General features: G+C 40.2%; 5 protein-coding genes and 2 long non-coding RNA genes across 7 annotated transcripts; 4 read left to right on the top strand and 3 right to left on the bottom strand.

Moving 5' to 3' along the window:
- The first annotated feature begins 2,387 nt into the window (after positions 1–2,387).
- Positions 2,388–4,227, top strand: LOC149597151 (uncharacterized). Its single transcript, XM_089861226.1, has 5 exons — positions 2,388–2,449; positions 2,636–3,552; positions 3,622–3,825; positions 3,880–4,128; positions 4,220–4,227. The coding sequence occupies exons 2-5, from the start codon at positions 2,724–2,726 to the stop codon at positions 4,225–4,227; spliced, it is 1,290 nt and encodes a 429-aa protein (XP_089717352.1). The 5' UTR covers positions 2,388–2,449; positions 2,636–2,723.
- A 329-nt stretch (positions 4,228–4,556) lies between these two features.
- On the bottom strand, positions 4,557–8,056 carry LOC149597150 (uncharacterized). Its single transcript, XM_089861225.1, has 4 exons — positions 7,172–8,056; positions 6,812–7,089; positions 6,568–6,737; positions 4,557–6,507 (listed from the first exon to the last, which is right to left on the bottom strand). The coding sequence occupies exons 1-4, from the start codon at positions 7,716–7,718 to the stop codon at positions 4,557–4,559; spliced, it is 2,946 nt and encodes a 981-aa protein (XP_089717351.1). The 5' UTR covers positions 7,719–8,056.
- Positions 8,057–29,541: 21,485 nt separating this feature from the next.
- LOC149597149 (uncharacterized) lies at positions 29,542–31,721 on the bottom strand. The gene is made up of 4 exons (XR_016379308.1): positions 31,554–31,721; positions 31,345–31,466; positions 31,129–31,285; positions 29,542–29,867 (listed from the first exon to the last, which is right to left on the bottom strand). It is a non-coding gene; the product is annotated as an uncharacterized LOC149597149 (long non-coding RNA).
- A 525-nt stretch (positions 31,722–32,246) lies between these two features.
- LOC149597148 (uncharacterized) lies at positions 32,247–33,200 on the top strand. Its single transcript, XM_089861224.1, has 2 exons — positions 32,247–32,748; positions 32,878–33,200. The coding sequence occupies exons 1-2, from the start codon at positions 32,247–32,249 to the stop codon at positions 33,198–33,200; spliced, it is 825 nt and encodes a 274-aa protein (XP_089717350.1).
- A 12,957-nt stretch (positions 33,201–46,157) lies between these two features.
- Positions 46,158–48,209, bottom strand: LOC149597147 (uncharacterized). Its single transcript, XM_089861221.1, has one exon. The coding sequence runs from the start codon at positions 48,041–48,043 to the stop codon at positions 46,262–46,264; it is 1,782 nt and encodes a 593-aa protein (XP_089717347.1). The 5' UTR covers positions 48,044–48,209; the 3' UTR covers positions 46,158–46,261.
- A 3,315-nt stretch (positions 48,210–51,524) lies between these two features.
- LOC149597146 (uncharacterized) lies at positions 51,525–52,779 on the top strand. The gene is made up of 5 exons (XM_089861231.1): positions 51,525–51,675; positions 51,744–51,999; positions 52,080–52,159; positions 52,350–52,569; positions 52,647–52,779. Exons 1-5 carry the CDS (start codon positions 51,568–51,570, stop codon positions 52,751–52,753), a joined length of 771 nt encoding a protein of 256 aa, XP_089717357.1. The 5' UTR covers positions 51,525–51,567; the 3' UTR covers positions 52,754–52,779.
- A 9,610-nt stretch (positions 52,780–62,389) lies between these two features.
- LOC149597145 (uncharacterized) lies at positions 62,390–62,718 on the top strand. The gene is made up of 3 exons (XR_016379312.1): positions 62,390–62,444; positions 62,531–62,571; positions 62,679–62,718. It is a non-coding gene; the product is annotated as an uncharacterized LOC149597145 (long non-coding RNA).
- The last annotated feature ends 8,140 nt before the right edge of the window (positions 62,719–70,858 follow it).

The following is a 70,858-nucleotide window of genomic DNA, read 5'->3' as shown; positions in this document are numbered from 1 at the left end:
ACAGCGTATTTAATCTCATCGACTACCCATGTGCCTTTCAGTTTTCTTTCGGACGGTTCATAGGTACATTCTCCTTGGTTTTTAGTTTTACAACACCTATAACATAGCGTGAAAACTAATTTAGAATTCGCTTTTATGGGAAGAACGGCGTGAAATAGGTCCCTATGAGGTAGTATTTCGCATTTCAGTAGCCCTTCAAACTCAAAAATATCCGGAATGTTATTTAATAATATTTTTGGGTGTCCCATAACGTTTTTTTTTCAAATTTATTTACGTACAGAAATCTAAATAATGTATCCTTTCCGGTCCTTTCGTTTCGTGGTAAGTTTTCAGAGTATTGACCCTACCACCGAAGAGATTATCTTTTGGATTTAACGGGTTTTTAATTTTGGTATACAGTTTTTCGTTGGTCAGAAACTTTTTAATTTCTGCATTATTTATTTTCTTCGTTCCATTCGCATTCCCAAATCATAGTTTATTTTATATTAAGGGTTTCTAATCTCTTAATTAGTTTCACCCTACGTAACCAACTATAATTTTAAGTCTGCCCCGGGTCCCCGTATAAAGGCTTATCTCGATTTAAAGGGAATTTCACCTTGCACCCGTGGAAATAGCAGCCCCAAAATTGGAAAACTTCGTTCTCGTACATACCGTTTACTTTAATATTTTTAATTCTAGGTTCTTTCCCCGTATAAGCCGATTGAATCGTAATTTCGCGTTTGTGACTAAGCCACGCCAGCCATTCCAAAGCGACCGTAGATTGATTATTTTTAAGGCGATATAAATTCGAGGGTATTATACCAATAGTATTTTTCTTTGAAAACGTTTTGCGATATACCACACTACATACACTTGCCATGGTAACCGCTCCACAACGAAATGGATCAACATTCGTTGTCTCTAGTAAGAATTAACGTAATATTAAGCATTCCTTTTTCAAGATCTCCACATCATTCGAGAAGTATTAATTCAGGTCTCTCAAAAACTTAAAACCCATTTCGTATTCGCTTTCCTCCTCATACCATTTAAGAAATGATTCTAAATTTTTAGCCGTGAAATGTTCGATACCGTAGGCTTCTTTCGGCGGTAATCCTTTCTCTAATACGTAATTAGTTTGTTCTTTATACTTAATATCAAATGAATTATTGACGACGTTAAAAATAAAGTGGGGGAAGTATCCTTTAGCATCGTCGGGAAACCCGAACGTAACGGGTAATTTCGACAAGGCAACGGGAATAAGTTTATACGAATCTAAAAACGTTAGATTAAAAAGCTTCATTTGTAATATTTCGGTCCCGTTTGCGATTATAGACGGTTTTCAAGACTCGTCACGGGCCATTATTTCTCGAATTAAGAATTGTTGGTCGTACTTACTACCATTATGACTAATTAAAATAACGGTCTTAACGTCGGACAAAGTTCTCAGATAACTTATAAAAAGGGCTATCGGATTAGGTCCCACAAATCGTTTATCGCGATTTCCAAACTGCCCGCACAACTCGAACGAGTTAGATGTTATTTTGTTTACGAATTTTTCGCAAACGACTTGACTTACACATAATATTGGTTGATGGAGAAAGCCATTTTCTTCCTAACGTTTAATTTGTATCGTTTCGATGTCAAAAAATATGAAAACGAATTCTGGCGTATTGATTGTTTTAATCACGTTCTCGACTAACTTCGTAGGGTCTTGGATTTGTTGGATGTAGCACAGGTGTCTAGAATCTTGATATTTTTTGCATATCTTACAGTACATTTCACCGCAATCGTGTTTCTCTTTTCTCTTACTAAAGTATACTATCTTAAAACATTCGGAGCAATGATACAGTCTCTCGCAAAGGGGTTTCGGACCTTTCAAGTGGCTTTGATAACACTCGAGACCATGAAATGATCTGGAACATTTATTACAATATGTGGGTTCCCCTACGCATTTTCTTTCTCTCCGGCATTTCTGGCAGAACGTGAAACATTTGTAACTACTTTTTATCCAAAAAGGAAGGAGGCATTTGAAACAGAAGACATCATGCTTAAATAGGGGTTTGATGTTAGTGATTACGTGGTAGTGACGTCTTTCGTTCAGTAAGAAAAGTCTCGGTTTATCGTCGTCGATTTCTCCAAACAACAATACCGTAATATTGTCTCGACCGTCCGGGAGTCTTACTACGTGAAACCAAAAGCGGATAGAATAACAGAAAGTCTGGCTCTCAACCTCTGAGCAGCTCCACGTAAAATTAGAAGCCCCCATAGTTCTATTTTTAGTGCGACCCCCTTTAAGCCCCGAGTTACAAACGGCGATTGACTCTAGGTACATGCGTGATCTGGTTGGAGAAAATAGTTCCTTTAGTCTTGCCAAACTACTTGACTATATGGTCTTCAGAATTTTGAGTGGTGTGTGTTTGCTGCTGCGCGTGGAATGGTGGAATTGTTACGAGCCTGTCGAGCCAGCTAAGTAAGTTTTTAATTTTAAATATGTTTTAAACTGTTTTTATGTAAACATTTGGTCGTAACGACCTCAGTATTAATTCTCTAGTCAAGTTAGTTAACGCAGACGTGTTTATTGACAAATAACATTATGCTAGGGTGCACTTGTTGCTCTTGTTGACCAAGGCTTAGGTGATGTTTCTTACTTTTTAAGTTTTTTAAAGGTTATCATTATCAACGAAACATTCTGTCATAAGTCAAGTAAGAAGCTCATGGTCTAGTCAAGTTAATCATCAATAATAATGGAAAATACGGATAGCAAAGTTATAATGAATGTGATACTGGACAAATATGAAAAGGATCATTTCTTTAAATTGGACGTGTCAGGAAAAAGGAAAGGGGCCTTGGAGTATTTGCATAGGAATGGGAGTTTAGAAGAAATTATAGAAGATATGGAAGCACAATATAATCTTCTCAAGTCAAAGCACGAAGATGATGTGGCGGGTTATTCGCAGTTTTTATTTTCCTGGAACAACTGGGTTTATAATTTGGTGTTGGCCGAAGGTGCTCCACGTCCTGTTATTGTTTGTAACGCTATTTTTGAATCTGAACTGTCAAATGTGATACATTGGATTGCTTGGACGCTTTTGGACTGTAAGGCCGAAGCTCTTCGAGAGGGGGAAATTGTAGCAAATGAATTTGAAAAAGTGTCTGAAAGACGCCAACACGATTATCCATTAAATATTTCCACAGCTGATAGCGTTAAGTACAAATTGCGTCATTTAAAAACAGACCGACTTTATACAATGAATAGACTAGTTGGAGGAGCCATGGGAGAAATCTGGGGCGTTAAAAAGCGTGGAATGCAAGTTTTTCAAAAAATAAAGAAAGGAAAGAAACCTCTCACCCAGAAGCAAAGAGACAAAGCACACGTGAACTACAAAATTAGCCTTTCTCTACGTAATTGCGATCTATTAAAAACAGATATTCCACCGGCCCTTGATGAAATAAACCAGGGAGGTTTGTTTGTTGCTGATGCGACAATAATTCCATATGTCAATAAAATTGTAAAGCTGGTTGTTGATGAATTTAGAAGATGGTCGTACGGAATTAATCCTCACAAATCCATTAGTAAGTATTACATATTTTAATTTCAAACATTTATGTTACTTTAATTTACGTTAAATTAAATTACTGTAGAAGAAACTGTGGCAGTCGTCAAAAACGATCCGACTTTAAAAGGTATATTTCATGGTATTGTGGAGAAAATACCTCGAATTAAACAAGAGGGATTCACAAGTGAAGAACTTGAAGCATATCGTTTCATTTTTGAGAGAAAAATCGTGCATGGTAAACTTGCTGATTTGATTAGAGGGCAAATTAGGAAAAGAAATGAGAGGAAAGGTAATAGAGGTGTAGGGGGCCAAACTTTAAGGTGTGTTTTATATGGACAAAAAGGAAAAAGAGGAAGAAAGACAATTCAAAATAAATCACACGCACAAAAGAGAAAATCAAATACAAACAACGGCACAACCACCAAAGAAAATCGAAGAAAAAAGAAAGGCCCAACCACCATGTTGAAAGGAATTACTCCAATACCTCCCTTGAGTAAGAAGTCAAAGGTATTAGCCACAGCAGTTAAGAAAGACATCCAGGCTGAAAGTGGTCCAAACATTTGCAGCGTTGACAATACAAGCCCCCAACCATGTACGTCACAAGTATCGAGACGGGGAAGAATAATTAAAAGAAGAATTTTTGACGATTTTAATTACTCTTAAAAACTGTGATAACTTTTTAGTTAACTAGAAAACTTTGGTTATTATTTTAATTTCTCTTAGATATTTTTGTTTTGTTATTTTAATTACCATTAGAAAATGTGATAACTAGTTCCTAAAGCTTAAGAACTTGGATTATTTTAAATACACTTAAAAACAGTGATAACTATTTTTACCTCTATGTAATTGAAAGATGTGATACCTTTTTTGTTTTAAATTTTAAAACAATTAGTAATTGTGATAGCTCATGAAGTGCACGCAATTAACGTGTTAGGCCAAAGTTCTTAGATTATTATCTATGTCTCAAATAATGTGTTTGCGATTAAAAACCAATCGTTATTTAAACTGTTACGCTTAATTTTATTGCTTTGTATTACAAGGTTTTATTTTATCTAGGAGGTCTAATCCCACTTTACGATAGGATGATTCAGCATTTTGGGAACTTTTCGTAACATTTTTTACCATTATTGCGCGTCTGCTGCTATGAACATTTAAGCCAGTAAGTTTCGAAGCTGCGATATATTTCATTTGACTGAATAATGTTTCGACCGCAGATCCATTTATTGTCACAGGGTAGATATACCTTGTTGGATGTCTAGTTGTAAAGTCTTTAACATAGTCAATGAAACCATAAATGGAAACCCTAAGGAGCTCCCATGTCTGCCATGCTAAAAAGTGTCGGTTGTTTGTCATTTTCTCATTTGCCAATATTTTTTCTGAAGCCCAAGTTTCGAAGTATTTTAAGCCTTTTAACATTGACTTGATTGGATCAGAATCATCTCCACTTACAGGCCTTTTGGATAGTAGACCCTCTTCAAAAATATGTTGACATGCCTTCAAATAATCGTAACAAGCCATGACAGACGGTGCATCTATTGGTTGCTTTTCATACAATGGGTTGGCATAGTTAAAGAGTTCTCCTAGAAGAGGATTTTGTTGCATGATTCGTGCTGGAGTGACATTTAATTTAGTCCAAGAGTCTCGATCAATGTGAGATTTCAGCAGACCCTTAACTTGGACCATCTCATCCGAATCTCTTCTGTCATCTTCCCTCTTTTTTACATCTTTAATTTGTAACCATCCAAAGCGAATCCCACCAATAGTAAAATCCCTTGTACCTTTATCCTGTGAATATTCTAGTGCATTTATCATGTTCTTGAGCTGATGGCTAGGGCAAACTATCCAGTAGATCCAGGCCCCTTTAACGTAGGGATTGCGAAATCTTGTTTCAAATCTAAAATCCAGAGACCCATCTTGTTTAAGGGAATGGGAAGTTGACTTTGTTTTGCCAAGACTTTGTCTCATTGCAGTCATGTTGCAACTTCCTCCATCACAGACGAGAGCACCAACTTCTAGACCGACACTATGAAACGCAAATACAGTCCTCAGCATCGAATTTGTAATTGCTGCGTGAGATGTGGGTTTAGCAAACATAAAGTAAGGCCCAATGATATCAAACTTGGTACTGGTACATCGCCACAAATACTGGAGTACGTACTCTGCTTCAAGGATTTCTGAAGCTGTTTTATACTTATACAAGTCTTCCAGAAAAGCAAATTCGGTAGGGTTCATTTGGCATCCAACAAACTCGCCATTCCGCGAATTCCACATCATCTTTCCAATTATTTTGACTTCATCAAAAATTAACGCTCCTTCTTTCACAGGATTTTGTAGTTGTGGGTTATCTTTAATAAACTGATCAAATCTGTCTGATTCCGTTTTGAGATGTTCTAGGTCAATTCCAGGTTTACTTGGGATTTCACGTAGCTTTGCTTGTAAAGTGTGTACACTTGGTAACTTTAACACGTCAAAGGCAGAAAGTGCGTCATAAGCTGCAGGTGATCTCGAATAAACACTTAGTGCAATTCTATATGTTAAGGCTGACCATCTGTTGCCGTTAGAGCCATTAACACATTTGTCTTGATCCTTTAGAAAATCATTTTGTAAACAAGGTTTACTGTTCATCTCCCACGCTTTTCTTAATGCCCGACTTAACACTTTATTTTTCTTAGATACGCTATCAAATATTTTCTCTAATTCTTCTCGATCTTTTAGGTTAATCTCTTGAACAACTTCTCGCATTTTCTTATCTTGGTCTTCACTTAGTTGCAGGCTTGTTTCTTTGATCTTTTCTTCTAGTTGTTTTATCTTTCTGTTTAGAAATGATCGATTGCTTTTATTTTGACGAAGTCTGTTGCGCCTTGATTTTGGTGTTAAAACACCGATTCTACATGAGGAATTATGTAACTGTCTCTTTTGCTTCCTCGATGGAGTTAATGACGCCTTTTTCTTTTGGGCATGAGTCAGATACCTTTTAAATTTGGATACATTAATTACTTCTTGAATTTGTAGGTTAATTTTGAAAAATTACCAGTTCAGAGCTCGACATTTGCGACATTGATAAAGCTTGTTCTGAATTTTATCTTTACTGGCATTAACTGGAGGTACAAACCATACGAAACATTCCTTGGATTGATAACGTTCGAAAGGGGCAGTAAATTTGACAAGATTCTTTGTAGTTTCCAGCCCTTCACATTCATTCTGATATAAAAGATTTAAGCATTATAATTTATATACATTATTTTAATATTAATAATAAATTGGTATTTACTAACTTTAGATATTCCTGAGCAGAACACCTTGTTTTCATTTAAAAGGTTCAATTTAACAGAAATAATATCCGTTTTCAATGTTGCAGTGGCAAAATCAAAATATTCAAATTCTTCAGCAGATTCAAAAAGAGTCAAAATTGTCCCTTTTCCCGTTGAATCAAATAACATCTTGATTGGTGTATCATAATAAGAAGAAACACCAATTAATCCATTATTTTTAGAAATTTCTAGTTGTTCCAAAAGACCATTTTGATTTGTCAAATGTTTTATGGAAAGTGATCCTAAAATATAAACAAAATATGGGTATAGCTTTGGTTTAGGCAACCCTTAATTCTGCAAAGGTAAACTAGAAAAAAAGCTTACCTAGATTTGAAGTTTCAAGGTGAGGAAGCAGCTTTATCAACGGTGATGATGGAGTATTAAATGGTCGAGCTACTAAAGTGTCTTTAACGATTAAATTTGCAACTGATGTCTCTGATAGTTCCTCTTCGGGTTTATTATCGCTCTGATTAAAATCTGAAGCTAAGGTATGGGTTTCACTATCGCAAATACATAGTTTACGTTTCTTGGAATTTAAATCCATATCCCCATCTTCGCGTTTCCGTTTTTGGGCATTTAACTTAGCAAAAGAGTTAATTTCATCCCATTTCCACGCTGGAATTATGAATCCAAATATTTCCGTTTGAGTTTCCACAGTAACATTACGTGACCCGTTATCTAAAACCGTTTCCAAATCTGTTTGAACTTCCTTCGTTAAATTTAACGGTTTTAAACTTTCCAACGACGTCGATGTTTGGCCAAGGCTGGTTTGAATACCAACAGTGTGCTGAACCTTTGCATAGGCATTATTTTGAGTGGTTTTGTTTTTTGGCATCAAATCTTGTTGTTGTTGTGATCTTTTACGCGGCATTGTTAAAACCAATTTACCAAGAGCGAAAAATTAATAGGTTAAAATGAACTAGCACTCTAGCACGACACGGAGACCGCCATTTTCCAAGTAGTTTTTTTTTTTTTTTAGAAATAAGCAGAAAGCTTTTTTTTTCAAAGATTCCCGGTAGACGCGCTAGTGTCGCCCGGGTCTATTTTCGATAGATTTAATACGCCCCATTACGTAAACAAACTGCTTCGTGATTGGCTACCTTCTCTAAGGGGGTAAGTGTGTGGTAAGACGCTTCTCGACTTAGGTGGAAACCGTTGTAAAAGGCTGAAACTACTGTGAGAGCCAGACTTTCTGTTATTCTATCCGCTTTTGGTGAAACGTCATGTTAAAAGCTCCTAGAAAAAACTGCTCTTCTTCGTCGTCGTAGAGAATTTCGGATATTTGATCGAAAATAAGATCGATATCCACTTGATCGGCAATTTTGAAAGAATTTTTAGTTCCAACCTTGATGGTAAATTAGAACTGCTTAAGGATATTTCAACGAAATCCGTAGGCCTATATTGGTTTAAAATAGCTTCGGTAACATTACGTATACCGTTAACTATACCGTCTTCTAATTTTACAACTACTTCTCTTCCGTATAAACTGAAGTTTTCGAAATATTGTTCGTTCTGGCTTATAATTTGGCAGTACGGTAAAGGTCCCACTGGGCTAGGAGGATGATTATCTAGCCCTCTACCTACTTGTTCGTCGTTACATTCTACTTCAGACGATTCGTTACAGTTCGATGTGTCGTTACCACTGTCTTCCGCTTCCGAACTGATTTGAGAACTCGCTATGTCTTCGTTGTCGAATTCTGTTTTCGAATTTGGCGAATCTGATAACTCGTGATCTTGCCGTTTCGTCTCTGAAAAATTGACGGAGGAAACGTCTTCCATTAAATTGTCTTCGATAAAACTGACTGATGATTCTCTCGAATCAGTTGACTCCTCCGAAGTAGAATCGGGCAACTGTTATCGTTATTCGAATTTGCCTTAATTCGATTTCTTCAAGATATTTTTGACATCAAAATTAAATTACAGTCAAACAACAAAACAATTGATTTTCCACGGCTTTTGTCTATACAACAAAGCCTTAATAGTTCTAATGCCTTGTTCAGTATAAATACCCGCGGCTCGATCCAATAGTATCACCAGTTTCTTACCATCCCTTAACGAAGAAACATCTCTCCAAGACCCTTTCTCATCATGGAGAACGCTTCTGATGGTAAACATACCTTCTTAGACATAGTCTTATGAAATATACTTGAAATTACTTTTCGATAAACCCCTCTCTCCCTTCTTTATTTTTAAGTTACTATCATTGATACGGGTAGTGGATCAAAAAGGAAAATTGCTTTTTCGACCACTAAGAAAATCAACTGTCGTTATCATTTAAGCGATAAACTATATCTCACGTTTGGATATGAGAATTCGAATCTTGATATAGTTGTTCGCATTTGCAACAAAAACCGTTTTGAAACCTTCTCTTTTACCGATGACGAATTTTCGAGTTTGCTCTTAAAGATAGGACCTTTGGCTGGTTGGACGTCGGGTAACGAAGTCCACCAATTTGACGCTGTACTATCGCTCCTCGGATCAAAAAAGGAGTACCCATTTCACGTCGCGACTTTTTTAAAATTAATTTCGCATGTCGAAGACCGCAAAACGTCGGAAATTCTTCTTAATTCGTTTGAAGCCTACGAGCTGAACAAAATCGGCAAGTCGATTAATGTTCAATTGCGCAAAATTAAAGTTCATAAAGTAGTACTTAAAACAATGATTGAAATAATATGCGAACACCTCGAAAACATTTACCATATGTTTTACGATACTAAAATTATTCCCTTCCATTTATACATGGAAGAAGATCACGAAAAATTCGATCGTGTATATAGTTATTTTATCAATTACGTTTCTTCTTTAAAATTATTAAGGAATTTGAAGTAAAATTGGCTGAACAGGAAATTTTAAATGAATTTCACAGTTACGATGTATTTGCTATTTTGGTCGGTCAGCTTACTATTTTGAAGGATTAAAGGTTTTAAATGTATTTTGGTTTGTAAATATAATATCGATGTATTTTATTTGGAAGAATGATGGGTTTTTGAAATAAACATTTTTTTAAAATTATTTCATTTTTCTTCATTATTTTTTAAGAAATCATGACTGAGAGAAAATATTTGAGAGAGAGAGAGAGTGTGGGGGTAGAGAGAGGAGAAGAAACTGGTTGGGACGTAAGTGGCTGCCTACAGGCGGTAATAGAAGGGGGTGGGTGAGTTAAGAGAGGACGGGGTCTATACTGGCGTCAGAGGGGGTGGGTGAGGGGGGTTTGGAGAGATTTAGTCCCATTTCCCCCAAAATAGTTCTCCCAAACGCTACTTATCCCAATCCCAGTTTACCCAAAATTATTTCTCCCAATTATTTTTAACCCAAATATTTATTTCTCCCAAAATTAAAATAAGTATCTTATACATTTTACTATTCTAAATTAAAACCAAATTTTATTGCCTCCAAAAACTCTTCGGGTGTTTTAGCGCCGGTGTCCAATTGTTCTCTTAGAATATTCCGTTTGTTCTCAAGATCGGGGAACTTTTTTAGAGGTGGTCTAACAGGGTGAAGACGGCTCATGGAGTCTATTTCAATTTCTTGATGGACCTCCTCTCTTTTCATAAACTGTATGAGTTCATAGATGTTGGGATGAGGGACCTTCAACGCTTTGTTCCACTTGTTATGTATGCCTTCACAATCATTGTTCGTTCTTGCATCCGCGTTGTCACCATGGCACCACATTGATCTCTGATATCGAGAAGTGTTTTCTCCCAGCCATATATTAACGAAATAATCGGCCATAACTCTGTACTGTGGAATTGCTGGCGCTTTCCCCTCCATATACAACCAAAGATCATCTATTTGCTGTAGCGAAGCCATAGCCAGTCCTATCATCCTTCGAATAGACATCTCGAACTCGGAATTGCTGTTGAAATGTCGACGAAACCACGAACTTGAACTCTTCGCCAGATTGCTTGCGCAAAGTGGAAAAAACATCCCCTTATTCGTGCAACAGGAAATATACCTTGAATGGAAGCTACAACAGCTTGTTCAACCTTGAATGGAAGCTACAACAGCTTGTTCACCATGAATTCTGCAGGGCTGAAAGATAAACCACGGATTGCGGCGATTGTTTGAATGGCGCGAAACATACGATCATAAGTTTCGCGAGATTTACTGGTAGCATATGCGTTGAGCAGAACAGATTCTCCCAACCATCCGATCAGTTCCGAAAATGAGTATCTAATCTTTGTCGCCTTCGTTGAATAACAGAAAATTATGCTCAGATATAGTCCTTCCGATATAAAGATGACTTGCACTGATAATGACTAGGGAAAGCTTGACGAACTATATCTTCAATCTCGGCTCCATTAATTGACTCTGCCCTAACTTCACTGTGAATCTGTTGAATCATGAAGATGATTAATAATGCTAATACAGGCAAAAACAGTTTATACCTCCAAAACAGATATCAATGGGTTGTCTGCGACTTCTTTCTTCAACTTCTGTAGGACCCGTTTTTTCACAACTTCCAAATGATTAAATCCATGGTTATGCTGGTTTTTCACATAAAGAATAGTCTGATCATCGCTACCTGCCGTAACCTTGCACTCGCGAAAAGGGCAACGCCAGTATTTTCTACCATTAGCGGTGTTCTTCAACATCATCGTTTGCCCACCAATAACCGGAACAAGCCGATCCTTCGAGGTTTTAACCCACTCCATCTTGATAGTGACGAAATCAAACACCAATACAACAATCGCATATTTGTAACCCCATTATATACGAAAACTAAAAAAATTAATTAATCTAATCATTTTTTGTGCCCTTCTAAAAAATTTACAAATGTATATCGATTTTACACTTAAGAATTAAAACAGAAAGATATAACCATTTTATACTTAAAAAACTCTAGATTTAGAAAGTTTTTGGGTTAAGTGGGAATTGGGAGAAACGCGTTTGGTTTAAATGGGAACCAAAATATTTTTGGGTTAAAAGAGAATTGGGAGAAATGGTTTTGGGTTAAATGGGAGCGTACCGACGGGGCCTATACTGGCATGCTATTATTTAATAAGGTAAATTTCACAAAAGATATTTCAAAAAGTATATAGGGTAAGAACTTGAAATTTGGAAACCATAGCTCGGATTGACAGTCCGTGCAGCAAGCGAAATTGGAATCTTTTATCTTTACCCATCACCAAGATACAGTGGACTTAAAAGTGCCGCGAGTTGCTTCGAGAAAAGGATGTCAGTGCTCGACTTGGCAAGGACTGCTCCCAGATTAAAATCCATGAAATTCGTACTGTAGAGGTCAAAAATACGTTACTAATACTTTACAGTAATAGAGCTATCTCAAATAGCTGCATGAGCCGTCACTTGTTTTTCTGGTCTAGAAATCTTGTTTTTTTACAATTTCTACCGCCATCTCACGCTGAAAAACGCAAATAAAAAAGAAATAAGGAATTATTTTCCCGCCATATTTGGTACCGCTCGATTCCTACCGAGTTACGTGTTACGAACGATTTCCATTTTAAAATGGGGAGAGTATGTTGTGTAAAATCTTGCCGAAGAAGCAGTAAGAAAAATCCTGAGCTAAGATTCTTCTGTATACCGGTAATAATTAATAATCAATGCGAAAAACAAAGTATTTGTCCGAAGAAAGGCGGAAAGGATGGATAAAAGCACTAAGCCTTGGCTCTCAAACTCCAGAAGAACTCTGTAGGCTAAGGGTTTGTTCAAGCCATTTTAATACAGGTAAAAGGATTCAATTGAAAACTATCTTGTTATTAGCTTGTAAAATTTGCCTTCTGTGTTTTAATGGTTCACCATCTAAATTATTTGATAATACGCATACTGACTGGTTACCGAGTCAAGCCTTAGAAATGCCTCAAAATATTGTAACATCTACACCTCTTACTCACACAAGCATTTCAATTAAATATGGTGCTACAGGGCTACAAAAGCGACTCTTTCCTACAGCGGAGGAAAGTGAACTTTCTATTTAAAACACAAATTTAGGAAAAAGCTTCAATGAGATTGTTGATAAAAGTTTACCACCACTTTCAAATACCGATGACAGTGGAGATTTAAGTGATGATGAAACTAATTCAATCCTCAAAACTAACCAAGAAGCCGATAAATCTGTTCAATCTCTTCACAAAATTGTAATTGAAGATATGACTCACAACCGAGAAACACAAACGGAATTTTTTAACCACAACCAAGATACTCAAACTGAAGATTTTAAAATTAATGAAGAAACTTAAACTAGAAATGAATTTGCCACTTCCGTGGAAACTCAAACTAGAAATGAATTTGCCACTTCCGTGGAAACTCAAACTACAACTGAATTTACCTCTACCAAAGAAATTCAAACTGACAGAGTGGAATTTTCTTTTGTTGAAACTCAAACATTGTTCCGTACATCCTATTCATTTGAGCTAGAATCTATGGAACTGAAGATTCAACAACTTACTTCTGAGTTAGAAAAACTAAGGATAAACCTTCAAGATGCAGAAAATCAAGCAGAGACATTTAAAGAGGAATTGAAAACTGAGAAGATTAAACTAGCTAATTTTGAAACAAATTTAAAAAAGTTATATCATGATGAAGAGTCATACTCAGGAGACAATGAAAAAGTTAAGTTTTTTACTGGATTTGAAAACTTTGGTTACCTAAAGGGAATTTTTCAGGAAGTGGAAGCTTATTTGTTTAAACGGTCAAAATTGACCCAATATCAACAGTATAATTTAAAATTGATGAAACTTAGATTAGCTTTGAATAATAAGCATCTGGCTTACATTTTCAACGTATCTGAAACTACTATTGGTAGAATTTTTTACAATTGTTTAAATGCTCTTTATAAACGTCTAGCAAGATGCATATATTGGCCCGAGAGAGAAAATTTGCATGCTACAATGCCTCGGTGCTTTCGGGAGAAGTTTGGTAATAAGGTAGCCGTTATAATTGACTGTTTTGAGGTTTTCACAGAGAAACCATCTAGTGTTATTAGTCAGGCAGGCTCTCGAAGTTGGGGACGCAAGCTAGATGGGGTGTTCTCTTTCCCCCCTTGCTTTGGCTTCCCGCTCGCGTTCTTAACTTCACACACGCTAGCTTGGGTCCTCATCAATGCGATGTATCACACCTCCTCGGTGGTGAGAGCTGGTAACCACTGCGATGTGTGGGCTGAGCGGATACGCGTCCTTCCCAAGCCAAGGTGTTGAGGCATCGTGCCGAGGGCTGCATGGTACCGGGGAAGTAAAACTGCGGTATCGCTAACGGTCCCCTCGGGGCACCAGGCGACACCCCGTTGTATCTAGCCTTCCACCCGGGTGGGGGACTACCGGGTGGTGACCGTTTACTTGCCCCCTTACTCGTGGGATTCTTATGGAAACCTCAAACAAAAACAACTCCAAAACTACTAAACCTACGGTGCAGGGGTCTGCTCAGGGCAGAACCCACACTGATACCACTACGCTAGGGCCTGTATCCAGCGATACTCGTGCCGATTTATCGGTGCGTGTGACTGGTCAGGCTTCGAAACGCACCGTGCAACGTCGCCGTAAACGACAGATTGCTCGGGAAAAGGCCAAATCTGGGTCTGGAACGGTCTCCACCCCCGCTGGGGGTGTGGCGACACGTGATACCCATTTGAAGAGGCCTAGAACGGAGGATTCGACTCCCTCGCCCAGTACCTCGCAGGCGGCGGCTAAAAAGGCTAAGTCCTATAGTGCCGTTGCCAGCGCCGAGAAGATGGCCATTATTAAAAAAGGCTATCCGAAGGCGGCCATCACGGAGGAGGACGTGGGCCCTATTCAGAAGGCGATTCTAGGGGCGCTGGATGGGATACCTTCGGGGAGCCGTCTACCGCGCCTTGCGAATTTTAGCCTGACGGCCGGGGCCCTGGTATACTCCTGTGAGGATACGTTCACTGGTCAATGGTTGAAGGAAAACATAGCCGACTCGGTGGTGGGGGATGCGGTGCTCTCAGTAATGAGGGCTAGCGAACTCCCTAAGCCGTTTAAGGTAATGTTCCGCACCAGAGACCAGATCACTAAAGAGCCGGCGGTGCTGTTCCGGCGCCTAAAGGCCCTTAACGATGGCTTTGCTACCGAATACTGGAAGTGCATTCGGACATACGTGGACAGGGCAGTGCGATACTGGGTACTGTCCATTGATGGCTCCTCGCTGGACGCCATTAAGAATGCTGGCTTCGTGGGCTACACTGGAGTGGACAAGGGTTCCTTCAAACTCCTTCAGAACACGGAAGCCACTAAAACCACTGTAGCCGAGTCTGCGGCAGGGGGTGGGAATAGCGAGATGGGGGATCTCGCTGTGGAGCTCTCTGGCGTCGCTCTAGGCACAGAGGGGGAGGGGGGGGGGCTCATTCGGAAGTTTGTTCTTCCATGGATGAGTCCACCCTACTGGAAGAATCGGATGGGACCCTTCGGGGTTCAGCCGATGAGCGTTCTAGTGGTCCTGGTGAGGGGGAGGATCTTGGGACTGGGAGCTTGCCTGTCAGGGGGGGAGGTGCCACTGGCCCTCTCGGGACTGATGAGGTGTAGCTAGGTCCCTTCTGAACCCCTCTCTTAGGGACCATGGGGACGCTACGTGCGATTCAAATCAATCTGCACCATAGTAAGGCGGCCTCTGCGGTACTCTGCAGGAGGTTTGCTATAGAGGGTCTTGATCTGGCCCTCATACAAGAACCGTGGATATGCCATGGCAAAATCCTCGGTCTTGACGCGGCAGGGTCACTATTTTATGACCATACTGCTGCTAGACCTAGGGCGTGTATTCTGGTTCGGAGGGATCTTTGCTGTATCTCTCTACCGCTGTACACGTCCCAGGACACGGCGGCCGTGAAGCTAGTCCTGGCCACTGGGAATGCCAAGTTGACTATCACGGCCGCCTCTGCTTACTTTGCCCACGACGCGGACTCTCTCCCGACAATTGAGGTGATCAATTTGGTCGATCAATGTGAAAGGAGAGGGGACAAACTAATCACTGGCTGCGACGCCAACGCTCATCACATCACGTGGAGCAGTTCTGACTGCAACAGGAGAGGTGATGATTTACTAGAATATTTAGTTGGTTGTAAACTCCATATTCTTAATCAAAACAATGAACCCACTTTTGTTACTTCTAATAGAAGGGAGGTCATTGACCTCACGCTAGCCACGGAAAACCTCGCGTCTTCCGTGTCTAACTGGCATGTGTCTACTGAGCCGTCTCTGTCGGATCATAGGCACATCTGCTTTACTGTCGCGACTACCTCTGTCCCGGCGGGGACGGAGGTACGCAATCCAAAACGGACCAATTGGACCGGCTATAAGGAAGACCTTATCCGACGCTACGGAGATGGTCACACCCCTAAACTCACTTCACCTTACGAACTTGATAGGGCTGCTGGTGACTTAGAGAGCTCTATCATTGAGTCGTTTCACCGGAACTGCCCACTCAAGACCGTTAACCGCTCGAGGCTTGTCCCTTGGTGGAATGCGGATCTCAGCCGGCTTCGGAAATACACGCGCAGGCTCTTCAACAAAGCCAAGCGCACGGGAGACTGGACTGGATACAGGCAGTCCCTTAATACCTACAACAGGGCCATTAGAGCTGCTAAGAAGGACTCTTGGCGGACCTTCTGTGAGCAAGTCTCCAATGTCCCTGCCACGGCTAGGGTCATGAAGATCCTAGCGCACGACAACACACATCGTCTTAACACTATTAAGTTGCAGGAGGGTGTGTACACTAAGTCTGGGGCTGAGACTCTCAAGCATATGCTGGAGGTCCACTTCCCTGACTCCACTCCAATCAATCCAACAAACCCTGACTCTCTATACCCTGTTCTGCACAGGGCGAAGAGAGAGGACTGGCTTGTAGCCAGGCAGGTTGTTACGATTCCCAAGCTTCGTTGGGCTGTCAACTGTTTTGAGCCCTACAAGTCTCCGGGACCCGATGGGGTCTTCCCTCGGCTTTTGCAGGAGGGCTTAGACCACATCGCCTCTCCGTTATGCAAAATCTATAGACTTTGCATTGCTCTCGGTCACATACCTTGTGATTGGAAGCGATCTAGGGTCATCTTTATTCCCAAGCCCGGGAAGGTTTCCTACCTCGAGGCGAAGGCATTTAGGCCCATATGCCTGACCTCCTTCTTCCTCAAAATCCTGGAGAAGCTGGTGGACAGGTACATTAGAGACGAGGTACTTTCGGTAACTCCTCTCTCTTCTTCACAATTTGCTTACCAAAAAGGTAAATCAACTGAGACGGCCCTTCACGGCCTCACGAATTGCCTGGACAGGGCATTCGAGTTTCAGGAAATTTCACTGGCCGTCTTCCTCGATATTGAGGGGGCCTTTGACAAGGTCTCTAGCTCGGTTATTACTGAAGCTGTTAAGAGATTTGGCATCAGCGACACTCTTGGCCGTTGGATCAAGTCCATGCTTACCGACCGCGAGGTGTCGGCGTCCCTCCTTGGGGACTCTCTAGGGGTGACTACCAGCCGGGGCTGCCCTCAGGGTGGAGTGCTCTCCCCCCTGTTGTGGTGCCTGGTGGTGGACGAACTCTTGGAGAGACTCGGGGGTGCTGGGGGCTGTAGCTGCTTCGGGTATGCGGACGATGTAGCAATAGTCTTTACCGGGAAGTTCCCGGATACTGTCACCACACTTATGAGATCTGCTCTCTCTAGCGTGGAGCAATGGTGTCAGGCGGTTAACCTTTCCGTTAATCCTGATAAAACTGTCCTTGTTCCGTTTACGAGGAAGAATACTAAGGATCTGTTCAATGATATCTCCTTCTTTGGCCAGGTCCTGACAAAGTCCTCCGAGGTAAAATACCTGGGGGTGACCTTTGACTGCAGACTCACATGGAAGCCGCATCTTGATCGGTGTATCAAGAAGGCCAAGATGCTTTTCTGGAGGACCAGGAGCTCAGTCGGCCAGACTTGGGGCCTCAACCCCAAGGCTGTACACTGGCTCTATACTGGGATCATCAGACCCATACTATCTTACGGGGCACTTGTCTGGTGGACAAGGGTCCGGCTGAAGACGGTGCAGGCTGCCCTGCGCAAGCTTCAAAGGCTTGCCTGCATTGGTGTTACAGGGGCCATGAGATCGACCCCAACTGCTTCCCTGGAGGTGCTTCTTGCCATGCTACCTCTTCATCTTTTCAATGAGGAGGAGGCTGTCATGGGGGCCTACAGGCTCCACATTAATGGCTGTTGGGTTCCAAGACTTTGGGATTACAGCCATACGAAGCTCTTTCGGGAGTACGCTGCACTTGAGCCGTCGTTAACGATGTGCTCTGACAAAACCGTTACCAGCTTTGATTTCACTAAGCCATTCAGCATCCACTTTCCCAGTCGGGCCGAGTGGACTAACCTGCTGCCTCTTGGCACTGGGGGTGAAACTATTTGGTTCACCGATGGTTCCAAGACTGATTCCGGCGCTGGCGCCGGCTACTACTGCCAAACTACAAGGGTCGGTTTTTCTGCTTGCCTGGGCACCTTTGCTAGTGTGTTCCAAGCGGAAATTGCCGCGATCTGTTATTGCGCAGACTACTGCATTAACAAAGGGTATAACGGACGGACTGTGAGGATCTATTCTGACAGTCAGGCCGCCCTGAATGCGCTGGACCAGTGTCAGATTACCTCTCAACTGGTGCGTAGCTGCCTTGATCTGCTAGCGCAACTGGCGTCCTGCAACAGGGTTCTGTTGTACTGGGTGCCAGGGCATAGCGGTTATTATGGCAATGAGCAAGCCGATAGATTTGCGAAAAGGGGCGCGGAGGCCAAGCTCTTGGGGCCGGAGCCGGCCGTCCCCATCCCCTACGGGCATGTCAAACGGAGCGTGCATGACAGGATGACTGTCATACAAAACCAGCTCTGGCATGACATGGATGGCCAGAGACAGACAAAACAGTTAGTCAATGGTCCCTGCAGGTCTCGTGCTAGAGACCTAATTTCGCTCAGCAGATGGGATATTAGGCTGGCCACCGGTCTTCTGACCGGACACTGTCGGCTAAATAGGCACCTCCATCTGATGGGTCTTGCTGACGACCCCCTCTGCAGGTCGTGCCAGGAGAAGGAAGAAACATCCGCTCACGTACTTTGCGAGTGCGACTTCTTCGCCTCGCTTAGACTAGAACATTTTGACTCACACACTGTGGAGCCCTCGCGGGTCTCCTCTTTTACGGTGGAGCGAATTCTTCGCTACGCTGCGGCTACGGGCCTATTCAAGGCCTGATTTTGAGGTTGCACAATATGCCTTTGGCATCGGTGCTAGGGCGTGAGCCCCGCCTCATCAACAATAATAATAATAATATTAGTCAGGCAGAAACATGGTCAAACTATAAACATAATAATACAGTCAAGTATTTAATTGGAATTACTCCTCAGGGTACTATTAGTTTTATATCGAAAGGATGGGGAGGACGCGTAAGTGACCAAATGCTAACGATAGAATCTGGGATTCTCAAAAAGCTTGTGCCTGGGGATGTTGTCCTCGCTGACAGGGGCTTTGATATTTCCGAAGAGGTTAGTTTCTACTGCGCTACAATTAAAATTCCCGCCTTTACTAAGAAAGTACCTCAGTTAGACCCATTTGATGTTGAAGAAACGAGGAAACTAGCGAATGTGAGGATTCATGTAGAAAGAGTAATTGGCTGTCTTCGTCAAAAGTATGAAATATTGCACACCAAAATACCAATAGAGCTATTAGATTGTGTAGCAGATGGAGAGGTTTCTGCAATAGATAAAATAACTATAACGGCAAGCGCTTTAATAAATCTTTGCCCATCAGTAGTTCCAATGGATTAGGATTTTGAATTATAATATTTTTTTTTACTTCAAATTGAAGTTATAAATTACTAGAATCAGAATGAATCGGAAATATTTTTGTATTTATTAACAAGTTAATTAAAATAATAAAAATTTTAAAAACATTTTCTTGCCGCCCTTTTCTTAGATCTTTCTTGCTTGTTAATTTTTGCACAGTCAGGGCAAAACCATTTTCCAGATTTTATAAATTCTATTTTTAAACACTCTGCATGAAACCACTGGATTGAACAATCATCCCTGTTGCAACCAATCATTAAACCACTTTCCGGTTCTCTACAATAACACCAATATTTTGGTGAAGTCTTCATTTTTTTTTGTTTGGTGACAACACAGCCATAGGAGTTCAACTTGGGTTTTTTTTTTACTGTGGTCTAATTTACAGCTAGAAGTACGACCATGATTATTCGTAGTACCAGCATTACTAGTTGTGGTACCAGCATTACTAGTTGTGGTACCAGCAAGACTAGATGTAGTAAAATAAGGACTAGTTGCAGTTATGGCAGGGCTTGTAGTACTTTGAGGACGGCTTGTAGTACTTTGAGGACGGCTTGTAGTACTTTGAGGACGGCTTGTAGTACTTTGAGGACGGCTTGTAGTACTTTGAGGACGGCTTGTAGTACTTTGAGGACGGCTTGTAGTACTTTGAGGACGGCTTGTAGTACTTTGAGGACGGCTTGTAGTACTTTGAGGACGGCTTGTAGTACTTTGAGGACGGCTTGTAGTACTTTGAGGACGGCTTGTAGTACTTTGTGGACGGCTTGTAGTACTTTGAGGACGGCTTGTAGAACTTTGAGTGTTGCTTGTATTACTTTGTGGACGGCTTGTAGCACTTTGAGTATTACTTGTAGTACTTTGAGGATGGCTTGTAGTATTTAGAGGACGAACTGTAGTAATTAGTGGAAAGCTTGTGGTAGTTTGAGGATGACTAGTTGTATCTACGGTGGGACTGGAAGTAATTGGATGGCCAGTCGTCGTAACAGCATGACTAGTAGGATGGGTTTTCATTGGAACAGCATGACTTAAAATAATTGAATGGGCAGTCGTAACGGCCTGACTGATAGTAATTGTATGGCCAGTCGTGGTAACGGCATGACCAAAAGTTCCAGCTTGACTGGAAATACTGTTGACATTAACTACATTCGAGTTGTTAGACGATGAGTAGTATTTCCCACATAGCTCAGGAAGAATGGACAATTTGAAAAACTTGAGTGCTTGGCTCGATTTTTCTTTCCAAAAGCTTTCATCAGGCAGAATTCTTTCGTTATAAAAACCGACCGGTGTCCAAATGCAAAAATCACAGTACTGTCGGTCAGTCAAAAAAATCTGCGCCTGCACCTGGTAATAGTAGGAATGTTGCCTTTTGAATTGGACCCCCGTTCCAAACATGTTCCTCCATTCACTGTGTGTGAAGTCATTTCCCTTAGGTTGTAGGGCAGGCTAGGAAATAAGACAGGTTTACAGGTCAAAAACCAGTTTATTAATTTCTTGGACCACTTTTTTCATTCAAAACGTGAGGGTCACTGGTCCCAATGACTAGTTTATTAATTTCTACTTTTATTAAAAATTGATATGGGGACATTCTAATTATTTTCATTTCAACATAAATTTCGACTCCATGAGTCCAGTTGTGTATACAACCCTAAGCCGAGAGAGATGTTTTTAGAAGAGAGAACGACCACAAGTCCTGGGACCAGTAGAAAAATAAATAGGGGAAGGGTAACTGGTCCCGGGACCAGTTTCATATTTAAGACATCAGGGGTCACTGGTCCGGAGGACTAGTTCAGAAATATACCTTATTTCCAAGCCTGTAATGTAGGGGCATTAAACTTCGATAAGCCCTTTCCCGCAGCATTCGCAATCAACTAACCCATCAGGCGACGCACCAAGATGGGGATATGAAACATGTAAAAAAAGGCCAGCGTTCTCAAATGTGAACTTTTAGTGCTTTTTTGATGAAAGGTTGCAGTAAATTTTAATCATAGTCGATTCGTACTTGATTCCCCATTTTGTAGCTAACGTCTCGATCTTATGACTAGCTGGGTAACATATTAGGGATATCAATGACAGTGATGGTTTTGTTGGGTTTGAATGACACGCCTTTCCGAAGTTGGAAGCGGTTATTCTTCCAGCACGATACTTCTGCCAAACTTCATTTTTTGCTTCGGTTTTCTTATCAGCTTCAAGTTTTTTTGCCTCTTTCTCAGTAAATGAAATGTCTACTTCTTTGTCACAATAGTCCAAGAGTTCATTGAAAGCTAGATTTTGGTTGTTATACAAGACAAGTCCGTTAACATGGGAGGGTAATTAAATTTCTTTGGTATAAACTGGTTTTGAAAAAGTGGAAGAACCCGGAAAAGCCCAGCGTTAGGATTCAAGCTGAAAAGAGTCTGGGTCAACTTATTAAAATCATCCTTGGACGCGTCTTGCACATCTTTTTGTTTTATATTAGTTTTGGGTAGTGGTGGTGGATTTCCATCTACGATAAGTTCGTCAAATTGATCTTTCCTTAGTTTTGCTGATTTTAAATTAAATTTATGCACTGGCGCATAACTAACTTTTTTATTACGGGTACAGCCCAGTATGCTTTTACGCCCGTAACAGTAGCGCTTTCACGATACCGCACTCCACATGCACTCATATTGGAGCGTTGCTTTTTTATGTTAAAACACTCGTTGAGCCCAGCCATGCAATCCCAATGGCAAGCCAACCATGGTCGATGTTGTGTTGTGGGACGCCTCGACTCCACACAAATTTAGACAACTTTTGCGTAGTCAAATGTAACCAGTAAAGATTACAAAAAAAGTTGCCCAAATCCAGCTCATGAATCGAATTTGGTCTCTTCCCAGGCTATTCCTGAGACGAGACGGAGGGAAAAATCGAATTTGGTCTCTTCTCACACAGCAAAAGCTGTGTGAGTCCACGATTGGCTGGTAAAGTCATCTTAGTAGAGATGGTACTGAACACGGTTAAACAGAAGAGCGTAGCCAGGTAACTGGTAACTCTCTCTTTAAAACACGACTCTTATATACTAGAATATCACGTAGATGTTTCAAGGATGACGACTTAAAACTTTCCTTGTTTTGAGGAAAATATTTTATTGGAAGCGGGTCGGGTTTAATTAACTATGCACGTAGATGTTTCAAGGATGACGACTTAAAACTTTCCTTGTTTTGAGGAAAATATTTTATTGGAAGCGGGTCGGGTTTAATTAACTATGCACGTAGATGTTTCAAGGATAGCGACTTTAAAGGCTTAACAATTTTGTTGTTTTGATGAAAATAAACTGAGTGTTTTTCAAGATTGTCCATGGCTCAATGGGTAAAGGCAGGGTTTACTATGGTGATACCTAAAAGGTGACAGGTTCAAATCCTGGCCAAGCCACCGAGCCATGGATAATCTTTTTTATGTATAAAATAACGTTGGCCTAACTTTTCCAAAACAAACAACTCCAAAACAAAACCCACCTAAACCTGACTTACCGAAATCCTACTACCCAAAGCCCAAACCACCTAAGCCCGAGTTACCAAAGCCAAAGCCAAAACCGCAGCCACCCAAGCCTGAACTACCGAAGCTTCCAGCTCCGGAACCCCCAAAATACCAGCTCCGGATCCTCCTAAAATACCAGCTCCGGATCCCCCTAAAATTCCAGCTCCGGATCCCCCTAAAATTCCAGCTCCGGATCCCCCTAAAATTCCAGCTCCGGATCCCCCTAAAATACCAGCTCCGGACCCCCCTAAAATTCCAGCACCAGAGGCTCCGAAACCCTCTACCTTCGAACCACTGACGCCGACCCCCTCGCCAACGGAGGTTGAGGAAATATATATATTTCCAGACCTTTCAAAACCTGACTTACCGAAACCCGACCTATCCAAGCCTGACCTCTCAAAATCTCCAGACTCTACAACATCCTCTACTTTTGAGCTACCCGTATTACCGACCCCCTCCCCACCACCGGTTGATGAAAAACCCTTGTTTCCGCAACCGGTTGATTCGCCAGAGAAAAAACCCGAGCCAATTATCTCTGAAAAGCCTAAGCCAATTAACCCCGAAGATTATGACAATTACACAGTATTGTTCTTACCGCAAACTTTTAAAGCCAGTAAAACGCCAGAGAAAAACGCCGAAGGGCTTTATCGAGCGGTAGCCAAAACTTTAGAAAAATTAGTATTTAAAAAAATTCAAGTAACATACCACACAGTAGAAAATTGGCGGGATGCTATCGTGTATAATTTCAAAACACCGGAATGGGTGGAAATTAAATTTTCCCCCCAAGTATCTAGATTGCTTAACGCCGACCCAAATAAATATTATTCCGGAAGACACCAACTAGGGCCCTTGAGCATGACGTTAGAAGAATATACCATAGACAAAGACAATGCATACGTAGAATATCGAGTCAATAGAACCATAAAGCGCTATACCCCCTGGGAAGAACCGTGGCTTTATTTCTTTTTTAAAATGTCAGGCGAGTTTAGATCGACAGATGATTATAAGATTTATGAAGAAATTGCCGAAAACCTGCAAATAACTGCGCGCAATTTTGACCCTTTAAGATTGCAACAGTCCGAATTTAGCGTTATTAAACAAGGAGCGGAACGTTATTTTAGAGTCTATTGTCCGGCAAAAATTGAAATGCTCTTCCCAAAGGAATTGCGTGATACATTAAATTTAGAAGCTGAATACGTTGGTGGGACGTTTCTATCCACTAAACCTTTAGAGCGTAATTTTACGCATTTCAAAACAACTAATGACACATTCGTAAATTATCGCGTTCATGACTCACTAATGTATCTATTTACTATTATTATTATTATTGTTGATGAGGCGGGGCTCACGCCCTAGCACCGATGCCAAAGGCATATTGTGCAACCTCAAAATCAGGCCTTGAATAGGCCCGTAGCCGCAGCGTAGCGAAGAATTCGCTCCACCGTAAAAGAGGAGACCCGCGAGGGCTCCACAGTGTGTGAATCAAAATGTTCTAGTCTAAGCGAGGCGAAGAAGTCGCACTCGCAAAGTACGTGAGCGGATGTTTCTTCCTTCTCCTGGCACGACCTGCAGAGGGGGTCGTCAGCAAGATCCATCAGATGGAGGTGCCTATTTAGCCGACAGTGTCCGGTCAGAAGACCGGTGGCCAGCCTAATATCCCATCTGCTGAGCGAAATTAGGTCTCTAGCACGAGACCTGCAGGGACCATTGACTAACTGTCCGGCTCCGGCCCCAAGAGCTTGGCCTCCGCGCCCCTTTTCGCAAATCTATCGGCTTGCTCATTGCCATAATAACCGCTATGCCCTGGCACCCAGTACAACAGAACCCTGTTGCAGGACGCCAGTTGCGCTAGCAGATCAAGGCAGCTACGCACCAGTTGAGAGGTAATCTGACACTGGTCCAGCGCATTCAGGGCGGCCTGACTGTCAGAATAGATCCTCACAGTCCGTCCGTTATACCCTTTGTTAATGCAGTAGTCTGCGCAATAACAGATCGCGGCAATTTCCGCTTGGAACACACTAACAAAGGTGCCCAGGCAAGCAGAAAAACCGACCCTTGTAGTTTGGCAGTAATAGCCGGCGCCAGCGCCGGAATCAGTCTTGGAACCATCGGTGAACCAAATAGTTTCACCCCCAGTGCCAAGAGGCAGCAGGTTAGTCCACTCGGCCCGACTGGGAAAGTGGATGCTGAATGGCTTAGTGAAATCAAAGCTGGTAACGGTTTTGTCAGAGCACATCGTTAACGACGGCTCAAGTGCAGCGTACTCCCGAAAGAGCTTCGTATGGCTGTAATCCCAAAGTCTTGGAACCCAACAGCCATTAATGTGGAGCCTGTAGGCCCCCATGACAGCCTCCTCCTCAATGAAAAGATGAAGAGGTAGCATGTCAAGAAGCACCTCCAGGGAAGCAGTTGGGGTCGATCTCATGGCCCCTGTAACACCAATGCAGGCAAGCCTTTGAAGCTTGCGCAAGGCAGCCTGCACCGTCTTCAGCCGGACCCTTGTCCACCAGACAAGTGCCCCGTAAGATAGTATGGGTCTGATGATCCCAGTATAGAGCCAGTGTACAGCCTTGGGGTTGAGGCCCCAAGTCTGGCCGACTGAGCTCCTGGTCCTCCAGAAAAGCATCTTGGCCTTCTTGATACACCGATCAAGATGCGGCTTCCATGTGAGTCTGCAGTCAAAGGTCACCCCCAGGTATTTTACCTCGGAGGACTTTGTCAGGACCTGGCCAAAGAAGGAGATATCATTGAACAGATCCTTCGTATTCTTCCTCGTAAACGGAACAAGGACAGTTTTATCAGGATTAACGGAAAGGTTAACTGCCTGACACCATTGCTCCACGCTAGAGAGAGCAGATCTCATAAGTGTGGTGACAGTATCCGGGAACTTCCCGGTAAAGACTATTGCTACATCGTCCGCATACCCGAAGCAGCTACAGCCCCCAGCACCCCCGAGTCTCTCCAAGAGTTCGTCCACCACCAGGCACCACAACAGGGGGGAGAGCACTCCACCCTGAGGGCAGCCCCGGCTGGTAGTCACCCCTAGAGAGTCCCCAAGGAGGGACGCCGACACCTCGCGGTCGGTAAGCATGGACTTGATCCAACGGCCAAGAGTGTCGCTGATGCCAAATCTCTTAACAGCTTCAGTAATAACCGAGCTAGAGACCTTGTCAAAGGCCCCCTCAATATCGAGGAAGACGGCCAGTGAAATTTCCTGAAACTCGAATGCCCTGTCCAGGCAATTCGTGAGGCCGTGAAGGGCCGTCTCAGTTGATTTACCTTTTTGGTAAGCAAATTGTGAAGAAGAGAGAGGAGTTACCGAAAGTACCTCGTCTCTAATGTACCTGTCCACCAGCTTCTCCAGGATTTTGAGGAAGAAGGAGGTCAGGCATATGGGCCTAAATGCCTTCGCCTCGAGGTAGGAAACCTTCCCGGGCTTGGGAATAAAGATGACCCTAGATCGCTTCCAATCACAAGGTATGTGACCGAGAGCAATGCAAAGTCTATAGATTTTGCATAACGGAGAGGCGATGTGGTCTAAGCCCTCCTGCAAAAGCCGAGGGAAGACCCCATCGGGTCCCGGAGACTTGTAGGGCTAAAAACAGTTGACAGCCCAACGAAGCTTGGGAATCGTTACAACCTGCCTGGCTACAAGCCAGTCCTCTCTCTTCGCCCTGTGCAGAACAGGGTATAGAGAGTCAGGGTTTGTTGGATTGATTGGAGTGGAGTCAGGGAAGTGGACCTCCAGCATATGCTTGAGAGTCTCAGCCCCAGACTTAGTGTACACACCCTCCTGCAACTTAATAGTGTTAAGACGATGTGTGTTGTCGTGCGCTAGGATCTTCATGACCCTAGCCGTGGCAGGGACATTGGAGACTTGCTCACAGAAGGTCCGCCAAGAGTCCTTCTTAGCAGCTCTAATGGCCCTGTTGTAGGTATTAAGGGACTGCCTGTATCCAGTCCAGTCTCCCGTGCGCTTGGCTTTGTTGAAGAGCCTGCGCGTGTATTTCCGAAGCCGGCTGAGATCCGCATTCCACCAAGGGACAAGCCTCGAGCGGTTAACGGTCTTGAGTGGGCAGTTCCGGTGAAACGACTCAATGATAGAGCTCTCTAAGTCACCAGCAGCCCTATCAAGTTCGTAAGGTGAAGTGAGTTTAGGGGTGTGACCATCTCCGTAGCGTAGGATAAGGTCTTCCTTATAGCCGGTCCAATTGGTCCGTTTTGGATTGCGTACCTCCGTCCCCGCCGGGACAGAGGTAGTCGCGACAGTAAAGCAGATGTGCCTATGATCCGACAGAGACGGCTCAGTAGACACATGCCAGTTAGACACGGAAGACGCGAGGTTTTCCGTGGCTAGCGTGAGGTCAATGACCTCCCTTCTATTAGAAGTAACAAAAGTGGGTTCATTGTTTTGATTAAGAATATGGAGTTTACAACCAACTAAATATTCTAGTAAATCATCACCTCTCCTGTTGCAGTCAGAACTGCCCCACGTGATGTGATGAGCGTTGGCGTCGCAGCCAATGATTAGTTTGTCCCCTCTCCTTTCACATTGATCGACCAAATTGATCACCTCAATTGTCGGGAGAGAGTCCGCGTCGTGGGCAAAGTAAGCAGAGGCGGCCGTGATAGTCAACTTGGCATTCCCAGTGGCCAGGACTAGCTTCACGGCCGCCGTGTCCTGGGACGTGTACAGCGGTAGAGAGATACAGCAAAGATCCCTCCGAACCAGAATACACGCCCTAGGTCTAGCAGCAGTATGGTCATAAAATAGTGACCCTGCCGCGTCAAGACCGAGGATTTTGCCATGGCATATCCACGGTTCTTGTATGAGGGCCAGATCAAGACCCTCTATAGCAAACCTCCTGCAGAGTACCGCAGAGGCCGCCTTACTATGGTGCAGATTGATTTGAATCGCACGTAGCGTCCCCATGGTCCTTAAGAGAGGGGTTCAGAAGGGACCTAGCTACACCTCATCAGTCCCGAGAGGGCCAGTGGCACCTCCCCCCCTGACAGGCAAGCTCCCAGTCCCAAGATCCTCCCCCTCACCAGGACCACTAGAACGCTCATCGGCTGAACCCCGAAGGGTCCCATCCGATTCTCCCAGTAGGGTGGACTCATCCATGGAAGAACAAACTTCCGAATGAGCCCCCCCCTCCCCCTCTGTGCCTAGAGCGACGCCAGAGAGCTCCACAGCGAGATCCCCCATCTCGCTATTCCCACCCCCTGCCGCAGACTCGGCTACAGTGGTTTTAGTGGCTTCCGTGTTCTGAAGGAGTTTGAAGGAACCCTTGTCCACTCCAGTGTAGCCCACGAAGCCAGCATTCTTAATGGCGTCCAGCGAGGAGCCATCAATGGACAGTACCCAGTATCGCACTGCCCTGTCCACGTATGTCCGAATGCACTTCCAGTATTCGGTAGCAAAGCCATCGTTAAGGGCCTTTAGGCGCCGGAACAGCACCGCCGGCTCTTTAGTGATCTGGTCTCTGGTGCGGAACATTACCTTAAACGGCTTCTATTTACTAAGACTAGTTTCCCAAAAATCAAAATACCCGCGGGTGAATATACCTGCGATTTTACGGCAAGCGGGGCCGTAATTCCCTTCTCTTTACATTTAAAAATTATAAACCAGTTATTGGGGGTTCAAGAATATATGCCTCGCCAGTATTTTAAAATGTACATTCTCAAAACGGCTCTGGAAGATAGATTTTATGTTCGTCTCGAAATAGAACCAGGTGTTCGCGTATCGGTAGCTGGACCAATGGCTCAGTTATTTAACATTCCCGAAGAGGGAGAATTTTTTCAACACAGTCATTCGGGAGTAGCTCTGGTAAATCCGCGATTAAGAATAATGACCCTGACAGCGGATAATAATTTTTGGACTAGCGAATACGATGTGGATAAATTTCCAGAAGACCCAAATATGGCTGACCAGCCGTATTTACCCGGGTCTCAAGCCAGACGAGTTGATAATTTCGCGTGCGAGATTCCTCCCGGGGTATATTATCATATTAGCGATGTTTTAAGTGCTATGAGTGAAGCCATGTCGCCGACGCATAGAAAAAGTCTAAAATTTGCGCAGAATGTAGATGGAACCGTCACGGTTTCAAAACTGAACGATACGGTCTCAATTTTGTTTCCCAAAACAACACCCGGACGAGGACTGGGACGATTGTTAGGTTTTAGTAGTGATCAATTGGATCGGTATATCAATAACGAGACGTCGGAGTATCCCGCGGATATCATGAGAGGCGTCGATGCCATGTTTGTTTATACCAATATTATCCGTCAACAAGTAGTGGGTGGTGGTCAAGCCCCTCTGCTACGTTTCATAAAAATGCCGGCTTTTTCGCTGCTAGACGAGGAGAACCAGGAAATATTTAATAATATCGATTTTTATCCAATTTCAACTAGCGATATACAAGAAATTGAAATTGAATTGAAATCCGATTACGGGGAAAATATCCCGTTCAATGTAGGCAAGGTATATATTAAACTGTACTTTAGGCGTCGACGTCAATAGAACAGGAGCAATGGTACCTAATAGATACACTCTGTATTTCCAAAGAGGATCGTCCCTACCGGCTTTACACGCGAACGTTTTCCAATCCGGAGGTCGTTTTAGTGTGGGCGGCATTTTTAATTCTTTATTGCGCAAAATTACACCCTTTATTAGGCCGGCTCTTAGTACGTTAGCGTCCGAAGCTGTTGGTTTGACAGGCCGAGTCATTAGCGATGCTCAAAACTCCGCCATATCGCCTCGAGAATCTATCAAGAGAAATGTCAAACAATCTATCAATTCCCTACTACATAAAGGGGTGGATCGCATTGTAAATACTCAGAGTGGAACGGGCCGAAAAAGAAAGAGGACTGCTAAAACAAGCCCTAAGAAACGTCTTAAACGTCGCACTAAACGCGATTTTCTAGACTAAACATGTCGACCTACGAAAGCGTTCTCTCCGATTTTGAAATCTTTGAAAAGCCGGTAGTCAACAATAATATTATCGGAACTAAAACAACCGCTCATTATCCAATTGCCCTGCTAACTTATGCTAAATATGTAGAATTTATCATTCCCCCTTCTAACAATTACCACGATTTGACTAAAACTCTTTTGAGACTGAAATTCCGTCTTTTACATAGCGATGGCACTGTCGTTCCTGCGGCGGAGAAAAAAGTTTCGGTGACAAATTTAATAATTGCCTCGCTCTTTTGTCAAGTAGAATTATTTCTTAATGGCGTCGCGGTCCAGCAACCTAACAACATGTTCCCATATATGGCCTATTTTAAAGTTCTTTTAAATTATGGGCAAACGGCGGCCAACTCGTGGCTAACTGCTATGCTATATTATTTGGATACTATTATTGAGCCGGCCACGGCTTTAGAAGACGCCCATATCGATAAAGAAGATAATGGTATCGGGCGTCGAAGTCAACGCGTTGCAAAATCAACAACGTGCGACGTGATTGGCGAATTATTTCTGGATATGTTTAAAACGCCCAAATTTTTACTAGATAATATCGAGGTTCGTATTAGATTGCATCGCAGTTCTTCGGATTTTGCTATTATTCACAATGAGCAGGGCAAAAATTATAAGATTGACTTAACGGAATGTACCTTGTTTACGCGTGAGATTGAAGTGAATCCCGAATTACAACTAGCCCACGCGCATATGTTAAATTCGGGAATAAACGCTCGCTACGAAGTAAACTCGGTTGTTATGAAAAATGTCTTAATAACTGCCGGAACGCAAGATTATATTAGGGACAGCTTGATTTCAGGGCAATCACCATCGCGAACTGTCGTCGCTTTTGTTGCTAATAGTAAATTTGTGGGGGACGCCACTTCTAACCCCCTGGACTTCCAACATTTCAATCTCGATTTCATGCAATTTACTTTAAACTCTCAAAATTATCCCGATATACCTTTCACGCCTAATTTTACCGATAATCAATACGTTAGATGTTACAACACCTTATTCGAGGGGCTCGATACATTAGGTCTAGATCGAGGCAATCTTATTTCTTACGATTTATACAAGAAGGGCTTTTTTATCGTCGTCTTTGATCTGAGTAGAGGACATCTCGCGTCCTTAGGTTTAAATTCCATGCCCCAGACTGGTAACTTGAGATTATCGTTGAGATTTAGCACTCCGTTAGCCGAAAACGTCACGTGCATCGTCATGGCTGAATTTCCAAACAATCAATTAATTATATCGAAAAATAGAGAAATTATTTATAATCACCCCAACGTATAAAAGACGAATATCTTTAAAAGACAATATCAGTCGCGCGTCAACATGCATCAAATCCACACCGTCACGTCAAAGCTCGACATATGCGTCATTGAGTCAATTGAACCTAAAATCTTAGTTCAAAGATCGGATACGCGTACAAAAACTACATTAAAACTTAACGCTTGGTACGCTTTGTTTCGGTTTCAAAATGAAATTACCGCCTTTCTCGAGGGAAAAACGCCTCGCTATCATATCTGGTTGCCCGTCAAGGAGCGCATCAAACTGGAATGCTTTGTCAATTCGAAAGAGGAACGGCTAATCGATCTTCGATACTACGAACGAGGCAGCGGCAGTCGTTATTTTCTGAACTTTAGCACTTGCGAAGGATTCAGCTTGGACAAAACAGGGTGGCAGACTTTGCTCAATTTAAAGCCGCTTATTGACGAGACTCTCAAGGCTAAAGGAATAGCTGTCTGTCGCATGCGTGAATTAATTTTAAACGAGCTCACCACTACTTTGTTCGACGTCACTTCCACCTGCGCCAACGTCGAGTGTCGGAAACAAATCTGTCACTCTCAAAGCTGCTCGGAATTTGACACGAATTTCGGAGATCGAGTGGAGCGCAATTTGCACGAAGCGCTACCCCAACTGGACCGGAACAAAATTTTGCGTCAGTTTGAGGATGAAAATGGATGGCTTGATGATCAAGACGATATTTACGCTTATTTTGCCAACAATTTTACCGATTTAAAGAACGCCCTGATTTACGGCTATTGACGGATGTTTAAAAAAAATGTATTGATATATAGTAATTGCTTAACTGATATTGTTATTTTAAAATACCTTTGTGGATAATAAATAAAGTTGTTTATTGGGAAAACATTTTAGTCGTTATTTACACTCGTTAAGATATGGATGCTAAAATTAAAAAAATTTATTACGACGTGGCAAATCCAGCCGCTTATGGGTCACTAGCCAGGTTACAAAAGGCTTTACCGGGTGTGTCAAAAGCCCAACTAGTCACCTTTCTCGAGAAACAACCCGCCTACACAAAGCATAGGTTTCGGCGCTTCCGATTCAAGACCAATCAAGTGTACGCTTCGAGCATGGACGACGTTTTTCAAGCTGATCTGATGGATCTACCAAAATTGAAACGCTTTAATAAAAATGTTCGGTACGTCCTGTGCGTCATTGATGTCCTAAGCCGCTACGGCTGGACAATACCTCTTAAAAACAAAACATCTGGCGAGGTCATTGAAGCTTTTAAAACCATATTTCGAGAGAGGATTCCGTTGAAAATATACGCCGACTTTGGTGGCGAGTTTAGTTCCCGCAACTTTGATTCCTTTTTGAAGCGCAACAATGTGCAAATACATTTTGCCCGGAGTCAACACAAAGCCAGTTTAGCCGAGCGTTTTATAAGAACAATTAAAGAGCAGATTGCCCGGGTTATTACGGCCACGGGAAATAAAAATTACGTTAAATATTTACCTTTAATTACTCGGGCGTATAATAAACGGATTCATTCAACTACCGGAATAGCGCCGGCTAATGTTAATATAGACAACGAATCAATCATTTGGAATAAATTGTACGGTAAATCTAACGGAATTAATCGATACGCACCGAGATTTAAAATTGGTGACCACGTGCGTTTGTCCATAGCCAGTCGAGTTTTTCGAAAAATTAGCTCTGGTGTGACCTTTACTGACGAAATATTTCGCGTTGTTGACGTCATTCCAAGATCTCCACCCGTGTATCGCGTAGCCGATTTGAAGGGAGAAGAAATTCTGGGCGTTTTTTACGCCGCCGAATTGCAAAAAGTCTCGTTACCCGAGACGGGACTCGTCAAGACTAAATTATGAACACTTCGCAAATAAACGCTCTTTTAACTTGCGACAAAAGGACGCGACCCTATTACCTGGGTTGCTTCCCGGTAGATAGGCTACCAGACCGACCGAAACAACGCAAATTTTGCTTCATATTTAACAATGAACCATCTGGCCAGGCTGGACAGCATTGGATAGCGTGTTATTGCAGCAATGACACGGTGGAAATGTTCTGCACATACGGAAATTCACCGCGATACTATAAAGTTAATTTAAAACAATACGGAAAACGAGTTGTTTACAACAAGCATCAAATCCAACACCCTTATTTTCAACTGTGTGGTCTGCATTGTTGTTTATACCTAACATTAAGGGCCGATGGAATCTCAAGGAAGACGATATTAGACGCCATCTATGATCATAATCTTAAACTTAACGATTTTGTCGCTTTATTATATTTATCTTTACATTTAAAAAAACATGTACACAGATATTGTTCGCAATAAAACAATTTTTATTTTGTCTAAATATTACATTTAATTAATATCGCGCCATTTATTGTGCCTCTTTCTCCTCTCGTTAGATGGAACCAGCGGTCCTAAGTTTTGAAGTTCATCTTTTTTCTTCCGAGGCTTTTTTTGTTTTTTTTTCTTCTGCTTGGCAGAGGCTCTTTCAAACAGGTTTTCCAGGTCCGTTAAACTTTCCGCGTTGTCTTCTGGTATATTTTCCTGTTCATCGACGACTTCTTCTTGAAAATTGCCGTCGTCATTGCGATTTGCATATCCAACAGCGCCTTCTTCTTCTTCTACCTCTCTTTTTGGCGTGAAAAATGTTTTTTGCAAACTTTTTGCCAAAATTTCAGCTTGACGCTTAACCAAATCGCCAACATAGGTTGGCCCAAATTGCTGGTAAAGTTCATCAGGTGTAGGGGTTCCGGCTTCGCTTTTTAAAACTCTCTCCCGAGGCTTAATTTTATAGCGTGGCGGCGTGGTAAAAGCGCTACCTGAGGAGCTGAAGGAGGGAGATGACGTGGCAGAACTTAGCCATGAAGATTGTTTTTTTCGAGGCGGCGTTTTAGGGGTGGGCAATAATGGCTGTGTAGACGCGGTGGCAGTCGCCATTGAGGGCATCGTGACTTCGAATTTAGGTAAGGGGATTTTTTTCTCGATACTTAAATATTTATTAAAGGCGTCTAAATATTTATATAGTTTATCACGGGCGCTTAATGGCGATTTTAAAATATCATCAATCTCTCGGTCCAAGGTTGAATGTTCTTGCGCCGCCGTTGAAGTAACGGCACTAGCACCATTTGTTTCATAGTTTAGCCGCTATTGCTTGGACAATTGAGGGCAAGATTGCGGCAAGCAACGTCGTGAGAAATCCACCTGATTGCTGCAAGAGCAACTTCTTTTTGCTTTTCTGCGACAAGGTACTAGATCCTAATTGTCTAATAATTTTCTTGTACTTGGCCAATCTTTTTTTACGGTCTTTACTTAAAAAGATGCCCCCGCCTTTTAAATTCTTACAAATTGTTTGAATGCTTTTTAATTGAGGCGTGCTACTATTGTTCAAGAGTGTACGCCGTTTTTTACAGCTAGTTTGTCGTAAACTTTGTAAATAAGGGACAAATTTGGCAAATATTGATGAGGGACGCGCTACTACGAGGCGAGAACGTTTTCCTGATCGACGTTTAACGCACGGCGCCATTATTCAAATGACAATTAAATTTAATCGACATAGACATACATAGGCCCCTCGTGAGGTAGAACTCGAGATCTGAGCCGTAAGTTGTCCGGAGTTTCTTGTTTTAAATCAATTAACAAATAACTATAGGGTTCTTTAGTGGCTAGCCTGTACGCATCCGTAATACGTTTCGGATTATCGGGGCGAATCTGTTGGGCTATTATTATAAAATACGAAGAGTTTTGGGAAATTATTCGCGACTGGCTACCTTTAGGAAACAGTTGTTGCGTAATAATAATGACCGTATAGCCTAAATGACGCGACGTCACGCACACTAAATCGGCAATATGAGTTTGCTTAAATAGCTGACTAGCCAAATCATCTAGTACCAAGTAGGAATCGCGATGAGTTTCCCAAAATTCCGGATCGGCGGTGGGTAATCCTTGAATAAATTGAATTCCCGGAATTAATTGTTTCAATTTCTCATAGTTTGGTTGCCAGGCCGCGTAGCAATAAATAACCTGTTTATGCGGCGGGTCGAACATAAGTTGATGATTTTGCAATAAGTTACTTAAAAGAAAGCTTTTTCCCGCTTGCGTCGGTCCCACAATTAGAAACTGGGCGGGTGTTTGGAACTTTAAAGAATGCGAGACTGACTCGGCTGGATTCATCTTGATTAATAAACATTTTTATTTTAATTAACAGTTTATATATATAATATATATAAACAAAAATACAATTAACCCAAAGCCCAAAGACCCTTAATAAACACAAATTAGAAAATATTTAAACAATATAAACGAAACCCTTTTACCCAAAAAAAAATCCCCTATTAAGTAATTGTTTTTTTAAAAAGTTTCTCTTCTAATTCCAGACAACGCTGGCGGAAGCGTTGGGCGTTGAGGAGGTTAAAGTTGACGCGCGACTCGGAGGGTGGTAGGATGTAAACACGCACTACAGAAGCAAACACGACGGATGGATGCGCACGCGCACTTTTTCGGTTCCCGACCGCTCTTCGTTGGTGGTTGGGCATGTCTGAACCAGATGGTCGCAAACATCCGTGCCCTCGTTGGTCAGGAAGTCGGGAAACCCTTGCCGCAGTGGTTTGTTGTTGCACGGTTTTTTGGAAACCATCGCGCACGATGGACTGTGCTTGCGATGCTCCCTGGATGGACTGTCCGTGCAACGCCACTGATACAAGGTGATGCCGCAAAAGGCGCAGCGCGTCGTCTGTGTTTCTAAATCTGCAAGATAGAAACCGTCTTTGGCCAGGGCTTCGATGGGAACGCAAGATTCCCACAAGCCCTCGAAAGTATGTCTTCGCCTAGCCTCGTAATTCATGCGCGAGAGATGTTGAAGCGGATGCTGACTCTTTAAAACCGTACGGTCGACTGGTTGTCAAATCCGCGTTCAACACTCTTTTGTCCGAGGTTCGGCGAAACTTCTTGGTGAGCTTAACGGTCTCCAACTGCAGCTTGTATTTATCCCGTTTAAAATTAAAGGGGACATTGACTATCACTTCCTTTTCCGGATTCATCGCCACACTTTCAAAGGTTTCAAAGTCAATTTTTTCCAAATTTTCTCGATTTAAAGTTAGGCCTTTAATTTTTTTGACTTCTTTTCCTTTGCTAGTGCGAAACGAGTAACTTTTCGCGCCGGTACTACAAAAGGAAGTTATATAATCACCGTCGAGTTCATCCGCCCAGCAACCGATATGATTGCCGGTGGGAATGTTAAATTCTCCCGGTAGATGGCGGTAGATTATTGAGTCAGTGTCACAATACAAGGCTGCGCGGTCTAATTTAAGCAGCATCTTGTTCAATTCGAGTCGCCCGTAGCACGAGACAAAACTACCCACGATGGCCGACCCCAGTTTGTAATCCGAAACGTAATCGCTTTTGGCTTTGTACGATAAGAGAGCGATTGACTCCGTAATTGGCCGCAAATCGACTAGTTCCAGAGTGTAATCGCTCGCGTATCGTATCAATTCGTAATAGTTGTTAATAAAGATGCTGCGAATCTTTCCCGTGTTCAACGCCATGCGACCCCATAAAGAATTTAAATTAATTTTTGCGATATTCCGCAAAGAAGGATTTGATTGAATATCCGCAACGGTTAGCGAGAGCTTTTCATTCTTGTTTATATCGGCAATATACGCTTCTTTTTGCAGAGGCGTTTGCGCGTGAGCTGGAAATCCGGAATTCTTCACTTTCAAGGCGATAAAATCAGTCATGTACTGCGAGAAGAAGTATTCCTTTTTGGGATAGTGGTAAACTTCGAATATATCGAGGAGTTTATAACCATGTTCCAAAGCGGCATAGACTTCGACCGTTGGCCAGACTGATTCGAAGGCTCGTTCATTGACAGTGTGATCGCAGATTTCCGCTCGCAGTTCTAAACACGTGCGACAGAGGGCGTAGGCTAATTTACCACCGCTGCGGAAGGGAATTAAGGGGATGTGAAGATCTTGGGGGGCCAACAGGCGACATTTCATAACGCCAAAATACCACCCTGGCGATTTGTCAAAATCTCTGTTGTAAATAATGGGGTGGCCGCTAGGGTAGGGAAAATCGCGACAGACTTTCGGATACAAAGAAATAATATCCTTGTAGAAAATTTTCTCCTCGCCTTGCACGTGGCAGTTGAGAACAAAATTTTCCGTTCGTCCCCCATAGAGAGCGCTACGAGCTGATATTTGTTGCCGGAAAGTTAAACTTTTGCAAAAGGCCTTGGCTTCGGCGTTTTCTTTTAAAAGCTTAAAAAAATGACACTCAAATATGGAGGTATACTCATAGCCGGGCATATTCTCTTTAATAAAAAGCTCTCTATCTAGAGTCCGTTCGTACAGAAATCTGTTGCTAGCCTTGAGCTGGTTATTGTAGACATTTAGTTTTTGACATGGACAACCGTGAAAGTAGCAACCGTGGAAATCAAAGATTTTGGGCGGAGTTTGACTGTAGCCATCGACTAAATAGCGACCCACGCGATATTCTCCCCCGTAGCTTAAAGCAGTACGCAATTTTATATTTTCAGTTTTCTCCACCCAAGCGAGATATTTTAAGCTAATTTGACTATGATTAAATTTTGCGTTATAGCCAGTAGAAGGAACGATACCCATGCTGTAAGGTTTATAGTAGTTGTTAAGATAAATAGTGGTTAGAGCACCCGCCAAAGTGATATTTTTTAAGCAGAAAGGGTCTAATTTGGTTAGATCAACGTAGATTTTTCTAAAAGCTTCGACGCCTTGTCTTAGGACTCGGACATCTTGAATGCAATATTTAATAAGCTCCTCTTTGATATTGTAAATAGATCCTTCCATTGACGCGTACCAAGTTTGAAAATCTCGATAATCATTGGCCTTCATCTGAGCCACGTTAAAATACGAAGTTTCAGGGATGACGCCAATGTAATTCAAATTTTCTTCGGTATGAAAATCAAACGGGAAGAATACTTTCGCCACATCGCCGAGGCTAAACATGCTGGTGAAATTACGCAAAGGCTGACTAATATAGTTAAAGCTATTGAGAAACCTAATTTGCGGTCCCTCGAGATGAATTATGAGAATTTTACTGCCGTCAAAAATAACGGCAGGGGTGACGTGTCTACGAACTAAAGCGTTAAGAATTAAGAAGTTATCAAAAGCTTTCACGTAATGAGCGACGACTTGGGTGTTAGTAAAGCGCGGTTGATACGTTTTACGTTTTTGTCCAGTCAAAACTACCTGTTCTACGCTAAATAAATAATTTAAAAATTGCTCGACGCAATTGGCCCCGTAAAAAATTTTGGTTTCAAAGCCAGCTTCAGTCTGCATGTCGCAAACTAGTAAAATGGGGACGTGGATATTATTTCTGAGAATAGTCTCAATGTCGTAATAAATAAACCGCTAGGCTTTCATTTTGGTTTCCAAAGGCATAACAAAATGGTCGCCAGGCGGATGGACTATTTTACATTGAGAACATTCCGGATTGCAGTCGTGATCGTCCCCCATCAGCCGCCCACACTCTAAACATCGTTTCTGACTATCGCAGGTGCCATTAAGAACATGAGTGTCGAAGCAGGGGCCGGGGAAGAAATAGCGGTGGCATTTGTCACAGCGTTTTAAAACGTCCTCGCTGGTCGAATGAAAAGCTTCTCCTTGGCAGCGGAAACAGATATAGGGTTTCGGATCCTCGGGACATTTATGCTCTTTTAACAATTCGTATTTATAAAACGATTTTAAGCATAAATCGCAAGAGATACAGCCGCCCATCATACCGTGCCAAGTTTTAGCGGGGTGGATATGATCGCCAATTTTTAAGAGATAAATAAATTTAGGAGCTTGGGGTCCTTTGAAGAATATGGTAAAATTATTCGCAGCATCAACTATTACAATCCGATAATGGGGAGCTAAATAATTTTGAAATTTTTGAATATCTTCTAGAGTAACGAAACCTTAGGGGACGTCGGCTTTTCGGTGCAAGATTTTTGCAATATTACCCACAAGGGCGCTATCGCGTTTCAGTTTTTTAAAATTGTTCTGATTAAAGGGCGGACCTTGCTTATTTTGTTGATAAAAATTGCGATCGGCCAGCTCTTTACCCAGAACTAAACTCCGCGCAAAACAGAGATTATCATTGTTCTCCATAAAAATAAATTGGTTATTTTGTTTCACAAAATAATCTAAATTAACAAAAGTTCTATTTTTTATGGCTTTATAATAAGTCCCTATATTAGCGTCGAGGTTTAAAAAAATTATATCAAACTGAAAATCCTCGCCATTAACTAGATTGCGTTACTCTATAGATTGTGTGCATAATTCGTTTACTGGTGAATTTGTCAATTTTTATAAATTTAATATTAATGGGGGTCGTCAACCCGGGGGAGCTTAAAACAAATCGAACCCGATTATACCCTGGATTCTCGGCTACTAATTTGCGTATAACTTCGTCGAGAATTTTTCGAAAAATTCGAAATAAATCTCGCGTTGGGATGTCATCCAAATTTTTGAAAGCTATACGCAAATCGATTTGTTTACAATGCCATTTGCGACTCGTTTTGTCTAGCTGCCGCTCAATTGAGTAGTACCGGTTTACCTGCGCGTGTTCCTCCCTATCACTGCCCTCCGAGTCGGTGCCGCTGCTGCTGCTACTGCTGCTCATTTTTTGAATTTCTATCAGAAATAAGAAATTAGAAAAAACTTGGCTTGCAGATTCATTGTTAAATAGATACGTACTTTGCTGGGAGGCTGTTGTTTGGCCTCTTCGTCTTGTTTGACGGTCTCCACCAGCTTCTTGAAGGCGTTAAGGAATTTAACGCCTTCTTTGTTGTTTTTTTTAAAACTATTTTCAGTCTTTTGTGGTTACACTCCCAGACCTTATCAGGCTGGGAGTTTCTAATATCGAAAAATTTATAGACTGCCGCGTCTATAAAGTAATCCCCCTGGCGTGGGGGGAATTTAGTTTCGTAGTACTGCCCTTCCTTCTAACGCGAAAGGAGCCCTCAATACCACTGGACCCGACAATATTTTTCTGCAGGACGTCCTGCACAAAGCTTTCGTCGTCCGAGTCCAGCAGTATTTCGATGGGTTCTGGCTTCAGGAACTGGGTGATGGTTCTTTTTCCACTGCTGGTAGAAGGGGCTGCAAAATCTTCTTGCGACGACGGCGGTGAATTAAGGAGCGATTGTGATAGAGACTGCGATTCTTGATACTTGTTCATGGTGGCAAGTTAGATTGTGAAAATCCAATGCCGATGCTCCAGCTTTTATACCAAAATCTCAGGGCCATTTTTTTAGAATACAGGCCCAGACATGGTTTTTTTTTTATAAAACCACCTTATTTTACTTTTATTAAGTGTATCAACAAGCGATTTGTTAATTTAACCTTAAATGCATTTTTTATTGACGAGTTGATACTGGAGATTATGAAGGATATTAGCGTAGATACGCATATAAAAAATACCTCTATAGTTTAATATTAATATACGTTTATTCATATTTAAATCATTTTAAAAATAATTTCACTTCCTCCCAAAATAATTACTTTTAACCTTCATCAAAAAAGTTTCCTATAAGGAAATCTTATGCATATTATTCAAATTATATTATTCAAATCACGCCCAGACAGGCTCAAACAAAATTTGCATACCAATAAAAAACCTACCCCCTCAACCTTCTGTCAAGGTAACTCCTTCTTAACCTTCGCGCATAAATTTTTAATATCACACGATCTTATTTGAATTATTTAAATCGTGACTAGACAAGTTTTGCATATAGAAAAATAAACCTAGACCTTGGAGAGATTTCTCATTCTATGAATATATACCTAATTAACTTTTTTCCTAATTATCGAAAAAATAGTTTCTTAAGAATCTTGAAAGCTAGACACTATTAGATTTAACCTCCATAATTTACTATATAAGCCCCGTGTTTCAAGGTGAAAGTTATCAGTTGTTTAACTTCTGTTACTTAAACACCAATCCCAACCACTTTAAGATGTCTTTCTCTACCGCTCCTCGATTACCCGCCCTGTCGTTTGTCAAAATTCATCCGGCATCGCTTACTCCTCGTCGTGCCACTCCCCAGTCGGCCGGACTGGACTTATATTGTCCAGTAGATACCGTGATTGAACCGCATGGTATCAAAATCTTGTCGACCGGGTTAGCCGTTATGCTACCGGCGAACAGCTACGGTCGCATTGTCGGCCGTAGTAGCTTAACGGTCCAAGGGCTGTTTGTCGCCGAAGGGATTATAGGTATGTTTATTAGTTATTATATAATGCCCAACAGTATAATATTTCTAAAGAATAACAATAGACGCCGACTATCGGGGCCCCCTGAAAGTGGTCATAGCCAACGTAGGGGAAACCCCCTACACTGTCCGGCGGGGCGATAGAGTTGCCCAATTAATAGTTACACCGGTGCTATTGTTAAGGCCGGTGGAAGCAGCGGTAAATAACTTTAGTTTTAATTTAGGATTCAGCGTGTAACACGTTTTATATGTTTTTTCTAGAATCTAACCCCAACGCTTCGTGGGAGTGGGGGGTTTGGCTCGACTGGTGTCTAGTCATTTTTTAATGGTGGTGGGTTCTTTTGTAAATATCTTTGTTATTATTATACATGTCTTTTTGCTAGTTATTGTATATACTTTATGTTATTAAAAATTTTTATTTGTAAATTTGTATTTTCTTTTCAGACTTATAATTATAGGCTTTTTGTACTAGCTATTTAAATATCATTTACTATTGGAACCCTCCCAATATGCTGTGCCGCATTTTCTTTTTTTGTTTACGGGTTCATTGTTAACGTTTCATTAACTCTTTACGAAATCGAGCCCATTACTAGCAGGCCAGCGATGAATATAGTTTAAGTTTTGGTTTGAGTTAAGACGATGACGTCATGGGGTTTGAAAATAGCCTGTAAGAGCTCGGGCCAGTCCGGACTTGTCTGAAAACTTTGGTTTGAAACCAATCTAGGGTTGGAAGTTTGGTTGGAGTTGGGTGGATGGCGGTCATCTTGGATCCGTGGCTATCTGTATAGTCCCTACTACTGACGCGTGGACGGCTTCAGTGGGCGTGTTGCGCCATTAGAGCAGCGCAAGATAGAAATCTTGCTGGGTGTGTTCCAGTTTTTTGAGGAGAGTCTTTGCGATTTTAACGGCAGACTCAGCCTTGCCGTTACCTCGGGGATAATAGGGTGAGGACGTCTTATGTGTAAACCCCCATAGATCTGCGAATTCTCGAAATGCCTGGCTGTTAAAGGGCGGTCCATTATCCGTCAGAACGGTTTCCGGGATACCATACCGAACAAACTGGCGTTTGCAGATTTCGACCACGGTGTCCGCGTGGCTATCCGGGAGGGGATCTAGCTCCCAAAAGTCTGAGTAAGTGTCAACAGAGATGAGATATTTTCTCGAGTTCGCGTCGATCATGAAAAGATCCATGGATATATTTTGGCATGGCAATTCCGGGAGAGGTAGAGGCAGCAGTGGTTCCTTACACTGCGCTCGTTGAAATTCATTGCAGGTGTCGCATTTGGTGACGAGGTCCCGAATGTTTTCTTCCATGCCCGACCAGTATACGGCTTCTCTAGCTTTGAGCATGCAGGCGGCCACGCCAACATGACTAGCATGGAGTATGTCCATAGTTGCCGCGTGCATCGACATTGGAATGACCACCCGAGGGCCTTTGTAGATTATTCCTTGATGAAATGTGAGCTCCACGAAAAGAGTAATTTACACGGATCTCTGGTGGGATTTTAGCCATGCGGCTCGGGAAGAACCACACGTCGTATCTCCAATCCAGTCCAACTCTGTTTAATGGTCCTGTACTTCTTTAGGGATGATAAAAGGTCACGAATTTACGCAAATGCCAGCGTTTGAGAAATACAAGCCAGAACTAATCGGTCCAGTGCCCGGTTGTGAAGAATTTGAGCTTGCCTCTGAGGAGTATTTTGGGTCCATCTCCAGACTGTTGACTTCGTCATTCGCGGACTCAGCTGAAACAAGTAAAATGGGACAACCCAATGACCCCACAGCAGTCGTTTACCCTGATCTCAAGTACTACTGAATACTTGAAACTAACAAGGATTATTTAGCTGCTGCGATCCTATATCAACAATTACTTGCAGAGAAACCAAAACCACAGGGGAGAGGCAGCCATCTTGGGTTATTTCCCTCGCGCCGAGAAGCACCACTAAAGGCGCGAGTCGGTAAAGAACTCGGGCTACGTCTGGCGTTGCGTCTTGGCGCCAGCGTAAATAACCTATGAAGGCGGCCTCCCACCTGTGTATTGGTTTGTCTTTAAGTATTTAATTTAGCCTAATTCAAATGAAGTTTATTAAGGTTGCATTTTAGGGTTAAGGGAATAAACGGGTTGAGAGTCATTTGAATTTTAAAATCATTCGGAGGTATTTCCTGGATGTTTCACTATGAAGATAGGCCTTATGATTGGTAGAAGAATCGATAATAAATCACTTGTGGTTCCTTTTCACCCTTAGTTTAAGAGGTCAAAATATTTGGAGGTCGCTGATTGGCCAAGTGACGTGCAAATATACAAACTAGCCTCTATTGCCTACTACAAATATTAGCTACTAGGGGTGATGTTAAATTAATAGTTTGTTATTATTAATGGTTAATTAACTAAGAAAATTTGAGAACTAATTACTCATACTCTCATTTTCACCAATAATGAATGATTAAAGCCCAAGAAAATTTTACCACCAATATTTTCAGTTGAACTAGGCCCATTTGGTTGAAGTATTGCAATGCAGTTAGTACAATCAAAAGGAAATCGGTCATCAAATGAGTATAGAACATGTTCGACTCAAAACTGATAATTCCCCGTAGAGCCATAATTAACATAACACTCATGTTCTTCGGTTCCACCACAAAATTTTGGGAACCCTGCGTCTATCTCTACCCTTAAAAACGCACCCTAAGATTAAGTTCACAAAATGTGAACTTAAAATGAGGGGGCGTGTAGCTAGGTTTTACAGGAAGTTTGCCAAACTTTCCAACCCTTTTGGGGCAAAACACAGAAAGTTCATATGACAAAATAAATAAGACAATTGTTGTAGCAAAATGTTCAATTTAATATGGTAGAGTTTTATATAAAAATATCATGAACAATCAAATTTTATTTTTGTAAAAAAATTAAAATTAAAAACAAACAAAAGGCAATTTAAAGAAACTAAAACAAGTTGACCAAATGTTGTAGAGCTACAATAGGGCTAGAAAACTCTGGTCGGTGAATTTGACTCATTATGGATCTTCTTCTCATTTTGGTTTTCTTTTCTGCGCATGAGCAAGCCTGTGTGGTCGTCCTTTATCCGTTTACTGGCTTTCAATTTGAATGAGGATTTGCGGGAAACGGATTCTTTTGAAGTACCGCTAATTTCTCGGATTTTAATCGATTAAATATTTTACGCGCCAAATAACTACGATAAGCGCATTATAATTTAAGCGCGGACGACTTCATTTTCTGCAATTTTTTCTTGGCAACAAACATTCTAACGCAGTTCTAGATTTTTTAATAATAATAATAATAATAAGCTTTAATAGGGATATTCACATTCAGATAAATCTGGTTTACAAGAGAGTCCCGACAAGTTAAATTATAATCCACATAAAAATTAAAAATTTTATTTCAAATCATTATGCATCATTTTTCAAGAAGGCTTACATTCCATTTATAAAAATTGCCCTTGTGTCTGATTTTTTAATTACTTCTGGCAAGGAGTTCCATAATTTTACGCCTCTACTTTTAGTACTTTTCTGTGTAAATTTATTTTGGGAATTTTCAACATAAAGATTATGTTCACTACCTCTGGTTATATGTTTTTTAACACCATTGAGGGCATTATGAAATATATCAATTATATAATTTGGTGCTTTACCGTTAATGATATTAAACATAAATTTCAAAATATGTAACTCCTGTCTTTTGGAAAAATCCAACCACCCAAGTTCAGACCTTGCTTCCGTAGCCGAGAATCTTTTGTCTTTTCGTAAAATACGCTTCTCGCAACTATTTTGTAATACTTGAAGTCGCTGTTGCCAAGCCAAACCCGGAGTTCAGGAGGAAAGTCACTTAGTAGGGGATCCACCCCGTACGGAAATTCTCTATATGTTTTCTATAGAAGCGTATAGAACCCTATTGAACATTATAAAAGTTCTATAAGCTCAATTTTCTCTATAGGATTTTCCATAAAGTTTTTAAAGGGCAGGTTCTAAGTAGTTTTCGTGTTCTCGGTTAAATGGAAATTTTATGGGATTTTGAAAAAGTTTCAAAAGGGTAGTTTCTAAGTAGTTTTCGTGTTCTCGGTTATATGGAAATTTTATGGGATTTTGATAAAGGTTGTAAAGGGTAGTTTCTAAGTAGTTTCCGTGTTCTCGGTTATATGGAAATTTTATGATATTTTGATAAAGGTTGTAAAGGGTAGTTTCTAAGTAGTTTTCTTGTTCTCGGTTATATGGAAATTTTATGGGATTTTGATAAAGGTTGTAAAGGGTAGTTTCTAAGTGGTTTACGTGTTCTCGATTATATGGAAATGCTATGGGATGTTGATAAAGGTTGTAAAGGGTAGTTTCAAAGTAGTTTCCGCGTTCTCGATTATATGGAAATGCTATGGCATGTTGATAAAAATTTATAAAGTGTAGGTTCCAAGTAGTCTTTTTGTTGTTGACTACATCGAAATTTTATTATATTATGATAACGTTTTCAGAATAATGCTGTGGGTTCATAATCGAACTAATATCCACTTTTGGAAACTACCGAATATAATTAAAAAATTAAGTTTCCTACTTTTCTGACTCAATATATATATAAGATGGAACTGATTTTTTAACCAATATGAAGTTATACAATAATTGAACTTTATTAAATTTCAATTTGAGTGCACTTTTACAACTGTGTTAAATAAACCACCACATATGCCTACCTAGTCACATTCTATCATATTTGGGAAATTAGCTACGTACATTTTCCCATTATAATCTAAAACAATTAGCTTTTCAACAATTAAATCCTTCACAGAATAGGCTATTATTTTCTTTGAAAGCTTAACCTTTTGACAAATTTTACCTAAAGTGCGTGATGCGTGGCCATTTTTTTTAAGTACTTTCTTAGCAAGAATGAAATGCTCTTTATCGCAGAAACATGTCTCTTTATCACTATCACAGCCACATTGTTTAATACTAACAAAACTATCAATGAAACCGTACTCTCCATCCTTAAATTGAATTCCACAATTGTTTCTGTTAGACGTACACTTTGTTGAAAAGGTTAGTCCACCTATTGTCATTTTATCATAACTAAATATTAACGCAGAGGATGAAATATCCCTATTTCTGTCAGACTCGATGGCTAGAATCTGCTTTTTATTTAATTTGCACCTCCTAGGAAGTGAATGGGCAAAAGTATTGCTTTCAATTTTAGTTATTTTCTTAAGATAGGGGTAACCTCTTAGAAGATCAAGTAAATAATCTTCTAAACATCGGCTGTTTGCGAATGCGTTTTCAGAGAGCTGCCTCATTCTTCTAAGAATTATATACTTTTCAGCTATTTGAATAGGAACTTTCTGGGTTCCATGAAAGAGTGCCATTAATTTCCCATTCATGTTTTCAAATTGGAAACATGAAACTAACCAGAGAGGTCCCCAATTTTTTGCAGTGTCTGGTAAATGTAATAGCAGGTGTATATTGTACGTCATATGTTCTCGCCCATATAACTTCTCGAATTTCTTAACAAAAAGCTCTAAATAATAACTTGCTTCATCCACCATATCTAATGTTAATTCACTTGACAGTAAAATATTTACGGCTAGTACCAAGTTAAGCCAGTGATTATAAAATTTTTCCGGCAAATGGCCTCTCAAAACATGTGGGGAATAAAAGAGTAGCCAAGACCGCCACTCATTTGCCTTCCATTGTTTTCTTTCAGTAATAGATTTTGGCAATCGGCTGATTTCATTGGGTGGCTTTAGAGTTTGAAGTGTGTTATCTAAAGCTTCAATATTTCTACCAATATAGTAATAGTTCTTGTGACTGGAAGTATCAAACCATAAACTAGCAATAGCTTTCACAACTCCTTGGCATACACAGTGCATGTAATCAACCGAAAAACCCTTCACAATATCAAAATATGAAAGTAACATTAAAATTGAAAAACCCTTTACTCCGTTAACTCGCGTTTTATTTTGAATTGAGTCTTTGGCGTCTCTTGCCATTTGTTGAGCATCTCTACTTGCCACATTCCGTTTAAATTCGTAAATTCGGCTTTGGCCATTTCCTTTTTTAACGGATGTTCCTTCATGAAGGCACCAATTGCATCCATATTTACCATTGAATTGAGTTGTGTTTTGCAATGTACAACGTGCTACAGAATCACAACAACAAGCGCCTGGAAACACTTTCACCGTTATTCTTGTTTCATTGTGATTATAAATAAAACCAAACTTCGATAACCTATTCATTTCGTCTACAAATGGCTTAAGAAAACAGTTCATCTCTGGTTTTTCGCAACCGAACCAAAGAGCAGCGAGTTGAACCGTATTATTGTCTAATTCGTTTACAGTGTATAGCAATGGCCAAATGGAGTAGCCTGATGAATGGAAAACTGGTACACCATCAGTGTTCCACGTGACTGACAAATCGTACTTCCCCATTGGTAAACTCTTATAAGCGCTTCCTAGGTTAAACGCTGGTTCTCTATTAGTTTTCATAGTTTCTGCACCTCTATCACGCTCTTGAAGTAGTGTTTGTATTTGATCCTCAATAGAAAAAACTAAAAAATAATTTCCGTTTTCCAAAGCTGATTCCACGCAGTTATAAATGTCACAGTGTTTGCAGAAGGCACTTGTTAGTCCAATATAGGAGTTACACTCTTTATTTTTGCAAAAGTGTAGTTTGATTTTGCTGCCTCAAAATGTTTATAGAATAAGAAAAGGGTACGAGGAATCTTTGACTTTTCTGGCAAGAAAAATGAGAGCAGTTTCAGAAGGGAGGCAGTAGATTCTTTACAAAGCTTGAAACGAACTATGTGGGCCATAACTAATATCAGGAATTGTTTTAAATTAACTGCAGCATCGGGATATATTTCTTCATCCTTAAAGGAAAAAAATAAATTAATAAATAAATAAATTAATTAAAAAACAAATTAATAAATATATTAAATTAATTAAAATAACAAATAAATAAATATATTAAATTAATTAAAAAAACAAATTAATAAATATATTAAATTAATTAAAAAAACAAATTAATAAATATATTAAATTAATTAAAAAACAAGTTAATAAATATATTAAATTAATTAAAAGAACAAATTAATAAATATATTCAACTAATTAAAAAAACAAATTAATAAATATATTCAATTAATTAATAAACAAAATTACTTACCAGCTCTGTAGAAACAATGGATGCGTCGTTTTCTTCCAAATTTTTGAAAGACAAAATCTATTATGGATATGTTTTCATTAGCTTAAATCCATTCTTGATAATAAGGTATATAATACAAAAGTATATAACAACTCACGTCATCATTTGTTTCTGCGTTCGAGTTAACGCTTTGTTCTTCCCAAGACGAAGTTGAATTTGATCGCCCAGAATGAACTGATGATGTGCCGGAGGACATATTAGAACTAAAATCATCATCATTCGGTCTGTCCTTAATTGTTTGGCTTCACATTTCATTTTCACTACCCATTGACAAAAAGCTACCATCCGTATCGCTAATCCGTCATTTTTTTGCTACATTTTCCGTAAAAAACTTTGTTTCATTATCCTCATCAGAACTCGATAAAATATCTTCACCCGTGTTTGTTGGCCCTGTTGTTCCAGAAAGATTTAACACGCGTTCCACATCATTTTCAATAAAAGTGTTTTTTTGACGACGTATTCTATACTCTGTCCGCCTAGGAATTCCAGATTTCTCTTCACTGTTCCATAAATATCTTTTATAAGGCATGACTATATCTGATTTCTATGCCTTGGTTGACTAACTCAACTAGTAGAATAATAGATTAAAAAACAGACAAGGCCTAGTGGCACATTGCCTTTAGATATCAACTCGCAAATCTCGTATATAATCTTGAAGGATATAACTAACCAAGCTCTAGTAGCTTACCTGTACTGAACTGATAATAAATAAATAAATAAATAACCTGTTCCTGCCTGAGCTCGATTCATAAAACACCCCTGAACCGCATGGCTACCACATATTTAGCGTATTTCCCAAGAAAATATTTCCCAACTAAATCTCCAAATTTCCCGGATTTCGAAAAAAAGGGAGTTTTTCATCGAATCAACGGCTTAGTTCGCGGAGCAGACGGCTTAACTCGTTACCTCATGACTGGCACTGGCAGCCATGTTTACAGTACTTCCCCTAAAAAAAGGACTACATAGATAATGAGAAGTTTTGCGTCCAACATCGAATACGATACAGCCTCCATGCCACGTCTATAACGGCTTTCGGCGCGCGCAACCAAGTAGAACGAGAAAAAGTAGAACTACGATGTAAAGGGAAAAAGATGAGGGGAGGCGTAACCGGTGGGTTTTTTTGGTATTTGAATACGTTCTTGAAAGGGAGAAAGGTGAACAAAGCGTACGACGACTACCATTCGGAGACTCTGAGTGGACGATTGGACGTTTAGCGGTTTAGTTTACTGTATTGTTTCTGGCGGCTCTGGCCCATTTAGCATTTGTGTTTCGTCTTTCTGATTTTGGATCTTAATTCAAGGTATGTTTTAATTTTTGTATTATTTTCGTTAACAGTATAGTTCATTATTGCAATAAGTAATCCTTTGTAAAAGCCGAAAGGGGTTAATATCTCTTGTCTTTGCAATTTTAAATTAATACGCGTTTAAGATTAGTTTTACATGCCTTATTTATTATTCTTAAGGCAAATTTTTATCAAGATATTGATCTCAGGCTAATTTCGATTATTTAATAAAATTAGTGTTCCTATCTCGGTTCCTATAGAGCTATATCAGAAACCTTAGTGTGACGTCACCCATACTATTTGCCCATAGAAGCAAAACGGTACCAAGTATGGCCACCCACTCTCAAAGCTAAGCCCGTGACGTTATACCTAGGCACTGACGTCACAACTGAGATAGCTATATAGGTACGGTATTTCCCCCTTATAGCTTAATACACTCAAAGTGGGGAGCTGCCACTACTCTATATCGTCATCCCCTACCAACGGCCATGGAGAAAAAGGCGTGCTGTATTCTTTGTATAAAAAGCATTCCCCCCATGTAGGGGATACACAGTTCTATAGATATTCAAGCTAGGAGAGTTTTCTTAGCACGTGTTTCAAAAATTCCCCACAAAGTTGAAAATGAGAAACACGCGGGGGGGGGGGAGCCAGAAGGTGGCAGCTAGGGATTTTCGATATAAAGCTGCATTTTATCAAGGAGGATGTATTTAGAGGTTCGATTTCTGTTGTTTCAATATTATCATGAATAAAGAATGCGCGTGCGGAAATTTGTTTTCACGCTATAGGATCGGCAACTCCCTATCTCGAACGACAGCTTATTCTGTATATACTCTGTTACAACATCGGTTGTCAGCACGCGCAAAGCTTGGTCTCAATTTAACGTAGCTTTGTACGTGCTGTTGTAACAGAGTATATACAGAATAAGCTGTCGCTCGAGATAGGGAGTTGCCGATCCTATAGCGTGAAAACAAATTTCCGCACGCGCATTCTTTATCCATGATATTATTGCATATTCCTCTTCACCCTCCCTTTGAATTTTTTGTTGTTCCTAAATTGTTACTGAGGCGTTATTAAGGCTATGAGTAATTTTAGATAAACAATAAAAGTCAAAGAAAAACGACATAAGATATGAAATAATTATTGCCTATACCCTTTTAATTATCATATTTTTGAAATTAAAAACCTTACTCAAAGACCATTTTTGACAATACCTTGCTTAGAACCATGTCAAGAAATAAAAAAGCTCAACAATACGCGCTAGTGAAATGGGTGAATGAAGATATTTGGGATGTTTTGAACGGTGATTTGTGTTTTAAATCCAACAAATCCTTGCGAAAAGAAATAGCAGAAAACCCTACAAATTACATTGGCCGAACCTTTGACTTCTTTTGGGAAGAAGGGAAGCCAGTTTCTCCTGGCTTACTCCTTTGATATGGCAAGTCTTTTTATATACAATCAAAGAGTATACTTTCAAGTCTAACCTGCTAATAAATATTTGATGGATTTCTAGGTAATCAGGACGACATGGAGGCACAAAGGACCTGCATGTACGAGGACAACTGCCGGCGCAATGGGGGAGACATCCAAGCTGAAGATATGAACGTTGTAGATTCGATATCTGGCCCGTCATCGGTACTTAAAATTTTAAAATAGGACCTTTGCCAGATATATATTTAAAAATATTTGTTTCTAACATACAGGGTAATCCCAAAGCAAGCCAACAAAATGAACTAATGGAAATTGTAAGTGGAGCCTTGGAAAATAGTACTGCACTTGTAGCCACGAATACTGCATATGTAGCCATGGAGAAAGACACAGTTAAAGACTGTGATAAATGCCCCAGGTATAAAAGGAAATACGCACAATTAAAATTAGAGTTGAAGGAATTAAAGGAAGAATTTGAAAGAAAGGACCGAAAGCTAGCGAAGACTGTAAATAAATTAGAAAAATACAAGGGTATGTATTGCATATCTTGTTCCATGGTCTGTGATGTAAAAGTCGTGATTCTAACCTGTTAAAAATTTAAAATATTGTAGAAAAAGTCTTGGCCCAATCGAAAGTGAACGCAACCACAGTTCAAAACTTAATTGAAAATGATCTCGAATCTACAAAAATGGTAATATAAATGAATTCTAATTTTAAGTATATAGTGCGCTAGGTAATAACTTAGTTTCGTTAGTTTGTAGCTCTCAATCAAAAACTAAATTCAGGACAACTTTGTCTGTAAACCATCTTCTTTTTGAATTGATATTATATACGTAGATAAGAGAACGATGATGTCATAATATAACAATTATTTTATATAGAAAGCTGAGATAGCACCAAACATTTTTGTGGACAAGTCAGAACTTTCGTTGCTGCTACGAATGAGCAGGACTGGTACAATTTTTGCTAGGGGACTATTTCTAATGCTTTTTAAGCAAGATGAATACATAAATTCCTCCATTACTGGAAGATCCAGCAATGCCCATAAAGGCATTGCCCCGAAGAAGCAATTAGATTCTAATAGAATCTCTGCGATCATAGGTAAGCTGTTCTACAAAGTTAATGTCACTCTCGAAAATGGCTTCAACTAAACTAAACTAAAATATTTTAAATATCAGGTTTAACCCTAAAAAAGTTTCAAACCGCAACTAGCCGCCAGATCAAGGAGTCTCTTGCTAATAAAATAAAGGAATTAAACGAAGAATATAATAAGCTAATCGTTTAGGTTTACAATGATTTTTAAACAAAAAATTGGGTTTTAATAAAGTATTTTCTGTGCCTAATTGCGTAAGTCATTCTATAAAGAATCTTATAAAAATAACATACAGAGCCTATAAAAATAACATACAAGAGCCTATAAAAATAACATACAGAGCCCATAAAATAACATACACAACCCATAAAAATAACATACACAACCCATAAAAATTACATACAAAACCCATAAAAATTACATACAAAACCCATAAAAATTACATACAAAACCCTTAAAAATAACATACAAAACCCTTAAAAATAACATACAAAACCCTTAAAAATAACATACAACACGCATAAAAAGTACATACAAAACCCATAAAAATTACATACAAAACCCATAAAAATAACAAACAAAACCCATAAAAATTACATACAAAACCCATAAAAATAACATACAAAACCCTTAAAAATAACATACAAACATACAACACGCATAAAAATAACATACAAACATACAACACGCATAAAAATAACATACAAAACCCATAAAAATAACATACCCAACCCATAAAAATAACATACCCAACCCATAAAAATAACATACATAAAGACATAAGAACAACCTAAAAATCCTATATTAATAAAATAAAAACAAATCTATAAAACTACCCTAAATACTTCACAAAAATTCTATAAAATATTTCTATAGAAAATTGGCCCAAAACTATATAAAAAAGCTATAGGGACTCTATAAAGAATTTCAATAAAAACAACTTAAACGTGATATGGGGTAGCTCTACGAAAGTTCTTTAGAAAATTTCCGTACGGGACTGAGCCACGCTATGCTTTACGCTTCCCTCTATTTGGTGTTTTAAGAGTGGTAACGAAAAATTAGGCATGAACTTGATTAGATAATAAAGTTAAACCACTGCATGCTCATTTTACGAATAATGTTTTGACTTTACCATATAATCTATTATGGGATCTGGGTACCTGTTTCACCTTTAAGCTAGGGCGTTTTTAGCGTCACTCTGCAACTACCTATTTCATTAGGGGAACAAACCATTCTCGAACTTCTCAAGAGACGATAGCAAGAGATCAGATGGGTTGCCATTGGTCCTTTCGTCATCCGGAAAATATTTTATATGGAACTTAACGTGTATTGAAGCTAAACCGGGAAGCCCTTATATGAACGGATCACATAGTAGAGGTTCTCATAACAAGAAACCGCAGGGTTGGCAAAAATCCGGATTTTTCTTGAAAAAGCCACTGGTATGGTTTTTTGCTGGTTTAAACCGGATTTTATTGGATTTATCTGGCTTTTTTTAAACTACTCTCTAGTGCTTATTTTTAGCACTCCTTTTTACATTTAGTGCGATAGTTGTCTTCTACTAGACCGTCTGATTGAGAATCATTTTTATTGTACATAAAAGTTGATAAAACTACAGACATTTCCCTTGGAGATGAGTAGGGCCCCTGATTAAATCGGAATTTTTCAATCCAACCCGACCTATATCGGGTCGAAAAATCCTAGGTCTGGTTGGGTGAGAAAATTACTTAAAACCTTTTGCTGGCCGGATCGGGTAGGGTTTTCATACCGTCTACCCTGGTATACATTTTTATTATCTTCAATAGAGCAAGTTCGGGCCCAGGTAGGCTTTTTTGTGATCTTCAATAGGGCAGGGTCGGGCCCGGGTAGGCTTTTTTGTGATCTTCAATAGGGCAGGGTCAGGCCCGGGTAGGCCTTTTTGTTATCTTCAATAGGGCAGGGTCGGGCCCGGGTAGGCTTTTTTATGATCTTCAATAGGGCAGGGTCGGGCCCGGGTAGGCTTTTTGTGATCTTCAATAGGGCAGGGTCGGGCCCGGGTAGGCCTTTTTGTTATTTTCAATAGGGCAGGGTCGGGCCCGGGTAGGTCTTTTTGTGATCTTCAATAGGGTAGGGTCGGGCCCGGGTAGGCCTTTTTGTGATCTTCAATAGGGTAGGGTCGGGCCCGGGTAAGACTTTTTGTGATCTTCAATAGGGTAGGGTCAGGCCCGGGTAGGCCTTTTTGTGATCTTCAATAGGGCAAGGTCGGGCCCGGGTAGGCTTTTTTGTGATCTTCAATTGGGCAGGGTCGGATAGGGCAGGGTCGGGCCCGGGTAGGCCTTTTTGTGATCTTCAATAGGGCAGGGTCGGGCCCGGGTAGGCCTTTTTGTGATCTTCAATAGGGCAGGGTCGGGCCCGGGTAGGCCTTTTTGTGATCTTCAATAGGGCAGGGTCGGGCCCAGGTAGGCTTTTTTGTGATCTTCAATGGGGCAGGGTCGGGTCCGGGTAGGCTTTTTGTGATCTTCAATAGGGCAGGGTCGGGCCCAGGTAGGCCTTTTTGTGATCTTCAATAGGGCAGGGTCGGGCCCGGGTAGGCCTTTTAGTGATCTTCAATAGGGCAGGGTCGGGCCCGGGTAGGCCTTTTTGTGATCTTTAATAGGGCAGGGTCAGGCCCGGGTAGGCCTTTTTGTGATCTTTAATAAGGTAGGGTCTGATAAAAAAATTTCTAAACGCGCGGTCCGACCAAACAATTTAGCGTTGCGAAAAATTCAACTTAGTCTCACGATCTTCAGGTGGGGCAGTGGGACCATTTCGATGAAATAAAGAGGTAAAGACATGTGGGTGAAAGTTTTCCTTTCATTTCACTTTATGGTGCCTGCGCTTAATCTGTTATTATGTTTTTTCAAAAATCCACTGGATTTTTCAACGTGGTTTAAACCGGTTTAATCCATGTGGATAAAACCGGACTGGATACCAGCGTGCCAACCCTGAGAAACCGCAGTTTACCCGTTACGGCAGTTCCCTACACAACGGTTCTCGTAACGTGGTGCACCGTTATTGCAGTTCCCTTAAGAGCAGTACAACCTATATGAGAAAAACGATAGTTTTCGTTTAGGTTGAGTCATTTTAACCTCAATAGTTGTAGGTCAGGTAAGGATACCTTTGTTATTACACCCCATTAAGGTTAGGTTAGGTTTGTTTAGATGCACCCCATTAGGGTTAGGTTAGGTTTGGTTAGTTGCACCCCAGTAGGGTTAGGTTAGGTTTGGTTAGTTGCATCCCATTAGAGTTAGATTAGGTCTGGTTAGTTTCACACCTTTAGGTTTAGGCCAAGTAAATTTAGGTTCGTTTATTTTAAGTCCAATAATATTAGGCCAGGTAAAGTTAGGTTTTGCTATATTAACCCCAATAGCATTAGGTCATGTAAAGTTCGCTTTGATTATTTTAACGCCAATAGTATTAAGTCATGTATGGTAAACTGTACGTTCAGAATTGTTCAAAACGTTATCGTTTACCTCTGTTATTTCCCAAAATTGCGTCGCTATTTGTAAACCAGTAGCCGCTCTTTCTCAAACAGCAGTTTTAAACAACTTCGCTCATTCGCTGTTTATTTTTTTGGAATCGCGGCTATTATTTCGGGAACTGCTGATACAAGTTACACCCAACTAAACCATAGTAAAAAGGTATTTAATATGATATATGCGTTAGGGTCTTAGAAACAAGTATTCTTTCTGTGCATTCGCTATCGAGGCGATGGGTGCCTTAAGGAAATATGAATATCTTTGACTCACGTGGAATGGTTCCATTTTTAGCCACATGGTATGATTTAAAAATTATTTTTAAATTTTAATATATTTAGATAATTCTGATGATGGTTGGGTTTACTCTGTAACGGGCAAACTAAACTCTAGATATGGAAGAGTGAAATTGGAAATTGCAATGTCTTGCAGGAACGAGTAAGAACTTTCAACGTAACTCTGCGCTTGTTTTAAAATAACCATCGATTCAAATCAAAGGTCCCCAAAGTTGCCAGTGCAATGGAGTCGCCCTTTTTCTTTCGGTCTCAAGGAGTGTGGCGTCGTATATTATCTTGTTGTTTGTCTCTTCACAAATGGCATCACAGTTTTCGAGCAAATCGGAAAGTATTCCCTTTGACAACATCTATGATATTTTTCATTTTCCCAATGCCCAACCTCTATTGGACAGAAGCTCTGTAACACCGACTTTCTTTCAGGTCAATATTATAACCAACTAGTGTTACGTTACTAATCCATTCGGTAGCGCAGATACGTTTAATAGAAATCCATAAAATATCCCTTTTTTAATTTTAGAAGAATGCTTTGACTAACCTCGCATTTGCGGAAGTAATGATTCGAGCAGATGCGAACCCAAATTCGTGTTACAAGAAATTTGCCAGCATGAGAGACAACTCGGACATTCATTCTGCGATAGAAAATCGAGAGAAATTCATCATCTTGTATGATATTGGCCTTTGGGATATAATCAAGAACCGTTACGCCAAGACAGGAAGTTGCAAATTGAAACTAAGCAAACATTTAATGATTAACTACGGGGGAATGTTTTTCAAGCGAAACATTTCAACAGCCCATTTGAAGACCGTCAACAGAACAGGGTTGGCAAGTTTTAAACAAATTGTTTTAAACTTTGGTTTAAAACTTGTTTTAAACAGCCATGAAAAAAAAACTTTAATTTGTTTAAAACGTTTTAAACAAAAAGTTTAAAACATGTTTTTTTATGGAGAAAAATTTCGAATATTTTTAACTCTTTTTTATTTGAAAATGAACGAAAAGATTAAATAATAGAAATAATAGGCTCCAGTCAAAACCTTCCAATTATTCGACTGTTTCAAATGTGTGTTTAATTGTTTGGAGACCCTACCAGTTGTTTTATCCATTACCAATCTGTATTGAAGACTGATATTCAAAAATATGATTAAGGATAACTTATTTTGTCATCTACTTAAAGCAAAGCAATAACATTTTTCCTATGTGGTTTCTCTACACTGTTGGTACATTTTACTGTTCTAAAAAGATTACGCGTAATCTATAAAGCCAGGCCTTTGACAGTGCTAAAGTTAATACGCCTAATCCGATAACGGAAAACATGAGCTCCTACAAATAAGTAAGGGGTGGTGAAGTTTCAAATGTATGATGAGTTCTGACCAAGAAACTCGGAAGTACGGAAGCGGAAATGACTGAATAGTGGCCACAAAAGAAATCAGGCATTTAGACATTAGGGGTTAAATGTACAAATTTACGCATCACACTCATTTTGTATCCGCTATTAAAAAAATTATATTTTCCTTTTGAAAAGATCGTTTGCTCTTTTTTAAACAGTCAGTAGAATTTTTCAAATATTAAATATTGAATCCTCAACACGTACTCCCTTTTAAATAATTAATTTCATGATAAAATGTTTTCCGAAAATCAAACTTTAAATCGTGTTATAAACAATAAAAACACAAAATTGTTTAACTAAGTTTTTGCCAACCCTGACAAGGACCCTTTCTTACACCTTCAAATTCTAAATTTTAGGAGCTCTTGATTTTCCTGTTTGACTTTGCAGTACATGTTCGTTGTACGTTGGTCTAGGGGTATGATACTCGCGCTGGTTGCGAGTGGTACCAGGTTAAATCCCGGAAGGTCGCGTCTTAGAGCTTCATATTATAAATTTAGGAGTATTTTTATTTTCGTGTTTTACTTCTCTATATGTTTCGTGGTTCGTTGGTCTAGGTGTATAATACTTGCTTTGGGTTCAAGTGGTCCCTGGTTCTAATTCCACACGGACAATTTCTTACACCTTGAAATTCTAAATTTATTCAATATTGAACGCTCAAAATAATTAATATCATAAAATAATTTCGGAAAATCTAATTTGTTCTTGAAAATGCGTAAATTTGTAGTTTTTTCAATCAATTTGGAGGGAATAAATCGACTAACTGTTAAATCAGTTAATTGAATTAAATATTGATTAAGGATTAAATTAATATAAATAAAGAAAAATTGCAATATCGGGACTTCAGTTAATTGATAAACGTCACTCTTATCGTTTGTTTTTTCTGTCTTGGTCCAAAGCAAGACCTTTTTTTAATCAAGTAGGTTGTGAAAATAAGCGCCTTGCGCTAGCGGGAGTAGTGGCTTAAATGGAGACCGGCGATATAGACAATTAGATCTGGAAGAGTGATTTAAACATGTTTAAAACTAGTTTTTTTTGTGTTTTTTTACTGTTTTTTCTACTTGTTTAAAAAACAGTTTAAAACAAAAAATCGTGTTTTAAACAATAAAAAACACAACTTTTGTTTTTTGCCAACCCTGCAACAGAAGGTTGTATATGCCACTCCTTCATATTATAGGGACTGTAAAGCCTTCGATATACCATTCAATTTTCTTTTTTTTTTGGAAAAATCACCCTTCCCCCTCCCCGCCAATAACTTACGTCAGTAGCTGATGTAAATCGCGTCTATCCCTCTCACATACTGTGCGAGTGCGATTACTTCGCCTCACTCAGTATGGAACACTTTGATTCACATACTGTGGAGCGGGTCTCTTCCATAACGGTGTAATGAATTCTGCGCTACGCCGCGGCCACAGGTCTCTTCAAGGCCTGAGTATGAGGGTGCACAATATGCCTCTGGCATCGGTGCTAGGACGTGAGCCCCCCCTCTCCCCAATAATATAAATCGCGTCTAACAGGAATAATTTTGTAGTTGAAAATCGGTTCCTCATATCCGGTTAAGGTCTCTTGTGATTGGCTGTGAACCGCCCCGCTCCGGCGTTTCCCCAGTCCCCACTCCCGAGGGTCCAAGAACCGTGCTTCGTTTCCTAGAACGCAAAGGACTAATGATTGGCCCAATCGTATCACCTGCCAGATAAGGCTGAGTTACGCAATAAATAATGACTTAACACTGAAAAAAAAAAGATTCTAACGGTCCTGCAACATCTTTATAGATCTTTTAAAGAATGAAATTTTTAATTTGTTAGGTTGCGCCAGTTGATTGAGGGTGAATGCTTGGAGGACTTGAACCCGTCTTTGAAAACGGAAATGCATCCCTGCCTGAAAACTGAAACACCAGATGCGTTTGTTGTAATCAACTTGTCTGCTTTTGTGATCATTTTCCGCGTTTCTCTATTTGGCTTCACCTCCTCAATCATCACGCTCATACTTGAAATATATTGACATGTTGAAAGTTACCATGGTCACCGCACCATAATTTATCTACCAAGTTTTTAACAGAAAATCTAAGGAAGACCTATTCGCGTTACAGGAATATTATCTACACCAGCCCAAACACACCAGTATCAGGACTCCATCACACTTGGAGTACAAAAATCAACCTTTCCCCCATACCATATTCAGAGCTTACTTCAGCCAAACGCCGCGACGCTAGCGCCACCACACAAATTCTCGCCTCAGAGAGCCGTGCAATAGTGGCGATCCCAAGAGAAAAAAAACTCTGTAAAAGGGTGTTTCTTTTTTTGCTTTTGAATTTCCCGAACATAAGGGAGCCTAGGGTGTGTCTAATAAGAGGTTGTAAAAGTGACTACGGAAATTCCCCAGAACGGCGCCGAGGATATCGTGCAAATTAGGGTTATAGACCCGGTAGTTTTTAAAAATAAATACGAGAAAAAAACCTTTTTTGTCGTTTTAGTTAAGATCATAGAATTTTTTATTTAACTCCGTTAATTGAGTCATTGGAAAATGAGCAATATATTAAAGAATCGAGAGCTAACATTAATCGAAGAGGCAAAAACTGATACCAATCCATAGGCTTTTACGTACGTGAAAAAAACAGACCACTTGAGGAACTCTCCCGCCAAGTCTTCTTCTACGCCTCCCGTTTTTTAGGGTAAGAGCTAGGAAACAATAGAAGTGCAAACGTCTTCATTGGACCATACTACGTGACGTCACCCCGTTTGTGAAAAAAAAAGCCCTCTCAATAAAATTTTTGCCACTTATTTTTAGTAAAACAAAACTTCTTCAAGTTGCAAAATAACAGTTATATTATCCCGAAGGAGGACATTTTTCTACACTGCTACACAAAGGTTTACCTTTAGTTTTTTAACCTTTTTTTATTGGTTTCTTCTTAGGCATGATTGTTTAATAAAGGTCTTAGGAACTTTTCTAAAAGATATACTAATTATCCGCGACCTTGGCAACACTGCTCCATGTCTAAGCCTTGCTCTAATATTGTAGCAGTCGACGCGGTCACGAGGTTAAACTTTTTTATTTTACGGTACTATAAAAGCGCCACCAAGCGAGGAAACACGGCGAACTAAATCATCAGGTGCTGACGTCAATGATTGTGGATCGGGGGGAGGGGTCGGATGTCTCTTTCAAAAACAAAGAAGGAAAAAATTGCTAGATCTCTAAAGGGACTGGTAAACAGGTGAAATTAGAAAAAAAGAAACGGGTACGGCCAAGGTCGTTTAAATTTTTTCTATAGGTTTATGAAGAATCACAAAAGACCGAAGTGCCTTTAGTGTTCTCAAATTCACAGCCCTTAGCCCTTCTCCGATGCTATGCTAGAGAGGAATCGGTTTGTTCAAGGCGGACGTTTTCCGGCCCCTTTAGAGATCCAGCGTTCATGATTGAACGGTCCGACGACCTCTTTACTGTCCCTTTAATGGAAGGAGTCTTTCAGCCTACCGTGAAAATATTATTACTGTACGAATGGAAAACTCATCCCATAGGAATATGTCATTACATTTTAACTTTATGATGAGATTGTAATTCTAAATGTAATAAAATAAATGTATTTCTCGTGATGTTTGGTCATTTTCACGTACATTTGAAGGCAATCATTATAGAATGAAGCAAAATATTGACTGCAACCTTTAGAACAATAGTCTCTATCTCTACTCAACATAATTACAACAAAACAATGAAAGTTTTCCAATATCGCAATAATGGTGATGTATATTGAATGGAATTCTTTTTTAAAAAATATTGTCAAATGCGAGCATTAAGGTTTGTGTTGACGACATTTAAAAGAGTTTCTGGACTATCCTGTGATATAGAACATTAACATGTAACTTTCATCAAGACAAGATGTACAGTGCCAATGTCGTGCTTATATAATGCATTATTGCCACTCAGCAAGTTACTAGAAGTCAAAATTTTGCGTTTTTGCCTTGCAATTGCAGTCCATCATCCTGTTTAGTTTGTCTGAGTCTTTGATAGCGCCTCACTTGGCGTCGCTTTACAAGAATCTATGACAATTAACCTTCGTCACTTCATGACAAGTTCTTAATAACCAGTAACAAACTTATGGAACATATCTTATGAACTTATGATAAGATAAATAACGTTATAGTGTGAAATTAGTCCGGAAATCGCGAAGATGTTTGCTACGATTTTAAAACTGCGAAAGTGGTCACAAACACACACACAGACACGTCCACCCCAATACATCTAGGTGACGTCATCGTCTCCAATCATTCGAATGCTGCAGTTTCTTGTTTATATCCAACATAATTACACAAGCATTGAAACACTAATAATTTCGGAATAATGGTATTGTATATTTATGTGGGATTGATTTTTGAATTCCATCTAATAAACAAATGCGAGCACTAAGGTTTGTTGTGTTTATGACTTATATGGTTTTCTTTCGACTCAATATCGTAGTTTGTTTATAGGTAACATAATTACACTAATATTCAAACTTTTACAATTTCGCATTAAGTTTTGTTATAATGACTTTTTTATGGTTTTCAAGACTCTCATCATGGAAGAACTAGGCCTAGTTCTTCCATGCTCTCATGTGATAAACAAGAACTTTGGTATCAACAACACTTGATTCATTCATTGAAAACGACTTCAGCTCCGTCGACGATCTACGATGAAATCCTTCAAGCAGATCGTGACTATCGACTCTTTAACTGAACCAGTAAGATTCAACTCAATCTTGATAGTTACTCAATGATTCAACTAACAGTAATTTATATCTAACACTGTTCAATTTTAATTAATTAGGGGAAAAAGTTTTATTATGCTGAATGTGTGCATTATTATAGGTATGATTTCAAATATTTTCGTGGCATAAGCCTACAGTTATTTACAGTCTTGCAGTTCGCTTACTCATGTCAATATTTTTTTTTAATTTTCAAAAATCGTTTTACAGAGATAATTTTACGGAATCGAACAATATTACCTTTTTTATCAATTTTTTGAGTGTATTGCTTAGAAATAATTATTTGACATCATCATTCGCAAACTTATTTTCTAGCTCAAAAGTTGAACCGCATTTCTTAAATTTAAGGAAAATTTTAAAGACAGAAATGTCTATATTAGAGCACTATTTCGGTATTTGCTTCAAAGGTATACATAGTTTACAGACTAGGAGGATTCATATCATTTACACAGAGAGGCCAGGCTTCATGTGTTGCACAAGGAGACCTGACTCACTACTTGAGTCTAAAGCCAGGCCTCCTTGTGTAAATGGCATGAATATTCCTAGTCTATAAAATATATGTATATAGATTCTTTCGTTTTTACCAAGACCATGGATAGATTTAATATTAGAAGTAGGAATGGAGAACCGTTAGTATTACTTCAGCCAGACTCATAGCCCAGTATAGAGCACCTCACTCCAACATGTAGCGAAAAGTTTAAATTATCTTATTGGCTCACTTAATCTACATTTTGATGACGTAATCTCTTACAAAAATCTTCTTTAGAAAATTCCTTGGGAAACTTCTTTGGAAATCCTAAAGGCGTTCTTTGGGAAATTGGGGAATATTGGCCTCTTTTTCTTTGGAAATATCTTTCGAATTTCCTTGGGAAATAATTTTGGAATTTTCTTCGGAAATATCTTTAGAATTTTCGAGGGAAATATTAGAATTTTATTGGGAAATATCTTTAGAATTCTCTTGCGAAATATCATTGGAATTTTCTTGGGAAATATCTTAGGGATTATCTTGGAAAATACTTTTGTAATTTTCTTGGGAACTACCTATGGAATTTTCTTGGGAAACATATAGGGAAGACTATGGGGTAAATTAACTTAGCCCTCTAGAAACGAGGGTAGTTCTCACTACGGATGTCAAAAACCGCCCGGTTTAACCGAAAACAGGTTTTTTCAATCCCGAAGTTTTTTGTCCATTTTTTTGAATCGATAAAACCAGCCATTTAAATTAACCATTTAACCGAAAACCGGTTTTTTTCTGGGAAGTTGACATCCCTCGTTCTCACATGCAGAACCATATCCCAATTCAGGGATATGGAAATGCTGACCTACACCCCTTATAGCGAGGGCAGTTCTCGCATACAGTGTGAAACTGCTTATAAAGTCAGATATTTAATCGACTTAGAACATCCGGAAACGGCAGAGAGTTTTAACCTTGTATGGCAGGGTTGGCAAAAATCCGGATTTTTCTTGAAAAAGCCACTGGTATGGTTTTTTGCTGGTTTAAACCGGATTTTATTGGTTTTATCCAGCTTTTTTTAAACTACTCTCTAGTGCTTATTTTTAGCACTCCTTTTTACATTTAGTGCGATAGTTGTCTTCTACTAGACCGTCTGATTGAGAATCATTTTTATTGTACATAAAAGTTGATAAAACTACAGACATTTCCCTTGGAGATGAGTAGGGCCCCTGATTAAATCGGAATTTTTCAATCCAACCCGACCTATATCGGGTCGAAAAATCCTAGGTCTGGTTTGGTGAGAAAATTACTTAAAACCTTTTGCTGGCCGGATCGGGTAGGGTTTTCATACCGTCTACCCTGGTATACATTTTTATTATCTTCAATAGAGCAAGTTCGGGCCCAGGTAGGCTTTTTTGTGATCTTCAATAGGGCAGGGTCGGGCCCGGGTAGGCTTTTTTGTGATCTTCAATAGGGCAGGGTCGGGCCCGGGTAGGCCTTTTTGTTATCTTCAATAGGGCAGGGTCGGGCCCGGGTAGGCTTTTTTATGATCTTCAATAGGGCAGGGTCGGGCCCGGGTAGGCTTTTTTGTGATCTTCAATAGGGCAGGGTCGGGCCCGGGTAGGCCTTTTTGTTATTTTCAATAGGGCAGGGTCGGGCCCGGGTAGGTCTTTTTGTGATCTTCAATAGGGTAGGGTCGGGCCCGGGTAGGCCTTTTTGTGATCTTCAATAGGGTAGGGTCGGGCCCGGGTAAGACTTTTTGTGATCTTCAATAGGGTAGGGTCAGGCCCGGGTAGGCCTTTTTGTGATCTTCAATAGGGCAAGGTCGGGCCCGGGTAGGCTTTTTTGTGATCTTCAATTGGGCAGGGTCGGACCCGGGTAGGCTTTTTGTGATCTTTAATAGGGCAGGGTCGGGCCCGGGTAGGCCTTTTTGTGATCTTCAATAGGGCAGGGTCGGGCCCGGGTAGGCCTTTTTGTGATCTTCAATAGGGCAGGGTCGGGCCCGGGTAGGCCTTTTTGTGATCTTCAATAGGGCAGGGTCGGGCCCAGGTAGGCTTTTTTGTGATCTTCAATGGGGCAGGGTCGGGTCCGGGTAGGCTTTTTGTGATCTTCAATAGGGCAGGGTCGGGCCCAGGTAGGCCTTTTTGTGATCTTCAATAGGGCAGGGTCGGGCCCGGGTAGGCCTTTTAGTGATCTTCAATAGGGCAGGGTCGGGCCCGGGTAGGCCTTTTGTGATCTTTAATAGGGCAGGGTCAGGCCCGGGTAGGCCTTTTTGTGATCTTTAATAAGGTAGGGTCTGATAAAAAAATTTCTAAACGCGCGGTCCGACCAAACAATTTAGCGTTGCGAAAAATTCAACTTAGTCTCACGATCTTCAGGTGGGGCAGTGGGACCATTTCGATGAAATAAAGAGGTAAAGACATGTGGGTGAAAGTTTTCCTTTCATCTCACTTTATGGTGCCTGCGCTTAATCTGTTATTATGTTTTTTCAAAAATCCACTGGATTTTTCAACGTGGTTTAAACCGGTTTAATCCATGTGGATAAAACCGGACTGGATACCAGCGTGCCAACCCTGAAATTTAATAATGTAATTTCACTGAGAGTTTTTCGAGCTCCAGAAACGCATTTAACCTAATTGTCTCTACATTATTTTCAAAAATATTCATTTTGGACTCTAATTACGCTCGAAATAAAGATTAAACATGTAACAAAAGAATCAATTTAATGTTAATTTTACTATTTCAAGTGAAAGTTCGTATAAGCAAAAGTTCCGAATGCCAGCTTATATTCCCTGTAAATCTAAACATCACGATTTTAATTACGCTTATTTTACTTTTAATCTATTTTATCCTTTGCATAAACACCTCACTGATTATTAAAGGTAAAAAAATAGGTAAATATAAGAAACCATTTCAGCACTTGCTACGGGACAAGCCTTCGTGAAACTTTTTAACTTTTTAACCATCAAGTCAATGTAGGAAAACTTTAGCTTAACAATTTGGGTAAAAATATTTTGAGGTAATTAAATGTAAAGCTTAATTGCAAATACATATATCTGACCCTTTGAAATTCATCTCTAGAATTCTTAACGAATTTCATTGGAAAATAAACCCTAGACCTTCTTTGGACAATTATCTCAATAATTCCTAACGAACTCTTTGGGAAGCTAACCCTTGACGTTCTTTGGAAATTTATCTCAAGAATTCCTTAAGAATTTCGTTGGAAAACATTCCATAGACGTTCTTTGGAAATTTATCTCAAGAATTCCTTAAGAATTTCGTTGGAAAACATTCCATAGACGTTCTTTGGAAGTTTATCTCAAGAATTTCTAAAGAATTTCTTTGGGAAATATTCCTAATACGTTCTTTGGAAATTTATCTCAAGAATGTCTAAAGAATTTCTTTAGAAAACAAACCCTAGACCTTCTTTGGAAATTTATCTCAATTCTTTAGGAATTTCCAATGAAGTCCTTGGAAATCGTTTCCTTAGAAAATGATCCCAAGAGCTCCGTAGGGTTCCAAAGAAATTCCTTTAGAACTCTTAAGAAGATTTTCGTAAGGTATTCCTTTTTACCTCTGTCGCTATAACCCGCCTTTTCTTTCAAACCCCCCCCCGTCCCGTGGACTTTAACGCGCGCCCAGATTACTCTGTTCTCCATTCCTACTTCCAAAATTAAATCTATCCCTTCCAAGAAAAAGTTGATAAACATGTGGTTTCATATAACTTTAGAGGCCTCAGCGTGCGATATAGCAGTTTGGAACACAAGTATTATGGTGAATGGTACCGTATGGTCAGTGCCAAATTCCTATTTATGATCCAGCGGTTAACGTTTTCTTTTTGAGCACAGGACATGGATTTTTACTTAAAAGAGCTAACTGATGACCATTTTCGAAACTGCGATGTATCTTTTTTCGCGCCCTCTGCTTTGCCCGGGTTTGTGAGGGAATACAAGACGTTCTCGTTTCAATCCATATCCAAAGAACTAAACAACTATACCATCGTCGACATTGACAATAATGTAAGCATGTCCTTCCCTTCTAACATCGCGGTCCCCTGGGGTGTAACAACAGACAGACAGACAGACAAACAAACACACAGACAGATACGTCGAAATTAGAACGTTTCAGAACATACGCCACTCGGAGTGGTAAAAAAGTTTTCTTTCCTTATACAAAAGGGGAAAATATTTCCCCCATTTCACACACCTGACGTCGGTATACCGAGCAAACTTAGGCCTTATCTCTTCCAAAAAATTATATTGAGATTACGAAAACTGAAGAAATAATTATATAATAAATCAAAAAGGCGTCCTACTCCGTGTTTAAAAATAGTAAATATCCTGATTGTTCTGCTACATACAAAGCTATGACTCGAAGAATCAGTTTATAAGTTATGTTCCATAAGTATGACAATACCTCAGGGTTGGCACGCTGGTATCCAGTCCGGTTTTATCCACCTGGATTTTTCAAAAAAATATAATAATAGAGTACAGCGCAGGCACCAAAAAGTGAGATGGAAGGAAACGTTTGACCCACATGTCTTTACCTCTTTATTTCATCGAAATGGTCGATTCCCATACATTGTGGGTTAGTTTGACGTGCCCTCCTCCCACTGCCCCACCCGAAACTCGTGAGACTGAGTTGATTTTTTCGCAACGCTATATTGTTGGGTCGGACCGCGCATTTAGAAAAATCTTTATCAGACGCTACCCTAATGAAGATCACAAAAAAGCCTACCCGGGCCCGACCCTCCCTATTGAAGATAATAAAAATGTCTACCCGTGTAAACGATATGATAACCCTACCCTACCCGACCCGACCAGCAAAACATTTTAAGTAATTTTCTCACCCAACCCGATATGGGTCGGGTTGGATTGAAAAATCCCGATTTAATCAGGGGCCCTACTCATCTCTAAGGGAAATGTCTATAGTTATATCAACTTTTATGTACAATAAAAATGATTCTCAATTAGACGGCCTAGCAGAAATCAACTAGCGCACTAAATGTAAAAAAGAAGTGCTAAAATTAAGCACTAGAGAGTAGTTTAAAAAAAGCCAGATAAATCCAATAAAATCCGGTTTAAACCAGCAAAAAACCATACCAGTGGCTTTTTCAAGAAAAATCCGGATTTTTGCCAACCCTGCAATACCTATACTTCGTAATACTAGAGACTTGCTGATAGGTATTTCGAAAACGACGCGAGAATTTACTACACTCAGTTTAGCCTAAATCTTCACATTTGGTCTTTATTAAGCCTTTGACAGCGCCCAACCAGGCGTCGCTTTACGAGAATCTGACGTTTCATCTACATCACTTCACGGCAAGCTCTTAGTAACCAGTGACAAACTTACGGAAGATATCTTATGAACTTATGCACGTTGGAACTATGTTTTGCCACGCTGCATTTACAGAGTGTGACTTTCAAGCCACAAAAATTGAAATAGAAAAATGTGCTATTACTGAATTGTAGAATTGAACTATAGGCCGCTAAAAGCTTGTATTAATATTAATTTCAGGTTTTGATACTGATTGTATTAAGCGCCGTTGTCATTTCGTTCATTTTGACGATTGCGTCCAGACACATATTGAGTGGCGTTTTTGATTATGTTCAAAATGCGCTCCATAAGCTATGGAGCCTACTTCTTCTGTTCTTAAACGAAGGTAATACCATTAATTGGCGTTATTCCTATTCAGCGCCACTGGCCGATGGTCTGGAAACTACTCCCATAGAGACTGGGTAACTTACGATTGTTCGCAGAATCACCGTCAGATGGCGCGGAGCTCGAGCCACCTGGCGATGATTCTGCTAACCTTTGCAAGTTACCCAGTGTCTATGGGAGTATTTGCTAAACCCTCTTCCGGTGGCGCTGAATTGGAATAAGGCCGATTGCGAAAATAACGCAAATGGCGTAAAAAATATCATCCCTTCGATTCGAAACATAAATTTTTTTCTGATCAACATGAAATTATTGTGCTTTTAATGAACTAAACATAATCTTATCTAATAATCTAAGCTTTTGTCTATGAAGGGATGTCCCCACTAAGCCTGTGGCTTGTTTACAGGTGGTTCCCTTTACAGTGCATAGAGGGGTGGTGTCAAGCCCCTATGCCACAGCTAACCTACAGCGCCCTACACTAACTATTACCGTTAACCTCTGCAAGTTTTGATGGAAACATGAACGAAATAATGAACAATCCAGGGCATGCCTTTAACGAAAAACCCCGTCCACTATGTGTAACAAGCGGCTACTGTTGCCCCCTGTTGAGACAAATTTGCGCTAGCGGTACTACGTCATTTTAGGGACAGAATTAAAAGTCACGTGAGAAGGTTGCTAACTCCTTTATATGGCATATATGAATGGTGATGTGACCGTGTGAGCTTCACGTTGTTGGCGTCGTATTTAAAGTTTTATAAAGATTGAGGTAGCTGCAAGCGTGAAGGAAAGTAAGTACTTGTTTAAAATACATTAAAATTTGAATTGAGCTTAATTTGTTTCTTAATAAATTATGTACTTAGTATTTATTAAATTTCCAGCAGAATGTTTCGTCTAAACATTTAAGACACTTTGGGAATTTCACCTCCTCCTGTTATTATTTTATCTGGTACTAAAGGTTTCCCCTATATTATCGTAATTAATACATTATACTAATTGATGCATGCTTAATCTCCGCAGACTCTGACTGTGATAGTAATCAAAATACCCGTAACGATTCTTTCGATGACTTTTTGGAATCTTGTGATAAAATTTTTGACAACAGTGATTTTGAAACTGATAAAGATGAACCTTTAGCGAGTACTTCGAAAATAAAATGGTACCTTTAATTAACATCTAACTGTTTATGATTTCGTGATACTAATACTTTCACCTTCTTTAGTGAAAATACACCACCAAAGCCGAAGATGAAAAAGCGGAGATGGAAATCACCGATGAAAAAACCTCTTCAAACGGAAAACTATGAAGCCACTGCCAGTTAAACTTGAGGCTATAATCCCAATCCTAGACCAATCAGCGAAGAAAGAAAGGCAGAAACCAAAAGAAAAAATAGTTGATCTAGTCAGATATGATGTGATTTTTTTAAATATCTTCAAATTTGCTTGCGGAGCTATCGAAATAGCCTTAGAAGAAATGGATCTGAAACCAGAGGAAGCAGCATTTCTAGTATTGTGAATTCAATTACGTAACCCAGATACTATGCATGCATTTAAAATAGAATTGCAAGAATTATTTACCAAAACGCCAATGGATAAATTTCTCACAAAATCAGAGAATATCAAACACTCTACCAACTTTATGGGAGCAATATTGGCTACAACAACTAATATAAATGTAGGTCAAGCAATTAAAATATGTTGCAGAATAATTTAAACTCATTTTCAACTTCAAAAGGAACCTAAAGTCACAACGTTCGATAAGAAAAGGGCTGTACAGTTTATGTTAGGTGAAATATTGGCAAGGAGCTGAAGGTATGACGATCTAAGCGAACTTTTCAGTCCAGGCGAAACACCGGTGAAAAGTAAGGGAAATGACGGTGCGCTGTACTACGTAATAGGAGCTACTTTAAGAAGTCTACAATCAACAAGAGAATGACGTCGACTGTATAATTAGTTCACATGTGAAATAACCGACCCAGATTGTGTAGAATTAACGACTCGCAAGTGGACTGAACTTCAAGATCGAGGTGGTCTTTTTTATGCTACGGATAAAACGTTCAAAACGTTCAGCAGGATTCATTCAATTGTTTCAGAAGTCTTCTGTAAAACACATAAGCAACAGTTTGATAGGAAATCCAAAGTTAAAAGTTTACTAACAAACAATGAGGACGTTAAAAACTTTTGGAATGAAGCCTTAGATAAATGCAATGTCGATTACGCAATGGGGTGAAAATTTTTAACATTATGATTCATAAATTCATTAACATCGAGGGAAATGGCCA

The sequence above is a fragment of the Phalangium opilio genome, unplaced genomic scaffold (genome assembly GCF_054372755.1).
Source record: "Phalangium opilio isolate 3A_F unplaced genomic scaffold, DU_Popi_V2 ptg000387l_1, whole genome shotgun sequence".
NCBI classification, from domain to species: domain Eukaryota; kingdom Metazoa; phylum Arthropoda; class Arachnida; order Opiliones; family Phalangiidae; genus Phalangium; species Phalangium opilio.
The sequence above is the reverse complement of the archived record's forward strand: the minus strand, read 5'-3'. Positions and strand labels throughout refer to the sequence as shown.

What these genes read in the sequence shown, in the direction of transcription:
- LOC149597151 (XM_089861226.1), top strand. Translation starts at nt 2,724, where the DNA reads ATGGAAAATACGGATAGCAAAGTTATAATGAATGTGATACTGGACAAA. An exon ending in TAATCCTCACAAATCCATTA is followed by an intron (nt 3,553 to 3,621) that starts GTAAGTATTACA and finishes AAATTACTGTAG; the next exon opens with AAGAAACTGTGGCAGTCGTC. An exon ending in GAAAAGAAATGAGAGGAAAG is followed by an intron (nt 3,826 to 3,879) that starts GTAATAGAGGTG and finishes ATGGACAAAAAG; the next exon opens with GAAAAAGAGGAAGAAAGACA.
- LOC149597150 (XM_089861225.1), bottom strand. Translation starts at nt 7,718, where the DNA reads ATGCCGCGTAAAAGATCACAACAACAACAAGATTTGATGCCAAAAAAC. An exon ending in CCTTGAAACTTCAAATCTAG is followed by an intron (nt 7,090 to 7,171) that starts GTAAGCTTTTTT and finishes TTTATATTTTAG; the next exon opens with GATCACTTTCCATAAAACAT. An exon ending in TCTGCTCAGGAATATCTAAA is followed by an intron (nt 6,738 to 6,811) that starts GTTAGTAAATAC and finishes CTTTTATATCAG; the next exon opens with AATGAATGTGAAGGGCTGGA.
- LOC149597148 (XM_089861224.1), top strand. Translation starts at nt 32,247, where the DNA reads ATGGATGCTAAAATTAAAAAAATTTATTACGACGTGGCAAATCCAGCC. An exon ending in CAAAGCCAGTTTAGCCGAGC is followed by an intron (nt 32,749 to 32,877) that starts GTTTTATAAGAA and finishes CTACCGGAATAG; the next exon opens with CGCCGGCTAATGTTAATATA.
- LOC149597147 (XM_089861221.1), bottom strand. Translation starts at nt 48,043, where the DNA reads ATGAAAACTAATAGAGAACCAGCGTTTAACCTAGGAAGCGCTTATAAG.
- LOC149597146 (XM_089861231.1), top strand. Translation starts at nt 51,568, where the DNA reads ATGGAGGCACAAAGGACCTGCATGTACGAGGACAACTGCCGGCGCAAT. An exon ending in CGATATCTGGCCCGTCATCG is followed by an intron (nt 51,676 to 51,743) that starts GTACTTAAAATT and finishes TCTAACATACAG; the next exon opens with GGTAATCCCAAAGCAAGCCA. An exon ending in TAAATTAGAAAAATACAAGG is followed by an intron (nt 52,000 to 52,079) that starts GTATGTATTGCA and finishes AAAATATTGTAG; the next exon opens with AAAAAGTCTTGGCCCAATCG.